The sequence below is a fragment of the Triticum aestivum genome, chromosome 5A, assembly GCF_018294505.1.
Source record: "Triticum aestivum cultivar Chinese Spring chromosome 5A, IWGSC CS RefSeq v2.1, whole genome shotgun sequence".
In the NCBI taxonomy this organism is placed as follows: Eukaryota; Viridiplantae; Streptophyta; class Magnoliopsida; order Poales; family Poaceae; genus Triticum; species Triticum aestivum.
Genome location: NC_057806.1, coordinates 404,661,417 through 404,733,505, shown reverse-complemented (window position 1 = coordinate 404,733,505; position 72,089 = coordinate 404,661,417). Strand labels below are relative to the sequence as shown.

General features: G+C 44.6%; 3 protein-coding genes across 3 annotated transcripts; all 3 read right to left on the bottom strand.

Moving 5' to 3' along the window:
• Nucleotides 1–35,773: 35,773 nt before the first annotated feature.
• LOC123103648 (protein CHAPERONE-LIKE PROTEIN OF POR1, chloroplastic) lies at nucleotides 35,774–38,823 on the bottom strand. Its single transcript, XM_044525297.1, has 5 exons — nucleotides 38,633–38,823; nucleotides 38,393–38,535; nucleotides 37,055–37,437; nucleotides 36,358–36,434; nucleotides 35,774–36,284 (listed from the first exon to the last, which is right to left on the bottom strand). Exons 1-5 carry the CDS (start codon nucleotides 38,683–38,685, stop codon nucleotides 36,134–36,136), a joined length of 807 nt encoding a protein of 268 aa, XP_044381232.1. The 5' UTR covers nucleotides 38,686–38,823; the 3' UTR covers nucleotides 35,774–36,133.
• A 2,838-nt stretch (nucleotides 38,824–41,661) lies between these two features.
• LOC123107014 (uncharacterized) lies at nucleotides 41,662–42,374 on the bottom strand. Its single transcript, XM_044529026.1, has one exon. It carries the CDS (start codon nucleotides 42,117–42,119, stop codon nucleotides 41,880–41,882), a length of 240 nt encoding a protein of 79 aa, XP_044384961.1. The 5' UTR covers nucleotides 42,120–42,374; the 3' UTR covers nucleotides 41,662–41,879.
• Nucleotides 42,375–61,624: 19,250 nt separating this feature from the next.
• LOC123103646 (probable acyl-activating enzyme 17, peroxisomal) lies at nucleotides 61,625–65,961 on the bottom strand. The gene is made up of 14 exons (XM_044525296.1): nucleotides 65,535–65,961; nucleotides 65,324–65,453; nucleotides 64,972–65,222; nucleotides 64,658–64,862; nucleotides 64,494–64,534; nucleotides 64,286–64,411; nucleotides 64,094–64,167; nucleotides 63,694–63,914; nucleotides 63,260–63,354; nucleotides 62,930–63,146; nucleotides 62,581–62,706; nucleotides 62,405–62,503; nucleotides 62,112–62,321; nucleotides 61,625–61,975 (listed from the first exon to the last, which is right to left on the bottom strand). Exons 1-14 carry the CDS (start codon nucleotides 65,795–65,797, stop codon nucleotides 61,868–61,870), a joined length of 2,166 nt encoding a protein of 721 aa, XP_044381231.1. The 5' UTR covers nucleotides 65,798–65,961; the 3' UTR covers nucleotides 61,625–61,867.
• Between the last annotated feature and the right edge of the window lie 6,128 nt (nucleotides 65,962–72,089).

The following is a 72,089-nucleotide window of genomic DNA, read 5'->3' as shown; positions in this document are numbered from 1 at the left end:
TTTGATGAATCTATGGCTACTAAAATAGTTTATAAACCATAGAGAAGTTGGAATAAAGTAGGTTTAACACCAATATAAATAAATAATGAGTTCATTACAGTACCTTGAAGTGGTGATTTACTTTCTTATACTAACGGAGCTTACGAGTTTTCTGTTAAGTTTTGTGTTGTGAAGTTTTCAAGTTTTGGGTAAAGATTCGATGGATTATGGAATAAGGAGTGGAAAGAGCCTAATATTGGGGATTACCAAGGAACACCAAGGTAATATTCAAGTACAACCAAGAGCCTAAGCTTGGGGATGCCCCGGAAGGCATCCCCTCTTTCGTCTTCATTCATCGGTAACTTTACTTGGAGCTATATTTTTATTCACCATGATATGTGCTTTGCTTGGAGCATCAATTTATTTTGTTAAGATTTTCTTACTGTTATTTAGAACAATGTTTTGAATCTTTTATTTCCATAAAAATGGCATTGATAGCCTTTACTATGCCTATTTTACTAGTATACATGTTGCTGTTTGAAAACAGAAAGTTTACCGTTGTTGCAATAATTCCCTAGAAAAGTCAGAATGTGATAAAATGTTGAAACCTTTTGCATATTAAGATATGGTAAATTTACTACAGTGGGAATTTTCTTTCATAATTTTTGGAGCTAGGGAAGTATGGATGTTGCTGCATTCTTTACAGACTGTCCTGTTTAGGCAGATTGCTGTTATGTTTGCATTGTTTGCATATGTTTGCTTCTTTAATGATTATATTTGAGGATAGTACCATTAAATATGCAGAGGCATTTAGTATGCAATGTTGAATAATAATTTTAGTGATTTGCTACAGTAGAGTATGATAAGGTTTTGGCAATGGTTATACTAACTTATCTCACGAGTCCTTGTTGAGTTTTGTGTGGATGAAGCTTTTGAGATTTAGGGAGACCGTGATATGAGAGGAATTAAGGAGACACAAAAGCTCAAGCTTGGGGATGCCCAAGGCACCCCAAGATAATATTTCAATAAGTCTCAAGCGTCTAAGCTTGGGGATGCCCCGGTTGGCATCCCACCTTTCTTCTTCAACAACTATCGGTTAGCATCGGTTGATCCTAAGTTTTTGCTTCTTCACATGATGTTTGCTATTCTTAGAATGTCATTTTATTTTGTTCTGCTTGCTGCTTGAATAAAATACCAAGATCTGAAATTATTAAATGTTAGAGAGTCTTCACATAGTTGCATAATTATTCGACTACTCATTGATCTTCACTTATATCTTTCAGAGTAGTTTGTCATTTGCTCTAGTGCTTCACTTATATCTTTCAGAGCATGATGGTAGTTTTATTTTGAAGAAATAGATGAACTCTCATGCTTCACTTAGATTATTTTGAGAGTCTTAAATAGCATGGTAATTTTCTTAAAATCCTAATATGCTAGGTATTCAAGAATAATAGAATTCTCTTATGAGTGTGTTGAATACTATGAGAAGTTTGATACTTGATAATTGTTTTGAGATATGGAGATGGTGATATTAGAGTCATGCTAGTTGAGTGGTTATGAATTTGAGAAATACTTGTGTTGAAGTTTGTGATTCCCGTAGCATGCACGTATGGTGAACCGTTATGTGATGAAGTCGGGGCATGATTTATTTATTGATTGTCTTCCTTATGAGTGGCGGTCAGGGACGAGCGATGGTCTTTTCCTACCAATCTATCCCCCTAGGAGCATGCGTGTAATACTTTGCTTTGATAACTTGTAGATTTTTGCAATAAGTATATGAGTTCTTTATGGCTAATGTTGAGTCCATGGATTATACGCACCCTCACCCTTCCACCTTTGCTAGCCTCTCTAGTACCGCGCAACTTTCGCCGGTACCATAAACCCACCATATACCTTCCTCAAAACAGCCACCATACCTACCTATTATGGCATTTCCATAGCCATTCCAAGATATATTGCCATGCAACTTTCCACCGTTCCGTTATTATGACACGCTTCATCATTGTCATATTGCTTAGCATGATCATGTAGTTGACATTGTATTTGTGGCAAAGCCACCGTTCATAATTCTTTCATACATGTCACTCATGCATCAGTGCACATCCCGGTACACCGCCGGAGGCATTCAATAGAGTCATATCTTGTTCTAAGTATTGAGTTGTAATTCTTGAGTTGTAAGTAAAAAGAAGTGTGATGATCATCATTATTAGAGCATTGTCCCAGTGAGGAAAGGATGATGGAGACTATGATTCCCCCACAAGTCGAGATGAGACTCCGGATGAAAAATAAATAAAAGAGGCCAAAGAAGCCCAAATAAAAAATAGAAAGAAAAGAGGCCATGAAAAAGAGAAAAGGCCCAAAAGAATAAAAAAAATGAGAGAAAAAGAGAGAAGGGGCAATGCTACTATCCTTTTTCCACACTTATGCTTCAAAGTAGAACCATGATCTTCATGATAGAGAGCCTCCTATGTTGTCACTTTCATATACTAGTGGGAATATTTCATTATAGAACTTGGCTTGTATATTCCAATGATGGGCTTCCTCAAAATGCCCTAGGTCTTCGTGAGCAAGCAAGTTGGATGCACACCCACTAGTTTCTTTTGTTGAGCTTTCATACACTTATAGCTCTAGTGCATCCGTTGCATGGCAATTCCTACTCACTCACACGGATATCTATTGATGGGCATCTCCATAGCCCGTTGATACGCCTAGTTGGTGTGAGACTATCTTCTCCCTTTTTGTCTTCTCCACAACCACCATTCTATTCCACCTACAGTGCTATATCCATGGCTCATGCTCATATATTGCGTGAAGATTGAAAAAGTTTGAGAACATCAAAAGTATGAAACAATTTCTTGGCTTGTCATCGGGGTTGTGCATGATTTAAATATTTTGTGTGGTGAAGATGGAGCATAGCCAGACTATATGATTTTGTAGGGATAGCTCTCTTTGGCCATGTTATTTTGAGAAGACATGATTGCTTTGTTAGTATGCATGAAGTATTATTATTTTTATGCCAATATGAACTTTTGTCTTGAATCTTATGGATCTGAATATTCATGACACAATTAAGAAGAATTACATTGAAATTATGCCAACTAGCATTCCACATCAAAAATTATCTTTTTATCATTTACCTACTCGAGGATGAGCAGGAATTAAGCTTGGGGATGCTTGATACGTCTCCAACGTATCTATAATTTTTTATTGCTCCATGCTATATTATATACTGTTTTGGGCAATATTGGGCTTTATTTTCCACTTTTATATTATTTTTGGGACTAACCTATTAACCGGAGGCCCAGACCAGATTTGTTGTTTTATGCCTATTTCAGTGTTTCGAAGAAAAGGAATATCAAACGGAGTCGAAACGGCACGAAATCAACTGGAGAAGTTATTTTTGGAACGAAAGCCACCGGATAGACTTGGACTCCACGTCAGGAGATACGGGAGGTGCTCACGAGGGTGGGGGGCACGCCCCCTGCCTCATGGGGCCCTCGTAGCTCCTCCGACGTACTTTCTGCACCCATATATATCATTGTACCCTAAAACTTCCAGAACGGAGATTAGATCGGGAGTTCCGCCGCCAGAATCCTCCGTAGCCACCGAAAACCAATCTAGACCCGTTCTGGCACCCTGTCGGAGGGGGCAATCCTTCTTCGGTGGCCATCTTCATCATCCCGGTGCTCTCCATGACGAGGAGGAAGTAGTTCTCCCTCGGGGCTGAGGGTATGTACCAGTAGCTATGTGTTTGATCTCTCTCTCTCTCGTGTTCTTGATTTGGCACGATCTTGATGTATCGCGAGCTTTGCTATTATAGTTGGATCTTATGTTTCTCCTCCCCCTCTCCTCTCTTGTAATGAATTGAGTTTCCCCTTTGAAGTAATCTTATCGGATTGAGTCTTTAAAGATTTGAGAACACTTGATGTATGTCTTGCCATGCGTATCTGTGGAGACAATGGGATATCACGTGATTCACTTGATGTATGTTTTGGTGATCAACTTGCGGGTTCCGCCCATGAACCTATGCATAGGGGTTGGCACACGTTTTCGTCGTGATTCTCCGGTAGAACTTTGGGGCACTCTTTGAGGTTCTATGTGTTGGTTGAATAGATGAATCTGAGATTGTGTGATGCATATTGTATAATCATGCCCACGGATACTTGAGGTGACATTGGAGTATCTAGGTGACATTAGGGTTTTGGTTGATTTGTATCTTAAGGTGTTATTCTATTACGAACTCTAGGGCTATTTGTGACACTTATAGGAATAGCCCAACGGATTGATTGGAAAGAATAACTTTGAGGTGGTTTCGTACCCTACCATAATCTCTTCATTCGTTCTCCGCTATTAGTGACTTTGGAGTGACTCTTTGTTGCATGTTGAGGGATAGTTATGTGATCCAATTATGTTATTATCATTGAGGGAACTTACACTAGTGAAAGTCTGAACCCTAGGCCTTGTTTCCTAGCATTGCAATACCGTTTATGCTCACTTTTATCATTTGTTACCTTGCTGTTTTTATATTTTCAGATTACAAAAACTATTATCTACTATCCATATTGCACTTGTATCACCATCTCTTCGCCGAACTAGTGCACCTATACAATTTACCATTGTATTGGGTGTGTTGGGTGTTGGGGAACGTAGCATAAATTCAAAATTTTCCTACGTGTCACCAAGATCTATCTATGGAGTCATCTAGCAACGAGGGAGGAGTGTATCTACATACCCTTGTAGATCGCGCGCGGAAGCGTTCAAGAGAACGGGGTTGATGGAGTCGTACTCGTCGTGATTCAAATCACCGATGATCCTAGCGCCGAACGGATGGCACCTCCGCGTTCAACACACGTACGGAGCAGCGACGTCTCCTCCTTCTTGATCCAGAAATGCGGGAGGAGAGGTTGATGAAGATCCAGCAGCACGACGGCGTGGTGGTGGAAGTAGCGGGATTCCAACAGGGCTTCGCCAAGCGCTGCGGGAGGAGGGAGACGTGTCATGGGAGGGAGAGGGAGGCGCCAGGGCTTGGGTATGGTTGCCCTCCCTTTCCCCCACTATATATAGGGCCAAGGGAGAGGGGGGAGGCGCAGCCTTGCCCCTTCCTCCAAGGAAGGGTGCAGCCAAGGGGGGGAGGAGTCCATCCTCCCCAAGGCACCTCGGAGGTGCCTTCCCCCTTAAGGGCTCTCCCCTCCTCTTGTCCCTTTGGCGCATGGGCCTCTAGGGGCTGGTGCCCTTGGACCATATAGGCCAAGGCGCACCCCTACAGCCCATGTGGCCCCCCGGGGCAGGTGGCCCCACTCGGTGGACCCCCGGGACCCTTCCGGTGGTCCCGGTACAATACCGGTGACCCCGAAACTTGTCCCGATGGCCGAAATAGCACTTCATATATATAATTCTTTACCTCCGGACCATTCCGGAACTCCTCGTGACGTCCAGGATCTCATTCGGGACTCCGAACAACTTTCGGGTTACCGCATACTAATATCTCTATAACCCTAGCGTCACCAAACCTTAAGTGTGTAGACCCTACGGGTTCGGGAGACATGCAGACATGACCGAGATGACTCTCCGGTCAATAAACAACAGCGGGATCTGGATACCCATTTTGGCTCCCACATGTTCCACGATGATCTCATCGGATGAACCACGATGTCAAGGACTTAATCAATCCCGTATACAATTCCCTTTGTCTAGCGGTACGATACTTGCCCGAGATTCGATCGTCGGTATCCCGATACCTTGTTCAATCTCGTTACCGGCAAGTCTCTTTACTCGTTCCGTAACACATCATCCCGTGATAAACTCCTTGATCACATTGTGCACATTATGATGATGTCCTATCGAGTGGGCCCAGAGATACCTCTCCGTTTAGACGGAGTGACAAATCCCAGTCTCGATTCGTGCCAACCCAACAGATAATTTCGGAGATACCTGTAGTGTACCTTTATAGCCACCCAGTTACGTTGTGACGTTTGGCACACCCAAAGCACTCCTACGGTATCCGGGAGTTGCACAATCTCATGGTCTAAGGAAATGATACTTGACATTAGAAAAGCTTTAGCATACGAACTACACGATCTTTGTGCTAGGCTTAGGATTGGGTCTTGTCCATCACATCATTCTCCTAATGATGTGATCCCGTTATCAATGACATCCAATGTCCATGGTCAGGAAACCGTAACCATCTATTAATCAACGAGCTAGTCAACTAGAGGCTTACTAGGGACATGGTGTTGTCTATGTATCCACACATGTATCTGAGTTTCCTATCAATACAATTCTAGCATGGATAATAAACGATTATCATGAACAAGGAAATATAATAATAATCAATTTATTATTGCCTCTAGGGTATATTTCCAACAGTCTCCCACTTGCACTAGAGTCAATAATCTAGTTCACATCGATATGTGATTAACACTCAAGGTCACATCCCCATGTGACTAACACCCAAAGAGTTTACTAGAGTCAATAATCTAGTTCACATTTACCATGTGATTAACACTCGATGAGTTCTGGGTTTGATCATGTTATGCGTGTGAGAGAGGTTATAGTCAACGGGTCTGAACCTTTCAGATCCGTGTGTGCTTTACAAATCTCTATGTCATCTCCTAGATGCAGCTACCACGTTCTATTTGGAGCTATTCCAAATAACTGTTCTACTATACGAATCCAGATAAAATTTACTACTCAGAATAATTTGGATTAGTGTCAAAGTGTGCATCGGCGTAACCCTTTACGACGAACTCTTTTACCACCTCCATAATCGAGAAAATTCCTTAGTCCACTAGTTACTAAGGATAACTTTGACCGCTGTCCTTTGATCCATTCTTGGATCACTCTTGTACCCCTTGACTGACTCATGGCAAGGCACACTTCAGGTGCGGCACACAGCATAGCATACTGTAGAGCCTATGTCTTAAGCATAGGGGACGACCTTCGTCCTTTCTCTCTATTCTGCCATGGTCGAGCTTTAAGTCTTAACTTCATACCTTACAACTCAGGCAAGAACTCCTTCTTTGACTGATCCATCTTGAACACCTTCAAGATCATGTCAAGGAATGTGCTCATTTGAAAGTACCATTAAGCGTTTTGATCTATCCTTATAGATCTTGATGCTCAATGTTCAAGCAGCTTAATCCAGGCTTTCCATTGAAAAACACTTTCCAAATAACCCTATATGCTTTCCAGAAATTCTATGTCATTTTTGATCATCAATATGTCAACAACATATACTCATCAGAAATTCTATAGTGCTCCCACTCACTTCTTCGGAAATACAAATTTCTCATAAACTTTGTATACACCCAAAATCTTTGATCATCTCATCAAAGCATACATTCCAACTCCGAGATGCTTACTCCAGTCCTTAGAAGGATAGCTGGAGCTTTGCATACTTATTAGCATCTTTCAGGATTGACAAAACCTTCCGGTTGTATCACATACAACCTTTCCTCAAGAAAAATCGTCGAGGAAACAATGATTTGACATCCTATCTGCAAGATTTCATAAATAACGCAGTAATCGCTAATATAATTCCAACAGACTCTTAGCATCGCTACGAGTGAGAAAGTCTCACCGTAGTCAACTCCTTGAACTTGTCGGAAAACATCTTAACGACAAGTCGAGCTTTCTTAATGGTGATACTTACCATCATTGTCCGTCTTCCTTTTAAAATCCATCTGTACTCAACAGCCTTACGACCATCGAGCTGTTCCACCAAAGTCTACACTTTGTTTTCATACATGGATCCTCTCTCGGATTTTATGGCCTCGGGCCATTTATCGGAATCCGGGCCCACCATCGCTTCTCCATGGCTCGTAGGTTCATTGTTGTCTAGCAACATGACTTCCAAGACAGGATTATGTACCACTCTGAAGTAGTACGCATCCTTGTCATCCCACGAGGTTTGGTAGTGACTTGATCTGAAGTTTCATGATCACTATCATAAGCTTCCACTTCAATTGGTGTAGGTGCCACAGGAACAACTCCCTATGCTCTGCCACACACTAGTTGAAGAGACGGTTCAATAACCTCATCAAGTCTCCACCATCCTCCCACTCAATTCTTTCGAGAGAAACTTTTCCTCGAGAAAGGACCCGATTCTAGAAACAATCCCTTATTGCTTTCGGATCTGAGATAGGAGGTATACCCAACTGTTTTGGGTGTCCTATGAAGATGCATTTATCCGCTTTGGGTTCGAGCTTATCAGCCTGAAACTTTTCCACATAAGCGTCGCAGCCCCAAACTTTTAAGAAATGACAGCTTAGGTTTCTCTAAACCATAGTTCATATGGTGTCATCTCATCGGAATTACGTGGTGCCCTATTTAAAGTGAATGTGGTTGTCTCTAATGCCTAACCCATAAACTATTGTGGTAATTCGATAAGAGACATCATGGTATGCATCATATCCAATAGGGTGCAGTTATGATGTACGGACACACCATCACACTATGGTGTTCTAGGCTGTATTAGTTGTGAAACGATTTCCACAATGTCTTAATTCTGTGCCAAACTCGTAATTCAGATATTCATCTCTATGATCATATCATAGATATTTTATCCTCTTGTCACGACGATCTTTCAACTTCACCCTGAAATTACTTGAACCTTTCAATAATTCAGACTCGTGATTCATCAAGTAAATATACTCAACATCTACTCAAATCATCTGTGAAGAACATAACGATATCCACTATACGCCTCAGCACTCATTGGACTGCACACATCAAAATGTGTTACTTCCAACGAGTTGCTATCTTGTTCCGTCTTACTAAAACGAGGCTTTCAGTCATCTTGCCCATGTGGTATGATTTGCATGTCTCAAGTGATTCAAGATCAAGTGAGTCCAAACGGTCCATTTGCATGGAGTTTCTTCATGCATATACACCAATAGACATGGTTCGCATGTCTCAAACTTTTCAAAACGAGTGAGCCCAAAGATCCATCAACATGGAGATCCTTCATGCGTTTTATACCGATATGACTTACGTGGCAGTGCCACAAGTAGGTGGTACTATCATTACTATCTTATATCTTTTGGCATGAACATGCGTATCACTACGATCGAGATTCAATAAATCATTCATTTCAGGTGTAAGACCATTGAAGGTATTATTCAAATAAACAGAGTAACCATTATTCTCTTTAAATGAATAGCCGTATTGCGATAGACATAATCCAATCATGTCTATGCTCAACGCAAACACCAATCTCGATGGTAGAGGGAGCATGCGATGCTTGATCATATCAACATTGGAAACACTTCCAACACATATCGTCAGCTCACCTTTAGCCAGTCTCCGTTTATTCCGTAGCTTTTATTTCGAGTTACTAACACTTAGCAACCGAACCGGTATCTAATACCCTGGTGCTACTAGGAGTACTAGTAAAGTACACATCAACACAATGTATATCCAATATACTTCTATCGACCTTGCCAGCCTTCTCATCTACCAAGTATCTAGGGTAATCCCGCTCTAGTGGTTGTTCCCCTTATTACAGAAGCACTTAGTCTCGGGTTTGGGTTCAACCTTGGGTTTCTTCACTAGAGCAGCAGCTGAATTGCCGTTTCATGAAGTATACCTTCTTGCCCTTGCCCTTCTTGAAACTAGTGGTTTCGCCAACCATCAACAATTGATGCTCCTTCTTGATTTCTACTTTTGTGGTGTCAAACATCACGAATATCTCAAGGATCATCATATATATCCCTGATATATTATAGTTCATCACGAAGCTCTAGCAGCTTGGTGGCAATGACTTTGGAGAAACATCACTGTCTCATCTAGAAGATCAACTCCCACTCGATTCAAATGATTGTTGTACTCAGACAATCTGAGCACAAGCTCAACAATTGATCTTTTCTCCCTTAGTTTGCAGGTTAAGAAAATCGTCGGAGGTCTTATACCTCTTGACGTGGGCACAAGCCTGAAATCCCAATTTCAGCCCTCAAAACATCTCATATGTTTCGCGATGTTTCAAAACGTTTTCGGTGCCTCAATTCTAAACCATTTAGCATTACGCACTGAACTATCATGTAGTCATCAAAACGTGTATGTCAGATGTTCGCAACATCCACAGACGACGTTCGAGGTTCAGCACACTGAGCGGTGCATTAAGGACATAAGCCTTCTATGAAGCAATGAGGACAATCCTCAGTTTACGGACCTAGTCTGCATAATTGCTACTATCAACTTTCAACTAAATTTTCTCTAGGAACATATCTAAATAGTAGAACTAAAGCGCGAGCTACGACATAATTTGCAAAATCCTTTTGACTATGTTCAGGATAAACAAGTTCATCTTATGAACTCCCACTCAGATAGACATCCCTCTAGTCATCTAAGTGATTACATGATCCGAGTCAACTAGGCCGTGTCCGATCATCACGTGAGACGGACTAGTCAATATCGGTGAACATCTTCATGTTGATCGTATCTACCATACGACTCATGCTCGACCTTTCGGTCTCTTGTGTTCCGAGGCCATGTCTGTACATGCTAGGCTCGTCAAGTCAACCTAAGTGTTTCGCGTGTGTAAATCTGGCTTACACCCGTTGTATGTGAACGTTAGAATCTAACACCCGATCATCACGTGGTGCTTCAAAACAACGAACTGTCGCAACGGTGCACAGTTAGGGGGAACACTTTCTTGAAATTTTAGTGAGGGATCATCTTATTTACTACCGTCGTTCTAAGTAAACAAGATGTATAAACATGATAAACATCACATGCAATCAAATAATAGTGACATGATATGGCCAATATCATATAGCTCCTTTGATCTCCATCTTGGGGCTCCATGATCATCTTGTCACCGGCATGACACCATGATCTCCATCATCATGATCTCTATCATCGTGTCTTCATGAAGTTGTCTCGTCAACTATTACTTCTACTACTATAGCTAACGGTTAGCAATAAAGTAAAGTAATTACATGACGTTTATGTTGACACGCAGGTCATAAATAAATTAAGACAACTCCTATGGCTCCTGCCAGTTGTCATACTCATCGACATGCAAGTCGTGATTCCTATTACAAGAACATGATCAATCTCATACATCACATATAACATTCATCACATCCTTTTGGCCATATCACATCACATAGCATATCCTGCAAAAACAAGTTAGACGTCCTCTAATTGTTGTTTGCATGTTTTACGTGGCTGCTATGGGTTTCTAGCAAGAACGTTTCTTACCTACGCAAAAACCACAACGTGATATGCCAATTGCTATTTACCCTTCATAAGGACCCTTTTCATCGAATCCGATCCGACTAAAGTAGGAGAGACAGACACCCGCTAGCCACCTTATGCAACTAGTGCATATCAGTCGGTGGAACCAGTCTCACGTAAGAGTACGTGTAAGGTCGGTCCGGGCCGCTTCATCCCACGATGCCGCCGAATCAAGATAAGACTAGTAACGGCAAGCATATTGAACAAAATCAACGCCCACAACTACTTTGTGTTCTACTCGTGCATAGAAACTACGCATAGACCTAGCTCATGATGCCATTGTTAGGGAACGTAGCATAAATTCAAAATTTTCCTACGTGTCACCAAGATCTATCTATGGAGTCATCTAGCAACGAGGGAGGAGTGGATCTACATACCCTTGTAGATCGCGTGCGGAAGCGTTCAAAAGAACGGGGTTGATGGAGTCGTACTCGTCGTGATTCAAATCACCGATGATCCTAGCGCCGAACGGACGGCACCTCCGCGTTCAACACACGTACGGAGCAGCGACGTCTCCTCCTTCTTGATCCAGCAAGGGGGGAGGAGAGGTTGATGGAGATCCAGCAGCACGACGGCGTGGTGGTGGAAGTAGCGGGATTCCAACAGGGCTTCGCCAAGCGCTGCGGGAGGAGGGAGATGTGTCATGGGAGGGAGAGGGAGGCGCCAGGGCTTGGGTATGGTTGCCCTCCCTTTCCCCCACTATATATAGGGCCAAGGGAGAGGGGGGAGGGGCAGCCTTGCCCCTTCCTCCAAGGAAGGGTGCAGCCAAGGGGGGGGGGAGGAGTCCATCCTCCCCAAGGCACCTCGGAGGTGCCTTCCCCCTTTAGGACTCTCCCCTCCTCTTGTCCCTTTGGCGCATGGGCCTCTAGGGGCTGGTGCCCTTGGCCCATATAGGCCAAGGCGCACCCCTACAGCCCATGTGCCCCCCCGGGGCAGGTGGCCCCACCCGGTGGACCCCCGGGACCCTTCCGGTGGTCCCGGTACAATACCGGTGACCCCGAAACTTGTCCCGATAGCCGAAATAGCACTTCCTATATATAATTCTTAACCTCCGGACCATTCCGGAACTCCTCGTGACGTCCGAGATCTCATCCGGGACTCCGAACAACTTTCGGGTTACCGCATACTAATATCTCTATAACCCTAGCATCACCGAACCTTAAGTGTGTAGACCCTACGGGTTCGGGAGACATGCAGACATGACCGAGATGACTCTCCGGTCAATAACCAACAGCGGGATCTGGATACCCATGTTGGCTCCCACATGTTCCACGATTATCTCATCGGATGAACCACGATGTCAAGGACTTAATCAATCCCGTATACAATTCCCTTTGTCTAGCGGTACGATACTTGCCCGAGATTCGATCGTCGGTATCCCGATACCTTGTTCAATCTCGTTACCGGCAAGTCCCTTTACTCGTTCCGTAACACATCATCCCGTGATAAACTCCTTGATCACATTGTGCACATTATGATGATGTCCTACCGAGTGGGCCCAGAGATACCTCTCCGTTTAGACGGAGTGACAAATCCCAGTCTCGATTCATGCCAACCCAATAGATACTTTTGGAGATACCTGTAGTGTACCTTTATAGCCACCCAGTTATGTTGTGACGTTTGGCACACCCAAAGCACTCCTACGGTATCCGGGAGTTGCACAATCTCATGGTCTAAGGAAATGATACTTGACATTAGAAAAGCTTTAGCATACGAACTACACGATCTTTGTGCTAGGCTTAGGATTGGGTCTTGTCCATCATATCATTCTCCTAATGATGTGATCCCGTTATCAATGACATCCAATGTCCATGGTCAGGAAACCGTAACCATCTATTGATCAACGAGCTAGTCAACTAGAGGCTTACTAGGGACATGGTGTCGTCTATGTATCCACACATGTATCTGAGTTTCCTATCAATACAATTCTAGCATGGATAATAAACGATTATCATGAACAAGGAAATATAATAATAATCAATTTATTATTGCCTCTAGGGCATATCTCCAACATTGGGGACACAAGAGACTCTTTGTTATTTGGTTGCAGGGTTGCTTGAGAGAGACCATCTTCATCATATGCCTCCTACGGATTGATAAACCTTAGGTCATCCACTTGAGGGAAATTTGCTACTGTCCTACAAACCTCTGCACTTGGAGGCCCAACAACGTCTACAAGAAGAAGGTTGTGTAGTAGACATCACGTTCTTCTTCTCCTCTTCTTTTTCTTCTTTTTTTTCTTCTTATTTGTTTCTCCTCTTCTTCCTCTCCTCTTCTTCTCGTTTCTTCCTCTTCTTATTTTCCTTTTTCCTCTCATTCTTTTTCTTCTTCTTCCTTTCCTAGCTAGATATATAAAACTTTTCTAAAAATGTAATTTTTGCATATATAAAACTTTTCCATGGATCATCATTTCTCATATATATATATATATATATATATATATATATATCCATCTATAGCCACATACATATATAAATGGAAAAAAATGCTATGAACAAAAATACATATATATCAATGCACACATCCATGGATCATCATTGCTCATATATCCATAGTCATATTTAAAAACTTTCTGTATATGAACAAAAAACTTTATATGAACAAAAAACTTTCTATGAACAAAAAAACATTTTTGACATATTTAGCACATTCTAAATTTTCCTAACTCTTTTACAACCACAAAAATTACTCCAACTTCATGACAGTACCCACACTCCATTTCACCAAAAACCTTCTTATCCATAGTTCAAAATTTTCAAATTTCATTCAAATGAAATTTTAACCAGATTCAAATTCCTTGCTGAAAACCTATTCTAAGCCAATCCAAAAATTCTGAAATTTTGCCATCACCTTTGTCTTGCATCAGTACCTCACCACAAAAAATATCCTAAATTCTAAAAATGCCCAAAGCCATCTAGCATTTGATCAAACACCCTCTATATGCACTTTTCATATCTGAAAAAAATCAGAAATTTCAAAGCCTGGAGCAGGGGCGTGTTGCTGCTGCTGCTCCACTCCTTCTCCTCTCCTCTCCTTCTCCTCTCCTTCTGCTCTTCAATGTGCCGGGGCCGGCGGCGACCATGGAGCAGGGGCAGAGAGCAAGGACGCTCGGGCGCAAGAGCGGTGCTCGATCGGGACCATGGGAAAGGAGGGGCTCACTTCAAGGGGGCGCCGATGGCAGGAGTCCGGCGATGAGGATGGCGGGCTCGGGGCGACACACGGTGATGGGGATGGCACGGGAAGACAGGGACGAGGAGGGTGGGCTCGGGGAGGCACGCGGCGACGGGGATGACGAGGACGGCGGGCTCGGGGATGTCGGCGACGAGGACAACGCAGGCTCGGGGAGGCGACGGCGTTGGCGGCGGCGGCATAGACGGCGAGGTGGAGCAGCCTGGCAGCGTCGATGTGCTCGGCGTCGTCGGGGGCAACTGGTGTGATGAACTCTGCAAAATTTCTAAGTGCCACTTATATACCAAGAGCATTGCTCCCGGTTCGTGGCACAAACCGGGACCAATGCCCCCCTTTAGTCCCGGTTGGTGCCACCAACCGGGACCAAAGGTCTCTTTTCAGCAGCCCAAAGGGCGGGAAGCGGAGGCCTTTGGTCCCGGTTGGTGGCACCAACCGGGACTAAAGGGGGGCATTGGTCCCGGCTGGTGCCACGAACCGTGACCAATGCACCCCTTTAGTACCGGTTGGTGGCACCAACCGGGACCAAAGGCCTTGTGCTGCCCCGCGTCAAAAGTTTAGTACCACCTCGCTAGCTGAGAGAGCTCGAGAGTGGTTTATAAGCCCCACTGCGGCTGCCCTCTCGAGCTCCTCTCAAATGTAGGCTTACGGGCCTAATCTCACACTATGCTGTCTGTGGGCCTATTAGGCCTTCTGCGGGCCTGAATCCTGGCCCAGGTTGGGTTTCTAGTCGTATTCAGGCCGTGGTGGCCCAATAGGTGGCAGCTTTTTTTGTTTTTTTTCCAGTTTTTTGTTTTGTTTTTTGCATTATTTATTTTTCTTTTGTTTCTTGCTTTATTTTTTTATTCTTTTTGCTTTTAGTTTTAGAAAAATTATAAACTTTCTGTTAATTCCATTAGTTTTCAAATTTGAATAGTTAAAATTTGAATTCTTTCAAATTTATGTGAATCACAAGTTTGTGATTAACTTTACTAGAAAAACAGTTTTTTTCCAGTTTTTTGTTTTGTTTTCTGCATTATTTACTTTCTTTTGTTTTTTGCTTTAATTTTTAATTATTTTTGCTTTTAGGTCAGCAAAATTATAAACTTTCTGTTAGTGCCATTAGTTTTCAAATTTGAATAGTTAAAATTTGAATTCTTTGAAATTTATGTGAATCACAAGTTTGTGATTAACTTTACTAGAAAAATAGTTTTTTTCTAGTTTTTTTTTGTTTTCTGCATTATTTATTTTCTTTTGTTTTTTGCTTTATTTTTTAATTCCTTTTGCTTTTAGGTCAGCAAAATTATAAACTTTCTGTTAGTGCCATTAGTTTTCAAATTTGAATAGTTAAAATTTGAATTCTTTGAAATTTATGTGAATCACAAGTTTGTGATTAACTTTACTAGAAAAATAGTTTTTTCCTGTTTTTTTGTTTTGTTTTTTGCATTATTTATTTTCTTTTGTTTTTTGCTTTATTTTTTAATTCTTTTTTCCTGTTTTTTTGTTTTGTTTTTTGCATTATTTATTTATTTTATTTTTTGAGCTAGCTATGGACAGGGGTGCGTGGAAGCTTGCTATCCATGTACCAGAGCCATGAGTTGGTTGCGAGATCTTATGGGTTTCACCTCTAGCCTACCCCAACTTGTTTGGGACTAAAGGCTTTGTTGTTGTTGTTGTTGTTGTTGTTGTTGTTTGCTTTTAGGTCAGCAAAATTACAAACTTTCTATTAGTGCCATTAGTTTTCAAATTTGAATAATTAAAATTTGAATTCTTTGAAATTTGTGTGAATCACAAGTTTGTGATAACTTACTAAAAAAATGAGAATAGATGCGCTTATAGAGAAAATTCAACCTAAATTCATAGTAAATTTCTATGAATTTCAGAGAAATTCACTCTGAATTTAGGTTAAACTTTTCTCTATTAGGGCATCTATTTTCACTTCGAGAGGAGCTCAACAAGGCAGAGAGGGAAGGGCTTATAAACAGGTGTGAGCCCCCTTCGGTTGGCGAGGTGGGACTAAACTCTGCCCGCAACGAGGGCCAACCCTTTAGTCCCGGTTTGTGGCACAAACCGGGACTAATGGTCATGGGCCAGGGGCGAGGAGCATTGGTCCCGGTTGGTGCCACGAACCGAGACCAATGCCCCCTTTAGTACCGGTTGGTGGCACCAACCGGGACCAAAGGCCTTGCGCTGCCCGCGGCCAAAAGTTTAGTCCCACCTCGCTAGTTGAGAGGGGCTCGGAGTGGTTTATAAGCCCCACTGCGGCTGCCCTCTCAAGCTCCTCTCAAGTGCAGGCTTACGGGCCTAATCTCACACTATGCTGTCCGTGGGCCTATTGGGCCTACTGCGGGCCTGAATCCTGGCCCAGGTTGGATTTCTAGTCGTATTCACGCCGTGGTGGCCCAATAGGTGGCAATTTTTTTTTAGTTTTTTTGTTTTGTTTTTTGCATTATTTATTTTCTTTTGTTTCTTGCTTTATTTTTTAATTCTTTTTGCTTTTAGGTCAGAAAAATTGTAAACTTTCTGTTAGTGCCATTAGTTTTCAAATTTGAATAGTTAAAATTTGAATTCTTTTAAATTTGTGTGAATCACAAGTTTGTGATTAACTTTACTATAAAAATAGTTTTTTCCATTTTTTTGTTTTGTTTTCTGCATTATTTATTTTCTTTTGTTTTTTGCTTTTTTTTAATTTTTTGCTTTTAGGTGAGCAAAATTATAAACTTTCTGTTAGTGCCATTAGTTTTAGAAAAATTATAAACTTTCTGTTAGTGCCATTAGTTTTCAAATTTGAATAGTTAAAATTTGAACTCTTTGAAATTTGTGTGAATCACAAGTTTGTGATTAACTTTACTTTTTCTAGTTTTTTTGTTTTGTTTTTTGCATTATTTATTTTCTTTTTTTTGTTTTTTTTAATTCTTTTTGCTTTTAGTTCAGAAAAATTATAAACTTTCTGTTAGTGCCATTAGTTTTCAAATTTGAATAGTTAAAATTTGAATTCTTTGAAATTTGTGTGAATCACAAGTTTGTGATTAACTTTACTATAAAAATAGTTTTTTTCCAGTTTTTTTGTTTTGTTTTTTGCATTATTTATTTTCTTTTGTTTTTTGCTTTATTTTTAAATTCTTTTTGCTTTTAGGTCAGAGAAATTATAAACTTTCTGTTAGTGCTATTAGTTTTAAAAAAATTATAAACTTTCTGTTAGTGCCATTAGTTTTGAAATTTGAATAGTTAAAATTTGAATAATGGTATTACGAGGGTCGGCCCATAAGACATTAAATCATTTCAAATGAAGTTTGAAAAAGTTGAAAGTTGGCATGATATCATAATTTCACCCACATAGCATGTGCATGTACAAAACGGATAATGGTATCATACTCGTTTGTTACAAAGTTGGCATGGTATCATCATAATAGTTGCGGGAGAAAGTCTTCACTTTTTCTTCGCTTGTGTCATTTGCTTATTGCGCCGTAACCATGGATAATCTTCATCGTTTATCAGGATGCTTGGGTCAGCCTTGACTTTGAAGGGAGGAATTTCATGAAACTTCTCATAATCTTCAGACATGTCTGTCTTGCCCTCCACTCCCATGATGTCCCTTTTTCCTGAAAAAACTATGTGGCGCTTTGGCTCATCGTATGATGTATTCGCTTCCTTATCTTTTCTTTTTCTCGGTTTGGTAGACATGTCCTTCACACAGATAACCTGTGCCACATCATTGGCTAGGACGAACGGTTCGTCTACATACGCAAGATTGTTGAGATCCACTATTGTCATTCCGTACTATGGGTCTACCTGTACCCCGCCTCCTGACAGATTGACCCATTTACACTTAAACAAAGGGACCTTAAAATCATGTCCGTAGTCAAGTTCCCATATGTCCACTATGTAACCATAATATGTGTCCTTTCCCCTCTCGGTTGCTGCATCAAAGTGGACACCGCTGTTTTGGTTGGTGCTCTTTTGATCTTGGGCGATCGTGTAAAATGTATTCCCATTTATCTCGTATCCTTTGTAAGTCAATACAGTCAAAGATGGTCCCCTGGACAACAAGTACAACTCATCACAAACAGTGTTGTCACCTCTAAGACGTGTTTCCAACCAACTGCTGAAAGTCCTGATGTGTTCACATGTAATCCAGTCGTCGCACTGCTTCGGGTGTTTGGAGCGCAGACTGTTCTTGTGTTCATCGACATACGGGGTCACCAAGGTAAAGTTCTGTAGAACTGTGTAGTGTGCTTGAGACCAAGAATATCCATCCCTGCATATTATTGAGGCCCCTCCTAGCGTGCCTTTTCCAGTCAGTCTCCCCTCATACCGCGATTTAGGGAGACTTATCTTCTTTACGCCAGGAATGAAGTCAACACAAAACCCAATGACATCCTCTGTTTGATGGCCCATGGAGATGCTTCCTTCTGGTCTAGCACAATTATGGACATATTTCTTTAGGACTCGCATGAACCTTTCAAAGGGGAACATATTGTGTAGAAATACGGGCCCCAGAATGACAATCTCGTCGACTAGATGAACTAGGACGTGCGTCATGATATTGAATAAGGATGGTGGGAACACCAGCTCGAAACTGACAAGACATTGCGCCACATCACTCCTTAGCCTTGGTACGATTTCTGGATTGATCACCTTCTGAGATATTGCATTGAGGAATGCACATAGCTTCACAATGGCTGATCGGACGTTTTCCGGTAGAAGCCCCCTCAATGCAACCGGAAGCAATTGCGTCATAATCACGTGGCAGTCATGAGACTTTAGGTTCTGGAACTTTTTCTTTGGCATATTTATTATTCCCTTTATATTTGACGAGAAGCCAGTCGTGACCTTCATACTGAGCAGGCATTCAAAGAAGATTTCTTTCTCTTCTTTCGTAAGAGCGTAGCTGGCAGGACCTTTATACTGCTTCGGAGGCATGCCATCTTTTTCGTGCAAACGTTGCAGGTCCTCCCGTGCCTCAGGTGTATCTTTTGTCTTCCCATACACGCCCAAGAAGCCTAGCAGGTACACGCAAAGGTTCTTCGTCATGTGCATCACGTCGATTGAAGAGCGGACCTCTAGGTCTTTCCAATAGGGTAGGTCCCAAAATATAGATTTCTTCTTCCAGATGGGTGCGTGTCCCTCAGCGTCATTCGGAACAGCTAGTCCGCCGGGACCCTTTCCAAAGATTACGTGTAAATCCTTGACCATAGCAAGTACGTGATCACCGGTACGCATGGCGGGCTTCTTCCGGTGATCTGCCTCGCCTTTGAAATGCTTGCCTTTCTTTCGACATTGATGGTTGGTCGGAAGAAATCGACGATGGCCCAGGTACACATTCTTCCTACATTTGTCCAGGTATATACTTTCAGTTTCTTCTAAACAGTGCGTGCATGCGTGGTATCCCTTGTTTGTCTGTCCTGAAAGGTTACTGAGAGCGGGCCAATCGTTGATGGTTACAAACAACAACGCGTGCAGGTTAAATTCCTCCTGTTTGTGCTCATCCCACGTACGTACACCGTTTCCATTCCACAGCTGTAAAAGTTCTTCAACTAATGGCCTTAGGAACACATGAATGTCGTTGCCGGGTTGCTTAGGGCCTTGGATGAGAATTGGCATCATAATGAACTTCCGCTTCATGCACATCCAAGGAGGAAGGTTATACATACATAGAGTCACGGGCCAGGTGTTGTGATTGCTGCTCTGCTCCCTGAAAGGATTAATGCCATCTGCGCTTAAACCAAACCATACGTTCCTTGGGTCACTTGCAAACTCATGCCAGTACTATCTCTCGATTTTTCTCCACTACAACCCGTCAGCGGGTGCTCTCAACTTCCCGTCTTTCTTACGGTCCTCACTGTGCCATCGCATCAACTTGGCATGCTCTTCGTTTCTGAACACACGTTTCAACCGTGGTATTATAGGAGCAAACCACATCACCTTCGCAGGTGTTGGAAATATGCCCTAGAGGCAATAATAAAAGCATTATTATTATATTTCCTTGTTCATGATAATTGTCTTTATTCATGCTATAATTGTGTTATCCGGAAATCGTAATACATGTGTGAATAACAGACACCAACATGTCCCTAGTAAGCCTCTAGTTGACTAGCTCGTTGATCAACAGATAGTCATGGTTTCCTGACTATGGACATTGGATGTCATTGATAACAAGATCACATCATTAGGAGAATGATGTGATGGACAAGACCCAATCCTAAACATAGCATAAGATCGTGTAGTTCGTTTGCTAGAGTTTTCCAATGTCAAGTATCCTTTCCTTAGACCATGAGATCGTGTAACTCCCGGATACCGTAGGAGTGCTTTGGGTATACCAAACGTCACAACGTAACTGGGTGACTATAAAGGTATACTACGGGTATCTCCGAAAGTGTCTGTTGGGTTGACATGGATCAAGACTGGGATTTGTCACTCCGTATGACGGAGAGGTATCACTGGGCCCACTCGGTAATGCATCATCATAATGAGCTCAAAGTGACCAAGTGTCTAGTCACGGGATCATGCATTACGGTACGAGTAAAGTGACTTGCCGGTAACGAGATTGAACGAGGTATTGGGATACCGACGATCGAATCTCGGGCAAGTAACATATCAATTGACAAAGGGAATTGTATACGGGGTTGCTTGAATCCTCGACATCATGGTTCATCCGATGAGATCATCGAGGAGCATGTGGGAGCCAACATGGGTATCCAGATCCCGCTGTTGGTTATTGACCGGAGAGCGATCTCGGTCATGTCTACATGTCTCCCGAACCCGTAGGGTCTACACACTTAAGGTTCAGTGACGCTAGGGTTGTAGGGATATGTATATGCAGTAACCCGAATGTTGTTCGGAGTCCCGGATGAGATCCCGGACATCACGAAGAGTTCCGGAATGGTCCGGAGGTAAAGATTTATATATGGGAAGTCCTGTTTCGGCCATCGGGACAAGTTTCGGGGTCATCGGTATTGTACCGGGACCACCGGAAGGGTCCCGGGGGTCCATCGGGTGGGGCCACCTGTCCCGGGGGGCCACATGGGCTGTAGTGGGTGCGCCTTGGCCTACATGGGCCAAGGGCACCAGCCCCAAGAGGCCCATGCGCCTAGGGTTTCAAGGAGGAAGAGTCCTAGGAGGGGAAGGCACCTCCTAGGTGCCTTGGGGAGGAAGGATTCCTCCCCCTTGGCCGCACCCCCCTAGGAGATTGGATCTCCTAGGGCCGGCGCCCCCCCCCCCTTGGCCCTCCTATATATAGTGGGGGAAGGAGGGCTCTTCATCCATGCCTTTGGTTGCCTCCTTCTCCCTCTCCAACACCTCCTCCTTCTCCATAGTGCTTGGCGAAGCCCTGACGGAGTACTGCAGCTTCACCATCACCACGCCGTCGTGCTGCTGCTGGAGCCATCTTCCTCAACCTCTCCTTCCCTCTTGCTGGATCAAGAAGAAGGAGACGTTACGCTGACCGTACGTGTGTTGAACGCGGAGGTGCCGTCCGTTCGGTGCTAGGATCTCCGGTGATTTGGATCACGTCGTGTTCGACTACCTCATCCCCATTCTTTGAACGCTTCCGCTCGCGATCTACAAAGGTATGTAGATGCATCCGATCACTCATTGCTAAATGAACTCATAGATGGATATTGGTGAAACCGTAGGAAATTTTTTGTTTTCTGCAACGTTCCCCAACAGTGGCATCATGAGCTAGGTCTATGCGTAGTTCTTCTTGCGCGAGTGGAACACAATTTGTTGTGGGCGTAGATGTTGTCAACTTTCTTGCCATTACTAGTCTTATCTTGCTTCAACGGTATTGTGGGATGAAGCGGCCCGGACCAACCTTACACGTACGCTTACGTGAGACCGGTTCCACCGACTAACATGCACTAGTTGCATAAGGTGGCTGGCGGGTGTCTGTCTCTCCTACTTTAGTTGGAGCGGATTCGATGAAAAGGGTCTTTATGAAGGGTAAATAGAAGTTGACAAATCACGTTGTGGCTTTCATGTAGGTAAGAAAACGTTCTTGCTAGAACCCTACTTCAGCCACGTAAAACATGCAACAACAATTAGAGGACGTCTAACTTGTTTTTGCAGCAAGTGCTTTGTGATATGATATGGCCAAAGTTGTGATGAATGATGAATGATCTATATGTGATGTATGAGATGTTCATGCTATTGTAATAGGAATCACGACTTGCATGTCGATGAGTATGACAACCGGCAGGAGCCATAGGAGTTGTCTTTATTTTTTGTATGACCTGCGTGTCATTGAGAAACGCCATGTAAATTACTTTACTTTATTGCTAAATGCATTAGCCATAATAGTAGAAGTAATAGTTGGCGAGCAACTTCATGGAGACACGATGATGGGGATCATGATGATGGAGATCATGGTGTCAAGCCGGTGACAAGATGATCATGGAGCCCCAAGATGGAGATCAAAGGAGCTATGTGATATTGGCCATATCATGTCACTATTATTATTTGATTGCATTTGATGTTTATCATGTTTTGCATCTTGTTTACTTAGAACGTCAGTAGTAAATAAGATGATCCCTCATAATAATTTCAAGAAAGTGTTCCCCCTAACTGTGCACCGTTGCGACAGTTCATTGTTTCAATGCACCACGTGATGATCGGGTGTTTGATTCAAAATGTTCACATACAACGGGTGTAAGACAGATTTACACATGCAAACACTTAGGTTGAATTGACGAGCCTAGCATGTGTATAGACATGGCCTCGGAACACAGAAGACCGAAAGGTCGAGCATGAGTCGTATAGAAGATACGATCAACATGAAGATGTTCACCAACGTTGACTAGTCCGTCTCACGTGATGATCGGACACGGCCTAGTTGACTCGGATCATGTTATACTTAGATGACTAGAAGAGGGATGTCTATCTAAGTGGGAGTTTATTAAATAATTTGATTAGATGAACTTAATTATCATGAACTTAGTCTAAAATCTTTACAATATGTCTTGTAGATCAAATGGCCAACGTAGTCCTCAACTTCAACGCGTTCCTAGAGAAAACCAAGCTGAAAGACGATGGCAGCAACTATACGGACTGGGTCCGGAACCTGAGGATCATCCTCATAGCTGCCAAGAAAGATTATGTCCTACAAGCACCGTTGGGTGACGCACCTGTTCTCCCTGCAGAACAAGATGTTATGAACGCTTGGCAGGCACGTACCGATGACTACTCCCTCGTTCAGTGCGGCATGCTTTACAGCCTAGAGCCGGGGCTCCAAAAGCGTTTTGAGAGACATGGAGCATATGAGATGTTCGAAGAGCTGAAAATGGTTTTCCAAGCTCATGCCCGGGTCGAGAGATATGAAGTCTCCGACAAATTCTTCAGCTGTAAGATGGAGGAAAATAGTTCTGTCAGTGAGCACATACTCACTATGTCTGGGTTACATAACCGCTTGACTCGGCTGGGAGTTAATCTCCCGGATGATGCGGTCATTGACAGAATCCTCCAGTCGCTTCCACCGAGCTACAAGAGCTTTGTGATGAACTTCAATATGCAGGGGATGGAAAAGACCATTCCTGAGGTATTTGCAATGCTGAAATCAGCAGAGGTAGAAGTCAAGAAGGAACATCAAGTGTTGATGGTCAATAAAACCACTAAGTTCAAGAAGGGCAAGGGTAAAAAGAACTTCAAGAAGGACGGCAAGGGAGTTGCCACGCCCGGCAAGCAAGCTGCCGGGAAGAAGCCAAAGAATGGACCCAAGCCCGAGACCGAGTGCTTTTATTGCAAGGGAAGTGGTCACTGGAAGCGGAACTGCCCCAAATACTTAGCGGACAAGAAGGCCGGCAAAACAAAAGGTATATATGATATACATGTAATTGATGTGTACCTTACTAGTACCCGTAGTAGCTCCTGGGTATTTGATACCGGTGCAGTTGCTCACATTTGTAACTCAAAGCAGGGGCTGCGGAATAAGCGGAGACTGGCAAAGGACGAGGTGACGATGCGCGTCGGGAATGGTTCCAAGGTCAATGTGATCGCCGTCGGCACGCTACCTCTATATTTACCTTCGGGATTAGTTTTAAACCTTAATAATTGTTATTTAGTGCCAGCTTTGAGCATGAACATTGTATCGGGATCTCGTTTAATTCGAGATGGCTACTCATTTAAATCCGAGAATAATGGTTGTTCTATTTATATGAGAGATATGTTTTATGGTCATGCTCCTATGGTGAATGGTTTATTCTTAATGAATCTCGAGCGTAATGCTACACATATTCATAGTGTGAGTACCAAAAGATGTAAAGTTGATAATGATAGTCCCACATACTTGTGGCACTGCCGCCTTGGTCACATAGGTGTCAAACGCATGAAGAAGCTCCATGCAGATGGACTTTTAGAGTCTCTTGATTACGAATCATTTGACACGTGCGAACCATGCCTCATGGGTAAGATGACCAAGACTCCGTTCTCAGGAACAATGGCGCGAGCAACCAACTTATTGGAAATCATACATACTGATGTGTGCGGTCCAATGAGTGTTGAGGCTCGCGGTGGCTATCGTTATGTTCTCACCCTCACTGATGATTTGAGTAGATATGGGTATATCTACCTAATGAAACACAAGTCTGAAACCTTTGAAAAGTTCAAGGAATTTCAGAGTGAGGTTGAGAATCAACGTGACAGGAAAATCAAGTTTTTACGATCAGATCGTGGAGGAGAATACTTGAGTCATGAATTTGGCACACACTTAAGAAAATGTGGAATAGTTTCACAACTCACGCCGCCTGGAACACCTCAGCGTAATGGTGTGTCCGAACGTCATAATCGCACTCTATTAGATATGGTGCGATCTATGATGTCTCTTACCGATTTACCGCTATCCTTTTGGGGCTATGCTTTAGAGACTGCTGCATTCACTTTAAATAGGGCTCCGTCGAAATCCGATGAGACAACACCGTTTGAATTATGGTTTGGGAAGAAACCTAAGCTGTCGTTTCTGAAAGTTTGGGGATGCGATGCTTATGTCAAGAAACTTCAACCTGAAAAGCTCGAACCCAAGTCGGAAAAATGCATCTTCATAGGATACCCTAAAGAAACTGTTGGGTATACCTTCTACCTCAGATCCGAAGGCACGATCTTTGTTGCCAAGAATGGATTCTTTCTAGAGAAAGAGTTTCTCTCGAAAGAAGTAAGTGGGAGAAAAGTAGAACTTGATGAAGTGTTACCTCTTGAACCGGAGAATGGAACAACTCAAGAAAATGTTCCTGAGGTGCCTGCACCAACTAGAGAGGAAGTTATTGATGATGATCAAGATACTTCTCATCAAGCTCCTACTGAAATTTGAAGGTCCACAAGGACACGTTCCGCACCAGAGTGGTACGGCAACCCTGTCTTGGAAATCATGTTGTTAGACAACGGTGAACCTTCGAACTATGAAGAAGCGATAGCGGGCCCGGATTCTGACAAATGGCTAGAAGCCATGAAATCCAAGATAGGATCCATGTATGAAAATGAAGTATGGACTTTGACTGACTTGCCCATTGAACGGCGAGCCATAGAAAATAAATGGATCTTTAAGAAGAAGACAGACGCGGATGGTAATGTGACCATCTATAAAGCTAGGCTTGTCGCTAAGGGTTATCGACAAGTTCAAGGGGTTGACTATGATGAGACTTTCTCACCGGTAGCGAAGCTAAAGTCCGTCCGAATCATGTTAGCAATTGCCGCATTCTACAATTATGAAATATGGCAAATGGACGTCAAAACGGCATTCCTTAATGGTTTCCTTAAGGAAGAATTGTATATGATGCAGCCGGAAGGCTTTGTCGATCCTAAGAATGCTAACAAGGTGTGCAAGCTCCAACGCTCGATTTATGGGCTGGTGCAAGCATCTCGGAGTTGGAACATTCGCTTTGATGAGATGATCAAAGCGTTTGGGTTTACGCAGACTTATGGAGAAGCCTGCGTTTACAAGAAAGTGAGTGGGAGCTCTGTAGCATTTCTCATACTATATGTAGATGACATACTTTTGATGGGAAATGATATAGAACTCTTGGACAGCATCAAGGCCTACTTGAATAAGAGTTTTTCAATGAAGGACCTTGGAGAAGCTGCTTATATATTAGGCATCAAGATCTACAGAGATAGATCAAGACGCCTCATAGGTCTTTCACAAAGCACATACCTTGATAAGATATTGAAGAAGTTCAATATGGATCAGTCTAAGAAGGGGTTCTTGCCTGTGTTGCAAGGTGTAAAATTGAGCTCAGCTCAATGTCCGACCACGGTAGAAGATATAGAAGAGATGAGCGTCATCCCCTATGCCTCAGCCATAGGTTCTATTATGTATGCCATGCTGTGTACCAGACCTGATGTAAACCTTGCCGTAAGTTTGGTAGGCATGTACCAAAGTAATCCCGGCAAGGAACATTGGACAGCGGTCAAGAATATCCTGAAGTACCTGAAAAGGACTAAGGAAATGTTTCTCGTTCATGGAGGTGACTAAGAGCTCGTCGTAAAGGGTTACGTCGACGCTAGCTTCGACACAGATCTGGATGACTCAAAGTCACAAACCGGATACGTGTATATTTTGAATGGTGGGGCAGTAAGCTGGTGCAGTTGCAAGCAGAGCGTCGTGGCGGGATCTACATGTGAAGCGGAGTACATGGCAGCCTCGAAGGCAGCGCATGAAGCAATTTGGGTGAAGGAGTTCATCACCGACCTAGGAGTCATACCCAATGCGTCGGGGCCAATCAAACTCTTTTGTGACAACACTGGAGCTATTGCACTTGCCAATGAGCCCAGGTTTCACAAGAAGACAAGGCACATCAAGCGTCGCTTCAACTCCATTCGTGAAAATGTTCAAGATGGAGACATAGAGATTTGTAAAGTACATACGGACCTGAATGTAGCAGATCCGTTGACTAAACCTCTCCCTAGGGCAAAACATGATCAACACCAGAATTCCATGGGTGTTCGATTCATCACAATGTAACTAGATTATTGACTCTAGTGCAAGTGGGAGACTGTTGGAAATATGCCCTTGAGGCAATAATAAAAGCATTATTATTATATTTCCTTGTTCATGATAATTGTCTTTATTCATGCTATAATTGTGTTATCCGGAAATCGTAATACATGTGTGAATAACAGACACCAACATGTCCCTAGTAAGCCTCTAGTTGACTAGCTTGTTGATCAACAGATAGTCATGGTTTCCTGACTATGGACATTGGATGTCATTGATAACGAGATCACATCATTAGGAGAATGATGTGATGGACAAGACCCAATCCTAAACATAGCATAAGATCGTGTAGTTCGTTTGCTAGAGTTTTCCAATGTCAAGTATCCTTTCCTTAGACCATGAGATCGTGTAACTCCCGGATACCGTAGGAGTGCTTTGGGTATACCAAACGTCACAACGTAACTGGGTGACTATAAAGGTATACTACGGGTATCTCCGAAAGTGTCTGTTGGGTTGACATGGATCAAGACTGGGATTTGTCACTCCGTATGACGGAGAGGTATCACTGGGCCCACTCGGTAATGCATCATCATAATGAGCTCAAAGTGACTAAGTGTCTGGTCACGGGATCATGCATTACGGTACGAGTAAAGTGACTTGCCGGTAACGAGATTGAACGAGGTATTGGGATACCGACGATCGAATCTCGGGCAAGTAACATATCAATTGACAAAGGGAATTGTATACGGGGTTGCTTGAATCCTCGACATCGTAGTTCATCCGATGAGATCATCGAGGAGCATGTGGGAGCCAACATGGGTATCCAGATCCCGCTGTTGGTTATTGACCGGAGAGCGATCTCGGTCGTGTCTACATGTCTCCCGAACCCGTAGGGTCTACACACTTAAGGTTCGGTGACGCTAGGGTTGTAGGGATATGTATATGCAGTAACCCGAATGTTGTTCGAAGTCCCGGATGAGATCCCGGACATCATGAAGAGTTCCGAAATGGTCCGGAGGTAAAGATTTATATATGGGAAGTCCTGTTTCGGCCATCGGGACAAGTTTCGGGGTCATCGGTATTGTACCGGGACCACCGGAAGGGTCCGGGGGGTCCACCGGGTGGGGCCACCTGTCCCGGGGGCCACATGGGCTGTAGTGGGTGCGCCTTGGCCTACATGGGCCAAGGGCACCAGCCCCAAGAGGCCCATGCGCCTAGGGTTTCAAGGAGGAAGAGTCCTAGGAGGGGAAGGCACCTCCTAGGTGCCTTGGGGAGGAAGGATTCCTCCCCCTTGGCCGCACCCCCCTAGGAGATTGGATCTCCTAGGGCCGGCGCCCCCCCCCCTTGGCCCTCCTATATATAGTGGGGGAAGGAGGGCTCTTCATCCATGCCTTTGGTTGCCTCCTTCTCCCTCTCCAACACCTCCTCCTTCTCCATAGTGCTTGGCGAAGCCCTGACGGAGTACTGCAGCTTCACCATCACCACGCCGTCGTGCTGCTGCTGGAGCCATCTTCCTCAACCTCTCCTTCCCTCTTGCTGGATCAAGAAGAAGGAGACGTTATGCTGACCGTACGTGTGTTGAACGCGAAGGTGCCGTCCGTTCGGTGCTAGGATCTCCGGTGATTTGGATCACGTCGTGTTCGACTACCTCATCCCCGTTCTTTGAACGCTTCCGCTCACGATCTACAAAGGTATGTAGATGCATCCGATCACTCGTTGCTAAATGAACTCATAGATGGATCTTGGTGAAACCGTAGGAAAAATTTTGTTTTCTGCAACGTTCCCCAACAGCAGGAACCCTCTTCCTAGGGGGCTCGCCGTCAACATCACCAGGGTCATCTCGTCTGATCTTATACCGCAATGTACCACATACCGGGCATGCGTTCAGATCCTTGTATGCACCGCGGTAGAGGATGCAGTCATTAGGGCATGCATGTATCTTCTGCACCTCCAATCCTAGAGGGCATACGGCCTTCTTTGCTGCGTATGTGCTGTCGGGCAATTCGTTATCCTTTGGAAGCTTCTTCTTCAATATTTTCAGTAGCTTCTCAAATCCTTTGTCAGACACAGCATTCTCTGCCTTCCACTGCAGCAATTCCAGTACGGTACCGAGCTTTGTGTTTCCATCTTCGCAATTGGGGTACAACCCTTTTTTGTGATCCTCTAACATGCGATCGAACTTCAGCTTCTCCTTTTGACTTTCGCATTGCGTCCTTGCATCGATAATGATCCGGTGGAGATCATCATCATCGGGCACATCGTCTGGTTCCTCATGATCTTCAGCAGCTTTCCCCGTTGCAGCATCATTGGGCACATCGTCTGGTTCCTCTTGATCTTCAGCAGCTTCCCCCGTTGCAGCATCACCGTATTCAGGGGGCACATAATTGTCATCGTCCTCTTCTTCTTCACCGTTTTCCGTCATAACCCTTATTTCTCCGTGCCTCGTCCAAACATTATAGTGTGGCATGAAACCATTGTAAAGCAGGTGGGTGTGAAGGATTTTTCGGTCAGAGTAAGACTTCGTATTCCCACATTTAGGGCATGGACAACACATAAAACCATTCTGCTTGTTTGCCTCAGCCACTTCGAGAAAATCATGCACGCCCTTAATGTACTCGGAGGTGTGTCTGTCACCATACATCCATTGCCGATTCATCTACGTGCATTATATATAATTAAGTGTGTCAAAAACCATTACAGAACATCATGAATAGATAATTAAGTGACCAAATTAATAGAAGTTCATCATCACATTAAAACCAAAGTACATACATAGTTCTCATCTAACAACATATAGCTCTCCACAGCATCTAATTAATTAAACCATACATTGAAACTATGTAAAACATTTCAATGCGAAAACAAATGCGATCATAATCGCAACCAAGGTAACAATTGATCCAATGGCATAATGATACCAAGCCTCGGTATGAATGGCATGTTTTCTAATCTTTCTCATCTTCAACCGCACTGCATCCATCTTGATCTTGTGATCATCGACGACATCCGCAACATGCAACTCCAATATCATCTTCTCCTCCTCAATTTTTTTATTTTTTCCTTCAAGTAATTGTTTTCTTCTTCAACTAAATTTAACCTCTCGACAATTGGGTCGGTAGGAATTTCTGGTTCAATTACCTCCTAGATAAATAAAATCTATGTCACGTTGGTCGGCATAATTGTCATAAACAATAAATGAACCAAATAGTTATAAAAAGATAATATATACCACATCCGAATCATAGCCAGGACGAGGGCCGACAGGGGCGGATACCAAAACCATTGCACTATATAATAACAAGCAATAATAAAAGTAAGAAAATTAGACAAGTATCTATCTAGCTAAAGTAAGAAATTTTTTCTTTCAGAAAGAAGATAAGAACAAGAGGCTCACCACGGTGGTGCCGGCGACGAGATCGGTGCGGGCGATCCACGGCGGTGAAGACGGGGGTGGGACGTGACAGGCCGCTAAACCTAGACAAATCTCGAGGAAAATGGAGCTTTGAGGTCGAGCTTCGAGAGGAGAAAGCTTAACTACTGTGGCTCGGGCATTTTATCGAACACCTCATGTGCATAGGAGGTGAGCTAGAGCACCACAAAGCTCTCCCCTCGCCGGCCAGAAAAAATAGAGCAGTGTGGAGTGCTCTGCTCGCCGGCGGGGGGGTATATATAGCCACCTCATTGGTCCCGGTTCGTGGCATGAATCGGGACTAAAGGTAAGCCTGTGGTCCCGGTTCAAGCCACCAACCGGGACCAATGGTGGTGGGCCAGGAGCGAGGCCCATTGGTCCCGGTTCGTCCCACCAACCGGGACCAAAGGGGCATGACGAACCGGGACCAATGCCCCCACGAGGCCCGGCAGGCCCGTGGCCTCATGAACCGGGACAGATGGCCCCATGGGTCCCGGTTCTGGATTGAACCGGGACTAATGGGCCACCTCGGCCTGGACCAAAGCCCTGTTTTCTTATCATTTGATGTGTTCAAAGGAAATGTCTCTTACCTTGATTTACCTAATCAAGGTCGCTCTCGCCATCCACCGGGGGATACTGTTAATATGTGCAGAGGATACTTGCGAATGTACCGCGGGGTGTCAGTCACCGATGAAGGCCGTCGGCTCAAGTTTGTTCATGTCGATCGTGATGACGGAAAGCTTTCCGGCGCATCCGATTCTGGCTACACCATAACCTCCCACAGTTTGAAGATAACAGAGAACGGAGGCATGCAGTGGGTCATGGATGCTTTTATGCGATCAGATCAAGTGTTGCCTTCTCTTCGCACTGACTATGACTTCAATATTCTGAAATTCCCTCTTGTGAGTATGGAGGATCCACATGTGATGCATTTTTTGTACTCTGACTCTGAGCGCACGAATGGTGGCTATGACAAGTTTTCGGTGGTTACTGTTGATATGAATGCCAAGGCACTGCTGTCAACTCATCCGTATATGAGACGCGAAGACCTTTTTGGAGAAGACGCCGACATGTATGAAGTCAAGTGTTGTAATCTCATGAGTTTTCTTGCCGTCAAGCTCCCCATGTGTGTCTCCAGGTATTTGCATCTCACCTAATTATTTGTCCTGTGCTCATTGAAATGATTTAGACTATTAACATATCTGGTTACTTTGATAAAAAGGAAATCAACATGTTAGTGAAGTGGAGACTTGGGGTTGCCTCCACCTTGCATACTTTGTTCTGCATTTAAATTGAAGTAGAATCTCATGGTACCACCTTGCATACTATTATTCCTTTCTGCATTTAAATTGAAGTAAAAACTTACTTCTGATGGTCGTTGATGTGTTGGACATTCAAATCCATGAACTGTTCGTTCAGATGGCACTACCAAAATAAACTTATTAACTTTGATGATCGCCTTTATTTCCCCACCGGACTGGTATGTGTATGTCAGGTATTGCAGAATAAACAAAAAGTGCAAAACAGCCGATATATTATGGGAAAAAAAGAGTGTACATCGTTAATAAAGGAATAGGTTGAACGGTAGGTCATGATCCAGTTTTAGTGATAGTGCCTGCTATGAGCAATAATTCCTAATTAATTATAGCACGATAGTCAAACGCATCCACTGTTTCATGTGGCACCTTTGTCTTGCTAATAATGGAGTCCACGAACCAGAGAAGTTCTAAATTGAAGACAAATCAGAAACCATGCAGTGCAGCACAGCTCCATTCCTACATAAAGGTTGCCACAACTCACAACTCTACTCGCTTATGTTACTGTAGTAACTTAGTATCAGTCATTCACGTATTTAGGAGTATTGATAAGTGTATTAGTTTGGGAGCTGTGGGGCATCAGCAATTATGTTGTGTGTTTATCTTTTGCTAGAATAGACTACGTTTTCAAATCTTTTGAGTAACTTTGCACTTGCATTTGTGTATATGGTTCTAATATGCGGTCAAGATGCTGGGGAAGGTGTGGGGAATGGCAATAACACTGATTTCTGGGGGAATCGAACCCGTGACCTCAAGGTTATGAGCCTCGTGAGCTACCAAACTGCTCTAAGGGTGTCTTCAGCAGTTAGAGAAAGCAACCCACTTAGAGACGAAACCATATTATACAATGAGCTACCATTAGAAAACTTGTGACTAACAGAAGGCATATGATTCGATGGAGAAAATAGCGATTCCTTTACACACTAAGGGTATCATCTCTTAGCTAAGAGAAGGAACTCTTCCTTTTCCTTCTCCACAAAAAACCAAGAGAAGGCCAATGCCACCCTATTGCAAATACCTTATAGGTTAATTTCTATCTCTTTCTGCATCCCAGCGAATGCACATGTCGATTGTATTTTTTTTGCAGCATTTGTAATTACCTGAAATGTACATATTTTTTTCTTGCACACCTAAGTTTTTTTTGTTGATTCATTATGTTTTCTGGAAAAATGATTGATATGGTAATATTTTTTGTGCTAATCATATCAAGTTCATATAATGATACAAACTATATATGCAGGAAGAGGAAGATCCTTGATGATGATTCCTATTAATTGAGACAAAGGATTCTGTTAAGCTTGCCAAGAGTTGTAAAGAGAGATCTTAGTTGGTGGTTTACGTATTCAAAATGTTCGTGGTTTAGTAGCAAGTACCATGTTTCTTTTGTGCTGTTTTTGCTGTAGCTGCAACAGTTTGATACTACCATCCAACCCTTTATGGCCTTATGTAAGATGAAAATGCTAGCAAAACTTTGGCTACCTCTGGTCCACTGGCTTCTTGATGATGAATCTGAAAGGCAGAAATTGGCTTGTTGAATGTTTGGAAGTATTTTTTTCTGGCACTATTAGAAATGGTCTCAGATCTGTATATAGTGACAGATGCGACTCATTTTAGTGTAATGATCCCTTTTAGTGCTAACAGAAAGGTTAATCTCTGCATTGTTGTACACTGTAGGTACAGAGGGTACCTACTTAAGCTTTGGGAGTGATGTTTTTTTCGTTGGTTTTCCTATGAAATTGCAGAGATGCTTTTTCCCCTTCTTTTCTCAAATGTTTACCAACACATTATGCCCCAATCTTGTTTGTATTTGTGGTGTAGAATCTTTGTAGCTGTTCGATTGTGTATTTATGTGGAAAGTCTAGGCTGGCTTTTTAAAAAATTTGTAGCTCTGAACTGTCAGGTTGTGTTTAGTGCGTGGGCACCCTGCAGCGCAAATTCACCAGGTGCATTTTACAAAAGAAAAAAGAAAAAAAGAACGAGCAATGCTGTATATTAATCCAACATCAGCAAGACAACCATAACTGAAGTTGCACATATTAGCAAGATAACTGGATATATATCACTCGAATATCTTCGATAAAAAGCAAATCAAGAGCTTAATGTGAAGTATGTTTAGTGGTGAATTGGAAGGCATTAAAACACAAAGATAAATAAATACAACAAGTTTGAACTACAAAACTCCTAGCAGTGGCATCGAATGGAGCACACTCCGTTTTAACCAACATTTCTCAAACGGTATGGAGGCAAATGAATGACAGAGACCAAAAAATATAGATCAAAATACTACTACCTTTGATTCATATTAATTGTCGCTGATTTAGTACAAAATTAATATGGATCGAAGAGATTTGTTCATTGCACTTGCAAACGCACACCAAATACATACACCAGCAACAGGTTCAGCCAACAATGTGCTCCCTCCGTCCCATAATGTTACCTTTTCTGACACTAGTGTAGTGTCAGAAAACGTTTTAACATTATGGGACGGAGGGAGTAGAAAATAATGAAAAGGGAAAGTTGATGACAGCTATATAAGAGTTTTACCAAAAATGTACGAGCTATAGTTCAAGCCAACAATGTTGACTATAATGCGATAAAAAAAATGAGCATCGTGAAACAAAAGATAATCACTGGAATGATTGCTGAAGTAATTTAAACAATATTAGTATAACAGTGTAACAAACAAACAAACTGAATACACACCAAATCAAAGATATCTGAAAAAATAATAATAATGCAAACTGGCAGTGACAAGTAGCTAAAGTAAATACCAGACCAAGGAAAATGTGATCTGCATATACGATGGTCATAAGTAAAGAGGCACAATTGCCTGAATTTTCTTCTTTCAGTCCATTTTAAAGTCAATCCAACCGCTCTGCTTGACCGTCCTCCTCCAGCCTAACCCCCTAACCTCTCCGACCCAAAAGGCGAACCTGCTTCCTCCTCCAGCAGCGACAACACCACAGCAAGCCGCATCATCCCACCTCCGGTGAGATCCTGGCTCTCCCTCGCAGGCGTTACCGGGCCTGTCTCAAACTAGACTACATCTAATTGGAGCGGCATCAAATTCTATTTGAAGTTTTGAACTGGGGGACACTATTCCCGGTTGCAAATCGACTGACACAAATTATGTTATGACTTATGAGGCAACTGAGAAATATCAAATGTGACGTGACTAGCAAAATGCCCATGCGTTGCACGGAAGATCAAGATACATTTGTATGAGTAGTTTATCTTGTGCGAGAAAAAGAATGAACGAGGAAATGCCTTATTTGCAAATATGAAGAGGGATGTGGGTATTCTTTTACAAAATTGCCATAGTTTCCTTTCTATCCGTCGGATATAAATCAGATGGCCTATATTACAGGATGACAGGTACACCATCATCACCAACTCTGTTTTTATAAGAAAAATGTGATGATATATAGAAAGCAGCCACAACAAGTCCAGATCGGTTTTGCTCAGTCATTTGGAAGTATCTATCTAGAATTATAACATATGATGCTCATCTTATTTTTCATCTTAGCAGGTATACAAATACTTAACTTAATCATCAATAGGTTTAGAGTCTATGTCGTGACATTATCAAAATAATGTTTTTGAAATTCCAAAAAGTGCACCCAACAGTTTTGAAACCATGCTGGAGGAAATCTAACATCGGCAGGCTTATCCCCAGAACATTTTGGGGATATTCTTGCCATAACATTTGCGACTTTGATGCTTCTTGCAAGTTGCAACAGCATTACGTAAGACGCAAAAATTTCGCTACATCATTTCCACATCAATATCAATATGTAAATAGTACATTCCGTATGAGTTAACAATCTGACATGACCCTGTGCCTAAGCTTCAGCAGGTGATCCATACAGCGATTCACTTGGACCAGCGAAGCGAAGAACAGCCCCCTATATGGACAATTAATTAAACAAATGAGTGGACAACTGGTGTAAACAAAGCACCTGGCTTCGCCGGTTGTCTCTATCCTGAGCTGAGACGAAGGACGAAGGATTCAACAACATTGCCGGTACATGCAATTGTAGAGATTTCAGTAACTGCCAAAATTTTCCAAACAATACTACAATTTACGGTTACAAGATTGACGTTGCTTCATTTGAGGTAAGTGCTCCCCAGAAACAAGAAAACATATGCAACCAAGGAGGTAAGAAGCTCAAGCGACCATGTAGGTGGGATGATAAATGTTGGGATAAGAGGGACCAACATAGAACCAACAATCCAGCCACCAACAAGTACTCCAAACCTGGAAGAACACATGCGTGAGCAAACATGCTATGGATAAAAAGTCAAGGCATTCGCTAAGAAATTTCGCTAACCCAGTAGTTGATGCTCTCAGAAGGTTCTTCATCTTGTCATTAAGGAAGTATATGCACGAGAAGAGTGATATTGCAAGCTGCAGAGAAGGTAAACTACATGTCAATACAGTGATCCCTAAGCTGGGAAGCTCTTCTAACTTATACTCCCTCTGTTCCACAATGTAGCGCATATAGATTTTTCTAAAAGTCAAACTTTATAAACTTTGACCAATTTTGTAGAGAAAATCATATACATCTAGAATACCAAATACGTATGCTTAGATACATCACAAGACATACTTTCATATTATATACATTTGGTATTGTAGATATAAATAGTTTTCTCTATAAACTTGGTCAAAATTTATAAAGTTTGACTTTGTAGAAAATCTATATGCGCTATATTATGGAACGGAGGGAGTAATAAGTAAATATCCAAGTCTAGGACTTATCAGGCCTTGCATTCCCATTGCTATTGAATTCTCAGCTGTCATACAGAAATAAGGGTAGACAGACGCACAGGGCAAGCATTGTGGATTGTGAGTTTATAGCTGGTGATTGGTTAGAACTTAATGGCACTCAACTTGGTCCTTGTGAAATCAACAAGTTATGTGTCATGTTTTTTAGGTTAATCTCCACAGGCAACCACAGGACTGAAACATGTCACCAAACAAGAAAAGACAGACCTTTCAAAGGTCAGGATAATCAAAGCATATACCTGGAATGCAGGTCCATTCTCAGCAGAAGTTGCTATGCTCCACCCAGCGATGAAAGCAAAAAAGAATAATCTTTTGGAAATAATATCCATTGATGGCACCTCAAAGTATCCAAGAAATGCCTTTACCCATGACGGGGATTCCTCGACTCGCTTTAAAAGCTTGGTTTTCAGATTAATTTTCGTTTTCTTCCTATGCTGGTAGCTCTTCATTATTATCTTTTCATAAGCACCTTCAATAGCTTCTTCACTTGCTTCGTGACCAGCATACTGTTGAACTAGGAAGTCTTTTGCACTTCTGATCTCTTCTTCAGATGCATCACGGTCAACACCAAGAAGCTTGTAGGGATCCCGCTCACGGTATCTTCGGAAGACCGGAGCATACTCTGCAGAGATACACATACACTTTGCTCATAAGGTCCTCAGATAAACACAAAGGATGGAGCATATGACTCTGGGCATTCTTATCAATGAGAATAACAACTGAGAGTTGCAAGAAGAAGAACTGTGGAAACAGATAAATACAAATCGACACAAGCTATAACAGCTAAACGAATGAAAATTTTCTACCTACAAATTTGCTTTTCATGTCAACATTCAAGAAGAAAATATTACTTGTGAGCAGAGCTGCAGACTGTATTTAGTTTTGTTACTGATGATAATTATAAAACAGGTTTATCGGGGCTTCATAAATTGTAATAAATCCCAAGTCTTTGGTTGCTGACAGTATGTAATTATGTATAGTTGTATACGGCAGCAAGTCAACAATGAAATAGAAACAAATCATTTTAGTTCTCTGTAACTAGAATACTAACTACTATTTCAGCCAACTGCACACTGCGAGAAAAACATGGTCCATTAGTTTGATCGATCCACAGGATAACAAAGATATAGTACTGAACCAGCAACTGCATTCTGTGTTCGTCACTGATGCTCTTTCCTTATGACTCTAAATTGTCCCCATAATGCATATGAATCTCTCCTCTCTAAATTATGTAGTGAAAAGCTTCTAATAATCAATAAACATTCCTCTAAATCTGCATCGTTTGCACACATTGTTGCAACTCCAAGCTTCCTCACGATCACAATGCAACTTATGCGCAGGACACCACCAATTAACATTATCAGGTACTAACCAACAGAAAGACAACTCAATTGTGCACAGCCCACACATATTATTCCTTGCCTCGTGCACCAGCAACGCAAAGGCCACCTACAGTACCATGGCATCCTCTCTTTTTTTCTGTGCAGATACCTACAGTACCATCCAATCCTATATCCTCCGAAAATAAATCAGCGAAGGCATTCATATGGGAGCTAGGGTTCGAATAGCTATCTTACGGTAGCTGAATCCGCTGTCTCCGATGTCGCTCGAACCGGCGCCGATAGAGAGGCTCATAGAGCACCGTACCGCCCGCAGCCGCGGCGGCAGCGGCGAGACGCCTCCGCGCACCTCCACCGCCCCATACGCGCTCCTGCCAATGCTGCACCCAACAGAATCACAGGCACAGGGCCTAGTCAGAACGCCAGAAAAGAAAGAGACCTGGATCAAGGAGTCAGGGGGTTTAAGGCTGTGCTCACCGACGGGGCCACGGGAGGGGGCGGGCGAGGAAGGATGCGGCCGTCGCCTGCATCTCCGACGCCGGCGGTGGTTGAGAGGGATGCGGCGGCGAGGTGGTCGCGGGCGAAGCAGACCGCCGTAGGAGGGAAGGAGATGGGATTGGATAGAAAGACGAGACGCAGAAGGGGAGGGGGTAGGCAGGCAGGTGATGGGCCTGTGAGGCTGGCTTTGCTGCCTACGGACTTTAGTGGGCCGGGCTTTGTTCACTTCCTTTTCCATTTTTGAGTTGATTTGGGTTTTCTCAAAAAAAAAGTTGATTTGGGTTGTTTTTAAGGATATTCCATTGGTGAAGTTGTTGGTAGTCCTACATCCATTGGTGAAGGCGTGAAGCATCCCTCATTAACTCAATCAAATCAAATCAAATCTTTTGTTGGTGGATGTAAAATAATTGCATTAACTCAATCCAAACAAAGCAAATCATACTACTCATAAAAAATATATCAAATCATACTAACTATATGTCGGAGAAATGCAATCAAATCCAGTCAAATTGTTTGCATTTACTCGATCAAATAAAATAAAATCACTTGTTGCATTAGAATATGGTGGTTGTAAGGGATACTCCCTCCGTCCGGTGAAGAGTGTACATCTAGAAATTTTAGGACAAATTATGATATTAAGTAAAAAAATACATTGGAAAGGTGCAAGCTACTATCTTTTTTCTCTTTAATTACCTAACCCCCAATGAGCTAAGTGCATGTAGAAATTAAGAAGACCATGTGTAAATTGTCATTGGTATTGATTACCTTGTGATGAGAGAGAAATATTTTTTTTCTACTTTAATGTGCATTGGGAAGCTAGAAGTACACTCTTTTGTGAACAAATTTTAAAGTCAAACGTACACTCTTTAACGGACGGAGGGAGTATGTCAGACATGATTTGTGTCATTAGAATATGTATGCCCTCATTGGAAAACGCACGAGCAATCAGCTAGTTTCTTTAAGGTAAGAGTAGTAATTTTCACTGATGCTGGAATAGATTTTGAATTTGTGCAACTTAAAAAAAACCTTTACAAATCAGATATCCATAAAAGAAACATGGACTCTTAGGCATGTGAATCCGAAATAAGTCCTCCCAAAATGTCATTGGACATCTCACACTATTTCTTCAAAATGCTTGTTTCTTGGAATCTTGAATCCATAGGGTGGAGGCGACAAAGACATCGTGACAATAGAGGGGAGATGGTCAATGGTGTGTTTGGCCATCCTCTAAAAAACATACAAACTCTAGGAGAAGGAAAGGATGTCTTGCCATTGTATGTCTCAGGGTGAGGTTGCTGGATTTTGTGGCAGTATTTATTTCTCCATGGTAGTTTATTTTGTGTAGGATTAATTTAAGAGTGTCTTTGAATTGCAGGAAATAGAAAATATGTGGAAAAATAAATCATGAGATGAGATGTACTACAGGATTTTGAAACCCATGAGTTTTTTGTAGCAGTGCCTTGTGGATGGTTCACAGCAAATGAAGACAAATAAGTTAGAGATATGAGGAGAGAGTAAACGGAGATAAAAAAAAGTGCATTTGACTTGAATAAAAAGAACAAGGTATGAGCTCATGTTAGACTTCCTACGAGATTAAGGTCCAAGAGGTGTATTCTATGGGACTTTGATAACTATAGTTTTGGGTATGTCTAGATGGTGCCTAAAGCTCAACCTACCCAAAAAAATCCATGACCAAAACTTCAGGGCTCCATTGATTAAAAGGATTTTCACAGGAATTTTAGAAGGTTAGAATCCTTGGGAATTTCTCCTTCGTTGGTTGTTTAATTCATAGGATTGAATCATATAGGAATTGTCCTAAGGATTTCTTTGTACTACTCTCGATAGGATTTCTAGAATCCACTCGAACCTCTTTGAAAGAATCCTTTTGTTTTTTCTACTATGCATGCAAACAACCAAAAATCTTGTATGGTTGAGATGAGCATGGCATTTTTCATATTCCCGCATTTTTAGAATTGTGTGAATCAAAGAGGCCCGTCGGTGTTAGTTTCGATATAGTTGCCGATGCTTTTTCAAGCCAATGCCCGTATGCCCATAGTTCATTTTACTTGCTAATCTTGGCTAACTCATGGGCTAGCAAAAGTTTGACCAATTTTTTGGCTAGGAAAATAGGGTAGGCTAATCTTGGGGTAAATTTCCTTAATAATCGAGTATCCCCAAAGTTTCTACAGAAATCCTGCAATCCAAACGGGATAGGCCCTCAATTTGTTGTTTAAAGCTCATACTTTGCTGCAACAATTATTGTCAATTTCTGCATCAGAACACTGTTGCTGCACCGTGAGTCGCAGCATAGCCTGTACGTTCATTTGTAGCGCGGCCTGTTTACCTTTTTGCACCATTTAATACTGTTCATCTTCCAATAACAAAAAACTATATGAAACCTTAGAAATGAAGGCGAACAAAGCTCATCCTACCAAAAGAATCGTCCATGACCAAAATTTTGGTGTTTGTTTCGATATAGTTGCCAATGTTTTGGCATGCCAATCTGTTTGTCCACTTCGTTCATTTTTCTTGATAATTACACCCTGTTCGAAATCGCTCCGCTCCACAACTCTGCTCCCGAAGCGGGCGGAGCTGCAGTTTCCTCGCTCCATTAATTCCGAGAGTCGATGGATTGCCGAACAAGGCGTTAACGTTCGCCAACTCATGGACTAGAAAAAGTTTGACCAAAATTTGGCATGGTAATCCTGGGGCAAAATTAATTAAGAATTGAGTATATCCCTAAAGTTTCAACAGAAATCCTGCAGTCCAAACGGGATATACCCTCAATTTGTTGTTCTAGAGCTCATACTTTGCTGCAACAATTATTGACAATTTCCGCATCATAACACTGTTGCTGCGCCATGAGTCGCAGCACAGCCGTACGTTTTCTTGTAGCGCAGCCTGTTTACCTTTCTGCACCATTTAATACTGTTCATCTTCCAATAACAAAATACAGTATATGAAATCTCAGAGATGAAGGCGAACAACATACAGATATACGGAGTATATGTCAGCGCTCAGAGAACAAGACATGCATGGATTACATCTTAATCTTAGAGGAGATAGTCATATTTGCAGTACATGATGATCAACTGCAGGCAGGGAGCTAATCGAGCAACTAATGAATCATCACACGGGGGGACAAGAGTACAAGACCGGGGATTGATCGATCTTGCTTGCCACAAGGATACATCGATCGAGAGACGGAGGTCCCGATTCCGGTGGGTCAGAAGGCGAAGAAGCGCTTCTTGGCCTTCTTGGCGCCGCCGTGGCCGATGGAGTCGGCGGCGGCGAGGTTCTTGGCGATGAGCTCCTGCGCGCGGCGGCTCCTGATCTCCACCCGCATGCTCTCCGTCTTGCCCACCTTGTCGTAGCACGCCGCCGCCGCCGCCTCCTGGTCCTCCCCCTGCTTCTTCCTGGTCAGCCTCCTCTTGATGCCGTCCACGAGCCTCGCCAGCTTCCCCATCGCCGCCGCCTCCAAGTTGCGTGGGAAATCTACGGGGAAGACGATGGTATGGATGGATGGATAGATGGAGAGCGGCGCTCAGGTTAGGATGTGTATATCCGTTTCAATGCGCTCGCTGATTACCGGGGGAGCAGTTTGCTTTGGGCGGAAGAGACGGCGGTGGTGGTGGGTTGGGACTCGTATGGATGGATGGATGGATGCGTGCATGGGCTGCGCTGGGCGCCGTTACTCTCCTCCGCCGGGGGTCACGTTGGCCAACACTGTTCATTTCCGGTAGGGAGCGCGTGGAAGCCACCGGAGCCGGCCGGAGGCCGCTGCTGGGCTGGCTGACAAGTGTCCCCACCTGTGGGGCTCACCCTCGCGGTGACAGGTGTCCATAAGTAGTCTTTATTAATTGCACATTTATCTCTCTCAACTTTTACCAAATTATTCGCCTTGCATGCATGCATCCTGACCTGGCTTTGTCTTTGTGCACTGGATGGTTGGTTACTGCCAAGTCTAGGTCGTTGCTTGAGGCGGCAATGGTGTCCATCGTTGGAGATGGGTACCGGAGCACTTTTTGGATTGACATTGGATGGATGGACTAAGAATTTTCCATAAGTAGTCTTTAATTGCACATTTATCTCTCTCAACATTTACCAAATAATTCCCCTTGCATGCATCCTGACCTGGCTTTGTCTTTGTGCACTGCATGATTTGGTTATGGGCTATGGCTCAAGCGCCGGATCTCTACAAGCCTTGGAGAGGGGCGGCAATGGTGGCCGTCGTTGGAGATGGATGGTCCAAGAAATTTTCCTAACCTCTTCCAGTGCATCTCCTCTAGGACCAAGATGAAGCACTTCATGGCCAAGGTTCTTAAATGACGGCTATTGGATCTCCAACATTGGGCCAAACTTGAGCATCGGCGCGCGATGCATGACTTTATGATGCTTAAGTCATCATGTCAAAAGGTGTCCCCGATTGGAAGAGGGGAGGAATGGCGTCTACTCATCGAGAATGGCACATCATGAATTTTTCATTTGCAGTTGACACTCCGGTGTATGAGACAACATGCAACTCTCGTGTGTCACTGGGTTGTCACTTCTTCATGTGGCTTGTGTCGCGGAACAAATGTTAAACTTCTGATAGACTGGCATGATCTGGACTTTCTCATCAACCGATGTGCACCTTTTGTGATCCGCATGATGAAAGCACTTATCATCATATGATAGGAGGTGTCCTGGCACGCATGGTGTAGCACCATGCGGAAAGCAGATTAGTACCTGCCCGAGGCTCCTCGGTCTTGGAAAGGTAGTGCATGAGATCTTCTAATCCAGGGCGGCGACGGAATCTCCACACAATCTTCACGCATGTTTTTTTGGAGCTATGGCGACACGAGAATGATGTCATCTTTGACATGGCTTCACCCTCGTCGAGAACTTGAGATAGCTTCTTTGTTGTATTCATAGGAGGGAGCCCAAGGCAAGTCTTTTACATACGCGGGGAGAAGTCTGGATCAGGGGAAAACTTCTACATTTTAAACTAGAGACTTTTCTTTGATCGTTGAGTAGGTGGATTTTGGATGATTAGTTTTTTTTGCGCATTTCCATTTCAAGGAGGTACACGTTTATCGGGTCATTTAGGTGGATTTTAGACCATTGATTTCATAATAATGACCGTCCATTTTTCTTTTATATAAGATAAGTTTTTTTTACCTTATGCATTTACTCTAAAGGAACCATAATGGCCTTCCAAGTTTTAACAAGACCGGATAATGAGTTGGAGTAAGTCTTGCCTTTTTTTAGAAATACAAGGCCCGAGGCCCGGTGTTAAACTAATAATGACACCCTCAGATAGACAAGAACAACACCACACCACACCACATAGCACAACAACAAAAATGAAAACAACATGAGTGTGCTGAGGAACAACACATAACAACGAACGGACAAAAATAGAGAAGAGAAGCATTGCTTGGGATCATCAAACCCTCATAGCAAAGAGAGAGAGAGAGAGGCCATCTCGAGAGGGATACTAGCCGTCAAGGTAGGTCATGCCATCGCCATCACCTGCTCAGGTACAACAACGCTAGCTAGTTACATCAGCACCCTCGAGCGGTGAAAACGCTCACCCTAGGCCTTGTAACACCCCGGATGTAACTTTCCCTATTTGTACTCCAACTCTTGCCGTTTCCGACGTTAAGTTATATTTATTTCCTCGGGTTTGGGTCTTTGTCTCCGTGTGTTGTTTTCGTTTTCATGCATCTCATATCATGTCATCATGTGCATTGTATTTGCATACGTGTTCATCTCATGCATTCGAGCATTTTCCCCGTTGTCCGTTTTGCATTCCGGCGCTTCGTTCTCCTCCGATGGTCATTTCTAGCTTTGTTTCGTGTGTGGGGTTTAATCATTTCCGGATTGGACCGAGACTTGTCTTGCGGCCTTGGTTTACTACCGGTAGACCGCCTATCAAGTTTCGTGCCATTTGGACTTCGTTTGATACTCCAACGGTTAACCGAGGGACCGAAAAGGCACCGTGTGTGTTGCAGCCCAACACCCCTCCAATTTGGCCCAAAACCCACCAAACTCTGCTCCATGTCCTAAAACGTTCGATCACGATCGCGTGGCCGAAAATCGCACCTCATTTGGACTCTCCTAGCTCCACTTATGCCTATAAATAGACCCCTCCGTTTTCGGATCTCTCTCCCTCTTCGAAACCCTAAAATTGCCCCCGCCGTCACCGAACATGTCCGCCTCCTAGCGGACGAAACCGCCGCCGCCGCCTCAGCCAGTCCGCTGCCGCCACGTGGCACTCGCCACCTCGCCGCCGCCGCGGCCCGGGAGGCCCGAGTCGGGCCCCCGAGGCCCGTAGCCGCCGCCGCCGCCCGGGTCATCCTCCGCCGCCCGCGCTGCCCTTCTTCTCCGGCGCCGATGCCGCCTCTTCTCGCCGCCGACTCGCCGGCCGCCGCGCGCCAACTCCGGCGGCCCGGCCCTCGCCTCCACTCGCCGGCCCCCGCCTCTGCCGCCGCCCGGTGCCTCCGGCGCCGCGAGATTCGGTCGCCGCGGGTCCCGGGCCGCCGCCCCGGCCACCGGCGGCCTCGTCCTCGTCGGCCGCCGTCCTCTTCCCCCGCCGTGCTACAGTGCGTGCCGCCATGAACAGTGCCGCCGCCGCCTCGGGCCGCGTGCCCCGAAACCCTAGATCTGGATCCAGAGGTTATTTTTTTTTTGCTAAGTCCCGGATATGTTTACTCCATATGCTCCTGTTCGAGGTCTCGTAACTTTGCATCCATAGCTCCGATTTGGGAGTATAGCATATCAAAATGTTCGCCTCGATGAGTACATCATTTCATTCCATTGAATCATTTTCATTTGAGTTCATCTTGATGCCCGAAATGCTGTTAGAAGGAGGCTTCATGAGTTAATTGTCAGATCTGTTAGTTCATCTTAGACTTTTGTCATTTTTGCCATGATTATTGTGTGCATGATATGCCTGTGAGTCCTTCATATATTTTGTTAAGCATTTTGTCTTCTTTCCAGAGGTGCAACCCATGCATTTTTAGGATGTGTGTGGTGACTTGTGCAAGCTTGCAAAGTGAGGCACCCGGTAAATCTGTTTTCAGGGACTTAGTAGTTTTCACTAAGTCTGGGATTATTTAGTTCATGATGCCATATGTTCAGCTTGTTTCCTAGTGATCCGTGCCTCTTTTGAGGATGATCAGTAAAGGAGTTTTGATAATCATGTTATGCTTTATCCATCCATGTCTTTGTTTGCAATTATGGAGCACCCTAGCTTCAGTCAATCGAGCTCTACTTTTTCTTCGTTGTGAATCAGGGCAGATCGTCAACTTGTTTGCGATTTTGCCGATGTTATTGTAGTTGATCCGTGCATGCTATGCCATTGTTCTTGCTATGTCTAGCTTGTATTTTGTGCCTTCTTGAGGGGTGTAGTCTTGTCTTGCCATGACTTGCACCGTAGTGAGTGCATCGAGCTCGTAAACATGCCTTCGTGAGTTATGTTTCAGCATGTCCCAGTTTTCACTAAGTCTAAAAATTGTTTGTGTTTTAGCTATGTTCGTGTGCCCGTTAGTATATTTTGTGAACCCTTTGGGCCCAAGTCACTTTGGGTCTTTTGTTAATCTTGTTGAGTAGCTCCATGCCATGTTCTTACTTGTCTTAATCAGGTCATGTATCATGTTGTTTTGCTGCTCCGAAGAGGGCTTCATGGTCTGAAATTTCAGACAAGTGTTAATTTCACTAGAGTAAAATGCAAGCAAGGTCCTAATTCTTTCCCGAAAGTGTCGACTGGGTCCTAATTCTTTCAAAATGCACATCTGGGTCCTAATTCTTTCTAAGTTGTTCAACCGAGGTCCTAATTTCGTCTGACCGCCGCTGACCAGCTCGCGTGGCGCTTTGACCGCTGCCACGTCGACTCGAGGGCCCACGCGAGATAGTTCCCGCGGTTGGAGGTTGGTAATTTAAGCAGTTTGGCCCCTGGAGTTTGCCCTCTCTTCATTCCCCGGTCCCTAGGTCTTCTGCTCGCTCTCTCCCTCCCGCTGGCACCGCGCCGTCGCCGCCATGTCCGCCGCCGCTAGCTCGTCTGCCGTGAAGCACCGCGGGAAGAAGGCTACCCAAGCGCCTCCTCCACCTCCGGCATTAGCCCTTTTCTCGCTGCCCATCTCATCGCCGGCTGCCGCGGTATGCTGCCGTTGGTACCATGCCCTAGCTGCCGCATTCGATCTACAATTCGTCTCGTGTCAAAATCGGATGCAAATCCTGGCAGGGTTTTCTACAAGTGCCCCAATCACCATGTAAGATCTTCTACAAGTGCCCAATCGATTTGATGTTTCTGTGTTTCTTTTTGGCTGAATTTTTTTGCTCAATTTCTATCAGATTCAACCAAATCCTTGCCAATATTATTGGGCAGATGGACCAGACAACTATTTTGATTTTTTGGTGAGAGCTGGGTATGTCAGTCGTGGATTGAGCAGTTTAGATTCGGCTGGTGTCATTGCAAGCGAAGAAACAGAGGCTTGTGCAGGAGCAATGCATAGCACTGTCGAGACCGTGGCATATGCAGAAGCAATGCAGAAGATGAATGAGCTCATTTTTCTCTGTAGGAGTATTCTCGGTGCACTTGTTGTACTGGTTGTAGTTGTGGTGTATGTAGGATTTAAGAAGTGATGTGTTAGTATGATGTATCCAGTGATCAATGCTTGTTGGTGTATCCAGATGTTGATGATGTACTGTTGCAATGAAATTGAACTAAAATTTGGCAGCATTTTGGTTGTTTTTCTGTACTTTGGCAGCATTTTTTACTAGCATTGACAGCACAAATAAACAGTATTATGCAAGGCCTTTCTTGTACTAATTGAACTTAAAAGAAGTCTGAAAGATAGATAGATGGACCCAACATTACAAGGTCTTGAAGTTGTGCAACAAAAGTATTACATTTCCATGGTTTGTGTGAAACCCAAAGCCACATCTCAGCATGAGGTTTCATTACAAACCACCTTCTTTCCTAAGCAAAAGAAAAACATCCTACACTTCTTCTTTCCATAACATCTTTGTAGCTCTTCACTTCTAAGTTGTTGGGGCTTTGTTCTCCTTAGTTCTTTTCACTTTCTTCCTTCTCTTCAAACCTAGTGTAGCAGTAGTATGGCTTCTTGGAGCTGGCAGGGCATCTCTGCAGTTTGCAATGAACTGGCTTTCTAGTAGAGGAGCTGGCACTGCTGTTTGAGATTGTTGAGTAGCTATCCTACAAACCAACCAAACATGTAGTTAGTAATGTAGGTGAATTTCTGGAAGAACAGATGGCATTGCATTTATTAACATTGTATTTGAATAAAAAGCTCTCACTTGGTCCTGTAAAATCTCAATCACAGTAGATGAAGCAAGATCATAATTCATAGAAGAAGATATCATATTAGATGTACTTCTGCCCACTTGTGGACATGCCTTTTTCTGCAAAAAAAAAAAGAAATGTTGTTGAATATTGCAATTTTAGTTTTCAATAGCATTTAAGGGAAACATTTAAGGGAAATGCACCTTGCAACTGGGCCTTCTCTTGACTGGTAGTTTAGTTCTTTGTTGTGTTTCTGGAAGCACAACCTGAATTGGCACATGTTCTGTTGTTTGCACATGTTCTGCTGCTTCCTCTTCTACTGCTGGATCCTCTTCTGCTGCTAGATCTTGTTCTGCTCCTGCCTCTTCTGCTGCTGGCTCTTGTTCTGCTCCTGCCTCATGTGCTGCTGTTGGTTGTCCTCTACCTGGTGGAACACTGCTACTCCCTTCATTGCTGCTGCCTGCATGACATTGGTTCAGTCTGCCTTTATGAGCTTTCACCTTAAACCCGAGACTTCCTCTTATTCTACTGCTAAACCCAGGAGATTTAGGGCTTAGTACAGGAGGTAGATCAGGTGTAACACTAACATGAATATCATCCATTACATTGTCAAAGGCCATGTCTTTGTGATCAACAAACAACTGAAAGTACTGGAATTTTGGAACAACTGCTGTCATGTGCAAAGTGTCAGTGTCACAGTCCACAATCCGCAGTCCATCGGCTAAATTCTTTCCAGGCAGTAACCAGTAAATAACATGCTTAGATTGGTCACTATATCCCAGTTGCTGCATAAAATCAGTGAGCCAGAGAGGAGATCATGTATCTACTTCGCAACCATCGAACAGAGCAACTTTCCCATCGACATACGTCTTCGATCGGCCAAATCCGCAGAAAAATCCACCATAGTTGATTTCTACGGTAAAAACCTCCTCTCGTGCTCCTAGGTATCGAGGGATTCAGTCAAATAGTACCATCGATTCGAGCTAAATCGAAATCCGCGGAAAAAGAGGATCGAGGGTTAGGGTTATGGGCAACACACTGACTGTATCGTGGAGGAGGATCTCCGGGTCGCCGATGCACGGGCGCCATCCTAGCGGCGCCGCCGCCAGACAAGCGCCTACGATGGCCGCCTGCCTCTTCTCACCGGACCGCCGCCGTAGATCTCCCCTGTTTCGCCAGAGCAGAGAGAGGTGGGGAAGAGGAGAGGAAAAGGACTACAGCTGCGGAGAGATTAGGGTTGGGGGGCTCTTTTACAAAAAAATACACGGCTGGTCGTTATCCCGCGTGGGCCCTAGAGTCGACGTGGCAGCGGTCAAAGCGCGACGCGAGCTGGTCAACGGCGGTCAGACTAAATTAGGACCTCGAGTGAACAACTTAGAAAGAATTAGGACCCAGATGTGCATTTTGAAAGAATTAGGACCCAGTCGACACTTTTGGGAAAGAATTAGGACCGCGCTTGCATTTTACTCATTTCACTAAGTCTGAAATCTGTTTTGCATTTGCGTTTTTGCCATGCTTGTTTGAACCTGTTAATGGATGATTTGGCCGTAGCTCAGTGCTAGACTTTTGTTAAGCATCTTGTGTTCATCCCTGCCATGTATTTTGTTGTCATGTTTGGGTGCTGTAGCATGTTCATTTCGTTGCATTTAGTTGCCTTCTTGCTGTTAATTGCAGACCGGTGTCATTCTTAAAACGCTTGCCATTTCCAAACCGTAACTCTGATTCCGGCGTTCTTTATATCGTTTTCAAGCGATTTCATCTCATATTTCCAGTGGCACCCTTGGAATTCCAAGTTGAGGCCAGGTTCATGCATTTCCTGTCATATCTTGCATTTTTGCATCCCGCATCGCATCCCGCATAGCATATCATCATTTCGTCATATTGCTTGGTCTTGCACGTGGTTGATTGTATTCTTGTTGCTTGTTTGTCTTGTTGGGTAGAGCCGGGAGACGAGTTCGCTAACGAGGAGCCCGTTAAGTTTTCTTGTGAGGATCCAGTCAACTCTGACAACTGTGCAGGCAAGATGATCATACCCTCGAAATCACTACTATCTTTGCTATGCTAGTTTGCTCACTCTTGCTATGCCAATGCTACGATGCCTACCTTTTGCTTGTCAGCCTCCCAATTGCCTTGTTGAACCTCTAGCCCACCATTGTCCTAGCAAACCGTTGATTGGCTATGTTACCGCTTTGCTCAGCCCCTCTTATATCGTTGCTAGTTGCAGGTGAAGATTGGAGGCCGTTCCTTGTTGGAACATCTTTTATTTACTTGTTGGGATATCATTATATTGCTATGTTATCTTAATGCATCTATATACTTGGTAAAGGGTGGAAGGCTCGGCCTCTCGCCTAGTGTTTTGTTCCACTCTTGCCGCCCTAGTTTCCGTCATATCGGTGTTATGTTCCCGGATTTTGCGTTCCTTACGCGGTTGGGTTATAATGGGAACCCCTTGATAGTTCGCCTTGATTAAAGCTTTTCCAGCAATGCCCAACATTGGTTTTACCATTCGCCACCTAGCCTCTTTTTCCCTTGGGTTACCGGAGCCCGAGGGTCATCTTATTTTAAACCCCCCCAGGCTAGTGCTCCTTTGAGTGTTGGTCCGACCGAGTAGACTGCGGGGCCACCTCGAGGCAACTTGAGGGTTGGTTTTACTCGTAGGATGTCTCATCTGAGTGTGCCCTGAGAAAGAGATATGTGCAGCTCCTATCGGGATTTGTCGGCACATTCGGGCGGTGTTGCTGGTCTTGTTTTAACCTGTCGAAGTGTCTTGAGTTACCGAGATACCGAGTCTGATCGGAACGTCTTGGGAGGAGGTCTATTCCTTCGTTGGCCGTGAGAGCTTGTCATGGGCTAAGTTGGGACTCCCCTGCAGGGATTGAACTTTCGAAAGCCGTGCCCGCGGTTATGGGCAGATGGGAATTTGTTAATGTCCGGTTGTAGACAACTTGAACTAAACTTAATTAAAATGAATCCACCGTGTGTGTTACCGTGATGGCCCCTTCTCGGCGGAGTCCGGGAAGTGGACACGGTGTTGGAGTTATGCTTGCATAGGTTGTTCCTTTAGACTCTCGCTCGTGTTTTGCCTCCTCTTCTCGCTCTCTTTTGCGTATAAGTTAGCCACCATATATGCTAGTCGCTTGCTGCAGCTCCACATATAATTGCCTTACCCTTCCTATAAGCTTAAATAGTCTTGATCGCGAGGGTGCGAGATTGTTGAGTCCCTGTGGCTCATAGATACTATAACTCCAGATGCAGGTCCAGGTGATTCCGCTCCAGGAGACGCGTATGAGCTCAAGTGGGAGTTTGACGAAGACTCTCAACGATACTACATTTCCTTTCCCGATGATCAGTAGTGGTGCCCAGTTGGGGGTGATTGGGATCGTTGTCGCATGTTGGGTTCTTTTCTATTTTGGCGCCATAGTCGGGCCATGAGTGTTTGAATGATGGATGTTATTTATGTACTTTGATGTGACGTGGCGAGTGTAAGCCAACTATGTTCTCCCCTTTATTATTCATATTACATGGGATGTTGTGAAGATTGCCTAACTTGCGACATATGCCTTCAATGTGATTATGTCTCTAAGTCGTGCCTTGACACGTGGGAGCTATAGTCGTATCGAGGGTGTTACAAGTTGGTATCAGAGCCTTCCCCGACCTTAGGAGCCCCATTGCTTGATCGTTTTTAGCGGCCGAGTTGTGTCTAGAAAAATGTTTTGAGTCTTTAGGAATTATATATCGGAGAGATTAGGAATTCTTTTTACTTCCCAGTCTCCTCATCGCTCTGGTAAGGCTTCCTGACGTAGAGTTTTGACTCTTCTCTTCTCAAATTTCACTAAAAAAAATTTAGGATCACGCGAGTATCTTGGAATCGTTCCGATGGCTTATGATGAGAACATTGTCTTGGTGCATCCTGTCAGGGGTTTAGTGGAAGTGTCCCAGGGAGTTGAGCTCTAAGGTGTTGTCATCATAATTTTATCGTTGCAATTCTGGAATACTTGAGTTTAGTACGCCGACATCGAAAATCTCTTTTATGCAGTTCGTTGGTGAGATAACCTCGACGCCACCCAGTACTGGGGCGGGAGTTCGGGAGTATCGCCATAACTTGTATAACGGATGCTTTTCGAAGGTTGAGGTAGATGGTTTCCGAAGATTTCTTGGTTATGTGTTGAAGGATGGATACAACTGGATGTAGGAATTGCTAGTTTGGGTGAGATATTATGCTTCCCCTGTATCCCCAACACCTGATTGCATAACCGGAAAGGTTCGGGAGTTTCATAGGTGGGAATTCTTGTAGCTCTAGTTTTTCTTCCACGGATATTGGTTTGAGATTGGGATTTCTTACTGATTATTCGTTCTTGATCCGTACCTTGTTGATTTATTTCTCTACCTTAATTCTACGTGGCTTCTCAATTATGGATATATGACCATTTCAAGAGGAATGCATTCGTTCATTTTGTTCGGGTGTGAAGACTATATGTTGCAATTTTCATTCCGTTGGATTCAGCTTCAATATTTTATCTGTCAATGTACTAATGGTGGTCACCCTCTTCAGGATGGCTCCTCCAACGCGCACGACTCTGAATCCTGATCCGCCACCATCTCCACCTCCTCCAGAGGCGTGGCAAGCTGTGATGGCCACAACCAATGCAAACACACAGCTGATCATGCAAATTCTTCAAGAGCGCAATCAAGGCAGTCAAGGGAATCAAGGCAGCAACCAGAGTCACTTTGCTACACTCAACCAGTTCCTTGCTAACGGGCCAAAGACTTTCAGCAATTGTGTTGAGGCAACCGATGCTGACGATTGGCTTGTGGATCTGTGTAAGCATTTCGAGTGCAGTAACGTCAGGCCTGAGGAATTTGTGAAGTTCGCTTCCTTCCAACTCAAAGATCAAGATGCAGAATGGTTCCAACAGTACAAGGACTCCAGAGGTGGACGTGTTATCACTTGGGATGGTTTCCGTCGGGATTTCCGAACTCATCATATTCCGCAGAGCGTGGTTGAAAGCAAACGTGAGGAATTCCGCAATCTGAAGCAAGGCTCTTTGTCTGTCTATGACTACAACAAGTTGTTCCAGAAGCTCGCCCGCTTTGCCAAGCAGGACGTGCCTGATGAGAAGAGCATGATATACCAGTTCAGGAGTGGTCTCAGAGAAGATATTCAGCTCGCTCTTGTTCTCTTCGAGCCCTTGAGATACGATGAGTTCTACAACATGGCACTGAAGCAAGAGGCTGCTCAGTTAAGGTGTGATGCTTCCAGGAAGCGAGTCAGAGATGTTACTCCTTCTTCCTCTACTCAAGTGGCCAAGCAGCAGAAGTTTTGGCTTCCTCCTCCTCCGTTCCGTCAGCCGTATCAGCAGAAGAGCAAAGGTGGCAGTGGTTCTTCCCACCCACCCAACCCTGGCTTTCAGAACAAGACTTCGTCTCAAGCTCCAAGATCGAGTGCTCCGTACCATCGTCCGCTTTCAGAGGTCACGTGCAACAAGTGCCAACAGAAGGGTCACTATGCCAACAAGTGTCTCAACCAGAGGCGTCTTCCTCCTCCTCCTGTCAGATCGGCAAGTACAGCTATGGTCAAGCATAACCCCAAGCACGCCAAGGTCAATTTGATGAATGCAGCTCAGGCAGAGGACTCGTCAGATGTGATCATGGGTAACCTTCCTGTTAATGATATTCCTGCAAAAGTTCTTTTTGACACTGGTGCATCGCATTCCTTTTTGTCATGCCTGTTTGCATCGAAGCACAATGTTGATACCGAGATTATGCCCAAAGTCATGCAAGTTGTTTCTCCCGGCAAGCTTTTGACTTCTAGTTTGATTGCTCCCGATGTCTCTATCACGTTGGGCGATTACAAGTTTCTCTCTTCTCCGGTGATCCTTGGTAACTCGGATATTGATCTTATTCTCGGAATGGATTGGCTTTCTAAGCACAAGGCTCAGCTTGATTGTGCTGCCAGGCAGATTCAGTTGACTCATTCGTCTGAGGATGTAATTGTCTTTGCCGCTCGGGATAATACTATCCGTCTGTTTTCTCTCAATAAGAACGGTGAATTGGATGCCATCTCGCAAATTCCAGTCATTTGCGAATATCAAGACGTCTTTCCAGAAGAGCTCCCAGGAATGCCTCCGCACAGGCCAGTTGAATTCGTTATTGATCTTGAGCCTGGCACGGAACCTGTGTGCAAACGTCCTTGCAAGCTCGGACCTGAAGAGTTGAAAGAGCTGAAGAAGCAACTCGATATGCAAGAGAAAATGGGTCTTATCCGGCCTAGTTCTTCTCCGTGGGGTTGTGGTGTTCTTTTTGTGAAGAAGAAGGATGGAACGGATCGACTTTGTGTTGATTACCGTCCAGTGAACAAGAAGACCATCAAGAACAAATACCCACTTCCCAACATCAATGAGCTGTTCGAACAACTTAAAGGTGCCCAAGTATTTTCCAAGCTTGATCTCCGTATGGGTTATCACCAGATTCGCATTCGTGAAGAAGATATTTCCAAGACAGCATTCAGAACAAGCTTTGGTTCACATGAATACACTGTCATGTCTTTTGGCCTCGCCAGCGCTCCTCCGACGTTCTCTCGCATGATGAACTTTATCTTCAACGCCTACACCAATGACTTCGTTTTGGTCTATCTCGACGACATTCTGGTTTTCTCGAAGAACAAGGAAGATCATGCCAAGCACTTGCGTTTGGTTCTTGATAAGCTCAGGGAACATCAGTTCTACGCCAAGTTCTCCAAGTGTGAATTTTGGCTTGATGAGGTTCTTTATCTTGGTCATATCATCTCTGCCAAGGGCATTGCCGTGAATCCTGAGAAGGTGTCTGCAATTGTGAATTGGGAACCTCCTCAGAACGTGAAGCAACTCCGCAGTTTTCTCGGTCTCGCAAGCTATTGCCGAAGATTCGTTGAAAACTTTTCTAAGATCGCGAAGCCTCTCTCAAATCTTCTTCAGAAGCACGTCAAGTACGTTTGGTCTCCGGAGTGTGATATTGCTTTCAACACTTTGAAAGAGAAATTGATCACTGCTCCAGTTCTGACTCCACCTGATGAATCCAAGTCGTACGAGGTCTTTTGTGATGCCTCTCTCCAAGGTCTTGGCGCAGTATTGATGCAAGAGAAGAAAGTTGTTGCTTATACATCTCGCCAGTTGAAGCCCAATGAGAAGAACTACCCCACTCATGATCTTGAGTTGGCGGCAGTTGTGCATGCTCTTTTGACTTGGAGACATCTTCTATTGGGAAGAAAAGTGGACATTTTCACTGCTCACAAGAGTCTCAAGTACATCTTCACTCAGCCTAATCTCAACCTCAAGCAAACTCGATGGGTCAAAATGATTCAAGAGTATAATCCGAGTATTGAGTACACTCCAGGCAAGGCCAATGTGATTGCTGACACTTTGAGCAGGAAGGCTTACTGCAACAGTTTGATTCTTAAGCCTTATCAACCCGAGCTTTGTGAAGCTTTCTGCAAACTTAATCTGCAAGTTGTTCCTCAAGGTTTCCTCGCCAACCTTCAAGTCTCTCCTACCTTAGAAGACCAGATTTGCCAAGCCCAGCTTCTTGATGCTATGGTGAAAAAGGTGAAGATTGGGATTGCCAAGAGTCAGTCCAAGTACAAGTGCTACCGCCTTGATGACAAGGACACTCTCTTCTTCGAGGATCGTATTATTGTCCCAAAGGTGAACTTCGTAAAGTGATCATGAACGAGGCTCACAATTCTCTCCTCTCCATCCACCCTGGGAGCACAAAGATGTATCAGGACCTTAAGCAAGCTTATTGGTGGACTCGAATGAAGCGCGAGATCGCTCAATTCGTAAATGAATGTGATGTCTGCAGAAGAGTGAAGGCAGAACACCAAAGGCCAGCTGGTCTCCTCCAACCTCTTTCCATTCCAGAATGGAAGTTTGACCACATTGAGATGGACTTCATGACTGGGTTTCCAAAGTCCAAGCGTGGCAATGATGCTATATTTGTTGTCATCGACAAACTCACCAAAGTGGCTCACTTTCTGCCTATCAAAGAGTCGATCACTGCAGCTCAATTAGCGGAACTCTATACCTCTCGAATTGTCTCTCTGCACGGTATCCCTCAAGTGATCTCTTCAGACCGTGGCAGCATCTTTACCTCGAAGTTTTGGAACTCTTTCCAGAAGGCCATAGGCACCAACATCCGCTTCAGCACAGCTTTCCATCCTCAAACAAGCGGTCAAGTCGAGCGTGTCAACAAGATTCTTGAAGATATGCTCAGGGCTTGTGTGATCTCCTTCGGCATGAAGTGGGAGGATTGTCTTCCTTATGCTGAATTCTCCTACAACAATAGTTTTCAAGCAAGTTCGGGCAAGGTCCCATTTGAAATTCTGTATGGCAGGAAGTGCCGTACCCCTCTCAACTGGTCTGAAACCGGTGAACGTCAGCTTTTGGGTAATGACTTAATCACAGAAGCATAAGAAATGTGCAAAGTCATTCATGATAACCTCAAAGCAGCCCAATCCCGCCAGAAGAGCTACTATGATAGTAAGCACCGTGATTTGGCTTTCGAGATCGGAGATCATGTTTACCTCCGCGTCTCTCCTATGAAAGGTACTCGCCGCTTCGGTATCAAAGGGAAGCTTGCCCCTAGATACGTGGGACCTTTCAAGATTGTCAGCAAGAGAGGCGACCTCGCCTATCAACTCGAGCTTCCTTCAAACTTTGCAAATGTTCATGACGTGTTCCATGTCTCTCAGCTTCGAAAGTGCTTCAAGACTCCTGACCGCACCGTCAACTTCGAGGACATTGAGCTCCAAGAAGATCTTTCCTATCGCGAGCACCCAGTTGCTATTCTTGAAGAGATTGAACGCAAGACTCGCAACAAGTCAATCAAATTTCTCAAAGTCAAGTGGTCACACCATTCCGACCGTGAAGCTACCTAGGAACGCGAGGATCACCTCCGTTCTGAGTACCCGCCGTTCTTTCAGTCCTAGATCTCGGGACAAGATCCTTTCGTAGTGGTGGAGTGTTGTAACACCCCGGATGTAACTTTCCCTATTTGTACTCCAACTCTTGTCGTTTCCGGCGTTAAGTTATATTTATTTCCTCGGGTTCGGGTCTTTGTCTCCATGTGTTGTTTTCGTTTTCATGCATCTCATATCATGTCATCATGTGCATTGTATTTGCATACGTGTTCATTTCATGCATTCGAGCATTTTCCCCGTTGTCCGTTTTGCATTCCGACGCTTCGTTCTCCTCCGGTGGTCATTTCTAGCTTTGTTTCGTGTGTGGGGTTTAAACATTTCCGGATTGGACCGAGACTTGTCTTGCGGCCTTGGTTTACTACCGGTAGACCGCCTATCAAATTTCGTGCCATTTGGACTTCGTTTGATACTCCAACGGTTAACCGAGGGACCGAAAACGCACCGTGTGTGTTGCAGCCCAACACCCCTCCAATTTGTCCCAAAACCCACCAAACTCTGCTCCATGTCCTAGAGCGTTCGATCACGATCGCGTGGCTGAAAACCGTACCTCATTTGGACTCTCCTAGCTCCACTTATGCCTATAAATAGACCCCTCCGTTTTCGGATCTCTCTCCCTCTCCGAAACCCTAAAATTGCCCCCGCCGTCACCGGACATGTCCGCCTCCTAGCGGACGAAACCGCCACCGCCGCCTCAGCCAGTCCGCTGCCGCCACGTGGCACTCGCCACCTTGCCGCCGCCGCGGCCCGGGAGGCCCGAGTCGGGCCCCCAAGGCCCGTAGCCGCCGCCGCCCGGGTCATCCTCCGCCGCCCGCGCCGCCCTTCTTCTCCGGCGCCGACGCCGCCTCTTCTCGCCGCCGACTCGCCGGCCGCCGCGCGCCAACTCCGGCGGCCCGGCCCTCACCTCCACTCGCCGGCCCCAGCCTCTGCCGCCGACCGGTGCCTCCGGCGCCGCGAGATCCAGCCGCCGCCGCCCCGGCCACCGGCGGCCTCGTCCTCGCCGGCCGCCGTACTCTTCCCCCGCCGTGCTACAGTGCGCGCCGCCGTGAACAGTGCCGCCGCCGCCTCGGGCCGTGTGCCCCGAAACCCTAGATCTGGATCCAGAGGTTGTTTTTTTTTTTGCCAAGTCCCGGATATTTTTACTCCATATGCTCCTATTCGAGGTCCCGTAACTTTGCATCTGCAGCTCCGATTTGGGAGTATAGCATATCAAAATGTTCTTCTCGATGAGTACATCATTTCATTCCATTGCATCATTTTCATTTGAGTTCATCTTGATGCCCGAAATGCTGTTAGAAGGAGGCTTCGTGAGTTAATTGTCAGATTTGCTAGTTCATCTTAGACTTTTGTCATTTTTGCCATGATTATTGTGTGCATGATATGCCTGTGAGTCCTTCATATGTTTTGTTAAGCATTTTGTCTTCTTTCCAGAGGTGCAACCCATGCATTTTTAGGATGTGTGTGGTGACTTGTGCAAGCTTGCAAAGTAAGGCACCCGGTAAATCTGTTTTCAGGGACTTGTAGTTTTCACTAAGTCTGGAATTATTTAGTTCATGATGCCATATGTTCAGCTTGTTTCCTAGTGATCCGTGCCTCTTTTGAGGATGATCAGTAAAGGAGTTTTATTAATCATGTTATGCTCTATCCATCCGTGTCTTTGTTTGCAATTATGGAGCATCCTAGCTTGAGTCAATCGAGCTCTACTTTTTCTTCGTTGTGAATCTGGGCAGATCGTCAACTTGTTTGCGATTTTGCCGATGTTATTGTAGTTGATCCGTGCATGCTATACCATTGTTCTTGCTATGTCTAGCTTGTATTTTGTGCCTTCTTGAGGGGTGTAGGCTTGTCTTGCCATGACTTGCACCGTAGTGAGTGCATCGAGCTCGTAAACATGCCTTCATGATTTATGTTTCAGCATGTCCCAGTTTTCACTAAGTCTGAAAATTGTTTGTGTTTTAGCTATGTTCGTGTGCCCGTTAGTATATTTTGTGAACCCTTTTGGCCCCAGGTCACTTTGGGTCTTTTGTTAATCTTGTTGAGTAGCTCCATGCCATGTTCTTACTTGTCTTAATCAGGGCATGTATCATGTTGTTTTGCTGCTCCGAAGAGGGCTTCATGGTCTGAAATTTCAGACAAGTGTTAATTTCACTAAGTCTGAAATCTGTTTTGCATTTGCGTTTTTGCCATGCTTGTTTGAACCTGTTAATGGATGATTTGGCCGTAGCTCAGTGATAGACTTTTGTTAAGCATCTTATGTGCATCCCTACCATGTATTTTGTTGTCATGTTTGGATGCTGTAGCATGTTCATTTCGTTGCATTTAGTTGCCTTCTTGCTGTTAATTGCACACCGGTGTCATTTTTAAAACGCTTGCCATTTCCAAACCGTAACTCCGATTCCGGCGTTCTTTATATCGTTTTTAAGCGATTTCATCTCATCTTTCCAGTGGCACCCTTGGAATTCCAAGTTGAGGCCAGGTTCATGCATTTCCTGTCATATCTTGCATTTTTGCATCCCGCATCGCATCCCGCATAGCATATCATCATTTCGTCATATTGCTTGATCTTGCACGTGGTTGATTGTATTCTTGTTGCTTGTTTGTCTTGTTGGGTAGAGCCGGGAGACGAGTTCGCTAACGAGGAGCCCGTTGAGTTTGCTTGTGAGGATCCAGTCAACTCTGACAACTGTGCAGGCAAGATGATCATACCCTCGAAATCACTACTATCTTTGCTATGCTAGTTTGCTCGCTCTTGCTATGCCAATGCTACGATGCCTACCTTTTGCTTGTCAGCCTCCCAATTGCCTTGTTGAACCTCTAGCCCACCATTGTCCTAGCAAACCGTTGATTGGCTATGTTACCGCTTTGCTCAGCCCCTCTTATAGCGTTGCTAGTTGCAGGTGAAGATTGAAGGCCGTTCCTTGTTGGAACATCTTTTATTTACTTGTTGGGATATCATTATATTGCTATGTTATCTTAATACATCTATATACTTGGTAAAGGGTGGAAGGCTCGGCCTCTCGCCTAGTGTTTTGTTCCACTCTTGCCGCCCTAGTTTCCGTCATATCGGTGTTATGTTCCCGGATTTTGCGTTCCTTACGCGGTTGGGTTATAATGGGAACCCCTTGATAGTTCGCCTTGATTAAAGCTTTTCCAGCAATGCCCAACATTGGTTTTACCATTCGCCACCTAGCCTCTTTTTCCCTTGGGTTACCGGAGCCCAAGGGTCATCTTATTTTAAACCCCTCCCCCTGGGCCAGTGCTCCTCTGAGTGTTGGTCCGACCGAGTAGACTGCGGGGCCACCTCGGGGCAACTTGAGGGTTGGTTTTACTCGTAGGATGTCTCATCTGAGTGTGCCCTAAGAAAGAGATATGTGCAGCTCCTATCGGGATTTGTCGGCACATTCGGACGGTGTTGCTAGTCTTGTTTTAACCTGTCGAAGTGTCTTGAGTTACCGAGATACCGAGTCTGATCGGAACGTCTTGGGAGGAGGTCTATTCCTTCGTTGGCCGTGAGAGCTTGTCATGGGCTAAGTTGGGACTCCCCTGCAGGGATTGAACTTTCGAAAGCCGTGCCCGCGGTTATGGGCAGATGGGAATTTGTTAATGTCCGGTTGTAGACAACTTAAACTAAACTTAATTAAAATGGATCCACCGTGTGTGTTACCGTGATGGCCCCTTCTCGGCGGAGTCCGGGAAGTGGACACGGTGTTGGAGTTATGCTTGCGCGGGTTGTTCCTTTAGACTCTCGCTCGCGTTTTGCCTCCTCTTCTCGCTCTCTTTTGCGTATAAGTTAGCCACCATATATGCTAGTCGCTTGCTGCAGCTCCACATGTAATTGCCTTACCCTTCCTATAAGCTTAAATAGTCTTGATCGCGAGGGTGCGAGATTGCTGAGTCCCTGTGGCTCATAGATACTATAACTCCAGATGCAGGTCCAGGCGATTCCGCTCCAGGAGACGCGTATGAGCTCAAGTGGGAGTTTGACGAAGACTCTCAACGATACTACGTTTCCTTTCCCGATGATCAGTAGTGGTGCCCAGTTGGGGGTGATTGGGACCGTTGTCGCATGTTGGGTTCTTTTTTATTTTGGCGCCGTAGTCGGGCCATGAGTGTTTGAATGATGGATGTTATTTATGTACTTTGATGTGACGTGACGAGTGTAAGCCAACTATGTTCTCCCCTTTATTATTCATATTACATGGGATGTTGTGAAGATTGCCTAACTTACGACATATGCCTTCAATGCGATTATGTCTCTAAATCGTGCCTCGACACGTGAGAGCTATAGTCGCATCAAGAGTGTTACAGGCCCTAGATGAAAACTACCGTCAGGACCCATCAGGTACATCAACGCCATCCAGTGAAAACGCTCACCCTAGGGCCTGGATGGAAACTGCCGCTAGGACCCCAAAAGAAGGCACTGGAAAGGCCACAGGGCCTGCTTCTTCTATTGGGCCTGGGAGCACAACACCTCGTCGTACCTAGCTCACCTTGAGAGCACCGCCGTCAAGGGCTTGGAACCATCATCGCAAAGAGAGGGAGCTGTTGGCCAAGTGGAAGGAGACATGCGCCACTCGGACCATGTTGCCCATCCACCACCACCGTCCACACCCTGCGAATCATCACCGCCCACAACCTCACCTACGCTTCCAAGATAATGTCTCCAAGAAGAAGAGATCACCATACCCAAAGGCGCAAGGCCAGATAATATAACAAACCCTGATAGGCTAAATTCCGCCGAATGATAATTTCTTTATTATGAAAACAAAACAGTACTAGTACATTATAGCAATCATGCTTTATTGGTACCTTATCTGCAATGTCAGATCAATGTGAATTAGCCTCGCTGTACAAATGTGTCTGTGATAATACACCTGAATTTCTGAAGACATGAGCCGGCACGTACATATATTCACAGTTTGCTGTGCGATTCCCTGAAATTTTAATAGGCGCAGAATACACTTCCTAACGTCTACTAGATTTTAGAGTGCTTTGCCTGGGTGAACTCCTTGCGCAGGACTCTCCTCATGACCTTGTTTGAGGCGGTTCGAGGGAGCGATGGCACCACAACCACCGATGAAACCTGCATACAAACGGGATCAGGAAGGAACAGAGTAGCAAGTGATTTCACTGTAGGCAAAGTACAACATGATATTAAATCAAAAAATTCCTATTAAAGTAAGTTATCAATGAGCAGTTCAGCAGAACAATCGAAGCACCTTGAAAAGAGGATTCAATTTCTTCAGAGCAGAGTTGAACATTAGTTTCAGTTGATTCAAATCTTCTGCTTGCGGACTTTGATCTTTGAATACGACGGCTATGGTCAACTGTTCGGGGCCGCCCCCTACAGGTGGAACCCCAATAGCCGCCGTTTCAAGAATGGCATCATTCACCCTGTTGCAGATCCTCTCAATCTCGATGGAACTGACCTGAAACCGATGATACAAAATCAGTAGATGGACCAACTAAAGCTGTGATTTGGCAGATGAGTTGTGTGTTACAATATTGTTACCTTAATGCCACCAAGGTTCATTGTATCATCTGCACGCCCATGAGCCCTATAATATCCTTCTGTGGTACGTTCAAATTCATCGCCATGCCTCCGGAGGACCTGCATATGCACAGTCACGCGGTTAGTGCCTCAACCTTTGAGGATCATACAAGCAGCCAAGGACACATGATACATACTTTCGCATTCCATTCTGGCATTCCACTGAAGTACACCTCATGATGATCAGCATTTAGCAGTGTCGTTGATGACCCAAATAATGTTGGATCAAGCGCAAGTTCTCCAATACCAGCAGAAACCTGTGGCTGTAAAGTTTGAAGAAACACACTGACATTAGGCCGAGAGAAGTTAATAATGGACGGCTAGAGTCTAAGCAAATAATGAAAGAATGTGCAAGTGGTAGGAAAGTAGCATTTGGTGGCAACATGAAACTGATGTATGAGTTGCTATGTATATTGGTAGGGAAAATGTGATCATCAATTCTTAATGGACCCAAAATGCTTCAAAGAATTCCATGCTGACACTTACCAAGGGATTCCCATTGCTGTCAAGAATAAACAGGTTACAACCCATGGCAGGTGTACTGAATGCTGACAGTGCTTGAGGTTGCAACAGGGATCCAGTAATAAACCCACCACCAATTTCTGTGCCACCACAGTACTCGATTACTGGTTTGTAGCAAGCTCTTCCCATCAGCCACAAATAATCATCCACACTTGATGCCTCCCCAGTTGAGCTAAAGCATCTGCATAGATGAACGGTGCCAGTGACAAACTAGATGGCATCAGCATACTATTTCCCTTATGCAAGTTACAACAGAAAAAAAAGGCATAGAGGGTCAACTAATCCAGAAATTACCTGATGTTTGACCAATCAAATCCCGCAGTACCATCCGTATTTTTCCATGTACGAACAATGCTGGGTACCACTCCGAGCATTGTCACCTTAGCATCCTACAAGTCAATAAAATAAACAGTAAGGAGCAGAACGGATATAAATCATTACTTTAATTAACAACAGACGGTGCAGATCAATATTGCCCAGTGCAACAGAAAACACAAGAAGTTACGTATGCATAACAATCCTCTTCCATGAAGGACTGAATTTTCCTAATAAGGCATGAGTGCATAAGTAATGTTAAACAGCTGTTACTGTGTGTACTGAGTACCCAAATGTATTAAGATATTAGTACTGAGTTCCCAAATGAACATAACTGAGATAATAAAATACACATACGGCTTTTCAACACTCTGCGAAATTGAATCGTCAACTATGTATGTAACTATCTTTACCTGTACAAACTTCGCAAAACCTGAACTATTCGGGGAGCCATTATACAGCGCCATAGATGCTCCATTCAATAGCGAGGCATAGACAAGCCATGGACCCATCATCCAACCAAGGTTTGTAGGCCACGCAACAACATCACCTTTACGAATATCCATGTGACACCATCCATCAGCAGCTGCCTTAAGAGGGGTCAAATGCGTCCAAGGAATCGCCTTTGGCTCACCTGAACACGAGGAGCTGTCAGAAGTTTGAATAGAAACTGAATCAACTCATAATCCATTAATAGGTGGTGAGGATATAATGCTGCATGTTAATGCAAATAATAGACATGACGGTAGTTGTACATAGAAAATTTATACTAGGACTGACAAACAAATCACTACATATCAAATTAAAGGTCACCTGTGGTCCCTGATGAAAATAGGATATTACTGAACTGGTAGGCAGGTTGCTCGACTGCGGTATAAATACCAGCCCTGCAATTTTGGTCATATTAGTGCAATCTAGTTACAGACGGGGGTGGGGGCATCATTCAGCAGAATGAACACTGGCCAGTTAGAATAGGAAAGGTATAGTGAGAAAGTAACATCATACTTGGTATGATCAGCCCTTCCAAGAAAATCTTCCCATGAAAGGTCATCAGTACGGAGTCCTTTTATCGGTGTGGATCCCCGTGCAGGGATCACGATAGCCATAGGGGCTTTGGCCTCCACAACTCTACTGTAGAACAAAAACTGATGTATGAGAAATAAATTCTGATTGTGAATTTAAGATCAATGCTCTCTGCACTTGAATAACGCACCTATACAATGGCAGCTCCTTGTCATCACGAAGGATGCAATCCTGGCAAGCAAAAGACTATCAATATTGCCAGAACATCGCCTTTGTATATTGAAGCACAAACACATTTCAGAAAGTAAGCATAATATTAGACAATTACACAGCATGTACAGATTAACTAAATACCTGGGTGAAAATTGCTTTTGCCTCTGATATCTTTAGCCTCGTCGATATTGCAGGTGCAGCAAAGCTGTCTGCAATCGAGACAACAATGTATCCCGCTAACACAATCGTGAGGTAGATAACAACGGCATTCACATTCATAGGCATGTCAATTGCAATAGCAGACCCCTTTGCCAGATTAAGTGCATCGAGCGCATTTGCCACGAGGCTACTCTAGACAGAAGTGAGAAGAAGCACTTCTGGAGTTAGATTTCAATGAAGCAAGCAAAGTTATATGATCAGAACTAGTCATCTTTAGAACAGTACTATATCATTACCAAACTTTTGTCCTCAATTCCTCCACAGTCACAAAGTTGAGGGGCTCGGAATCCTTCCCCTCATCCCTCCACACAATGGCAACGTCGCTGGAAGTCCTTCCGGGTTTAGCAGTCAGGCAATTCGCAGCAGCATTCAGCACAGCCCCTGGCAACCACTCGCCACCGGGGTACGCATCACTGTCACGCAAGATGCAAGATGGCTCCACGCTGAATGTGATGGCCATCTCCTCAAAGACCATCTTCCAATATGCCTGTACTTGAAACACAAAAACCAAACTGAAGATGTAAGTCCACTTCTGGAAGCTTAGCAGGTACAGTGATATCATGGGGGAGAAGTAAAATCTCTGGTCACCTCTGGATTCTCGTTGGAGTACTTGTGGAAGTCCCGGAAGCTGGTGATTGGATCCTTGTACGCTTCGCCGATGATTTCATTCCCGCGCGCCTCCAGGACGCGGCCAACATTGGTCAGGGCCGCCTCCTCGCTGCAGAAACCCCAGCACGTTAGAGCAAGCAAGCGAGTGAGCCTCGGCACGGTATTCGATCGGGGAGGCGGGAGCTCTCACGGGTCGGGCGTCCAGGCGGGCGGCGTGGTGGACGGGGACCCGGCGTAGCAGCCGTAGTAGAGCATCCGGTGGACGGCGAAGGGCACCCCCGGGCGAAGCACGCCCCGCGAGAGCTCCCCCCACACCGCGGCGGGCCCGCGGCCGCTGGCGGCGCCGAGCGCGCCGCGGACCGCCGAGTGGAGCGCGGCGGGCTCCGGCGCCCCCGCCGCGGCGAGGTCGTCGGCGGTGATCGCGGCCAGGGGCTTGTGCGCCGCCGCGGCCATGCCTGGCGCGCGCTCGAGCTGCTGCTACTGATGCTGCTGCTACTGGTTGGTGCTTCCCGCTAGATGCGTGGAGAGGAGGGAAATCGCGGGCGTGGCGTGGCGGGGCGGGGCGGGTGTACCGAACGGGCGAGCGACCTACCGACGGGGACGGGGCGAGGGGAGATGAGATGGGATGACACGGAGGTGTGTGCTAGCTTGTCGGGCTATCTGCTGTGATATCTTTTTGTTTTGTAAAGCAGCGCGAGTGCACGATGATGGAGGAGTTTGGTCTGATCTGGACATGTGTTCTGCCTTTCGATTGCAGGCTCCCTTTCAACAATCCTTGTGCGCGGGCTCTCCTGTTTCTTCTACTCTGGCAATTCTCAAATCTTTCAGCTATATTTTCACATCTAGTGCAAAATCACAATTTAATTAACAACATTTCAAATGTTATTTTTCACGTTCTGTGAGCTCAAACCATATTGCGCAAGAGTTCCGTGAAAATGTCATTGAAAATAGTTCATCATCGTATTAGATGTATCATCAAAGAGCAAGAACACATAGCGTAAAACAAAGTGCATCCATAAACGCGCGTTGTCACTCCTACTACCTCCACCGAGGTGTCCCCCCATGGCACCTCGGAAGCCAAGATCTCTCCACAACCACGAGTCTGCGAGAGCTTGTGATGCACTCTTGTATTTCATTCACCTCGCCTGTGTCCATGAACATGCGCATTGCCTCTTGCTCCTTCCTCTTATTTTGTTCTCTACTTTGACCCTCAACATGTCCTTCTCATGAGCAAGCCTACGCTCTTGGGTCTTCATCTTCTGCTCATCAATATTTTACGTGCACATCTCATAGCTTCACCTTGACCCTCAACCTATCATGTATCATCCTCGATCTCCTTGAGCTCATTCCACCTTAATGCATTGTCTTGCTTACGGTTGGTCTCCAACTCTACTCTTTTAGATATAATCTCATGAAGGTCTTCTTGACATTCCTCCTATTAGGCCTCTTTGTCTTGGAGTGAGACCTCTCTCTCTCTCTCTCTCTCTCTCTCTCTCTCTCTCTCTCTCTCTCTCTATCTATCTATCTATCTATCTATCTATCTATCTATCTCTATCTCTATCTCTCTCTCATCGTCATTATTAACCTCAAGGTCTTCATCACCATCAAGATCCATTGGAAGTGGACATTGCTTAATCCTGCCCTTTGGTGTAGTTTGGTCTGATCTGGACATGTGTTCTGTCTTTCGATTTCAGGCTCCCTTTTCAACAAATTTTGGGTCTTATGCACGGACTCTCCTATTCCTTCTACTCTGGCAAATTCTCAAACCTTTCAACTATGTTTTCACATCTAGTGCAAAATCACTATTTAATTAACAACATTTCAAATGTTAAATTTTATGTTTCAAATGTAAACTCAAACCATATCGCGCAAGAGTTCCGTGAGAATATCATCGAAAATAGTTCATCGTCGTATTACATATAGGTACAATCTCGTGAAGGTCTTCGTTGTGCACTCCTCCTATTAGGGCTCTTTGTCTTGAGTGAGACTTCTATCTCTCTCATCATCATTATCAACCTCAAGCTACCCCACACAAAAAAACTCAAGCTCTTCATCACCATCAAGATCAAATGGAAAAGGACATGCTTAGTCCGGCCCTTTGGTGTAATTTTCAATTCCGTCTCGCCCAATTCTCATTACCCAACAATGCAACAAAGTAAAGAGATTGTTGCCATTCTTCCCATTTTTGTTTGTGTAGTGCTTGGATGTAGTTGGAATGCTCTCCTACTGGCACTCCACTCGGAGGGGCATTCAATCAGATCAACACAACCACACAACTAGTTGCAACAGTTTAGAATTGTACTATGAAAACCTCAGATTGAACCTTGTGTTCGGTTGGAGAGAAACTTCACATTGCGTTGAAAATGCTCATCAATCCGCCTCCAAAAGGTGTCCTTAGTTTGATCGGTGCAACTACATGCATCAAGAGAGGCACTAATCCATGCCAAACACAATGTATCATCGTTTTCTAGCTTGTAATTGGATGCTCCAACTGTTGGGGAACGTAGCATGCAATTTCAAAAAAAAATCCTACGATCACGCAAGATCTATCTAGGAGATGCATAGCAACGAGAGGGGAAGAGTGTGTCCACGTACCCTCGTAGACCGAAAGCGGAAGCGTTAGGTTAATGCGGTTGATGTAGTCGAACGTCTTCACGATCCAACCGATCCAATTACCGAACGTATGACACCTCCGTGTTCAACACATGTTCAGCTCGATGACATCCCTTGATCTCTTGATCCAGTAGAGGGTCGAGGGGGAGTTCCGACAACACAACGGCGTGGTGACGGTGATGATGATGTGATCCACGCAGGGCTTCGCCTAACCACTACGACGCCATGACCAGAGGAGTAAACTATGGAGGGGGGCACCGCACACAGCTAAGAGAAATCTTGGTGTGCCTTTGGGGTGCCCCTTGCCCACGTATATAAAGGAGGGGGAGAGAGGCCGGCGGCCAGGAGGGGCGTGCCATGGGAGGAGTCCTACTTGGACTCCTAGTCCAAGTAGGATTCCCCCCTCTTTTCCTTTCTCCACCGGAGGGAATATGAAGGAGAGGGAGAGGGAAAGGGAAGGGGGGCGCCGCCCCCTCCTCCTTGTCCTATTCGGACTCCCTAGGAGGGGGGCGCACGGCCAGCCCCCGCGGGCTTCCCTCTCTCTCCCTTAGGCCCATGTTGGCCCAACACTTCCCCGGGGGGTTCCGGTAACCCCTTGGTACTCCGGAAAAATACCCGAATCACTCGAAACCATTCCGATGTCCGAATATAACCTTCCAATATATGAATCTTTACCTCTCGACCATTTCGAGACTCCTCATCATGTTCGTGATTCTCATCCGGGAATCCGAACAAACTTTGGTCACCAAAACACATAACTCATAATACAAATCGTCATTAAACGTTAAGCATGCGGACCCTACGGGCTCGAGAACTATGTAGATATGACCGAGACACATCTCCGGTCAATAACCAATAGCTGAACTTGGATGCTCATATTGGCTCCTACATATTCTACGAAGATCTTTATCGGTCAAACCGCATAACAACATACATCATTCCCTTTGTCATCGATATGTTACTTGCCCGAGATTCGATCGTCGGTATCATCATACCTAGTTCAATCTCGTTGCCGGCAAGTCTCTTTACTCGTTCCTAATGCATCATCCCACAACTAACTTATTAGTCACATTGCTTTCAAGGCTTATAGTGATGTGCATTACCGAGAGGGCCCAGAGATACCTCTCCGATACACAGAGTGACAAATCCTAATCTCGATCTATGCCAACTCAACAGACACCTTTGGAGATAACTGTAGATCATATTTATGCTCACCCAGTTATGTTGTGACGTTTGATAGCACACAAGGTATTCCTACGGTATCCGGGAGTTGCATGATTTCATAGTCGAAGGAATATGTATTTGACATTAAGAAAGCAATAGCAATAAACTGAACGATCATATGCTAAGCTAACGGATGGGTCTTGTCCATCACATCATTCTCTAATGATGTGATCCCGTTCATCAAATGACAACACGTGTCTATGGTCAGGAAACTTAACCATCTTTGATTAATGAGCTAGTCAAGTAGAGGCATACTAGGGACACTCTGTTTGTCTATGTATTCACACATGTACTAAGTTTCCGGTGAATACAATTCTAGCATGAATAATAAACATTTATCATGATATAAGGAAATATAAATAACAACTTTATTATTGCCTCTAGAGGGGGGCACCACACACAGCTAAGAGAAATCTTGCCCTAGAGGCAATAATAAAGTTGTTATTTATATTTCCTTATATTGTGATAAATGTTTATTATTCATGCTAGAATTGTATTAACCGGAAACTTGATACATGTGTGGATACATAGACAAAACATAGTGTCCCTAATAAGCCTCTACTAGACTAGCTCGTTAATCAAAGATGGTTAAGTTTCCTAACCATAGACATGTGTTGTCATTTGATGAACGGGATCACATCATTAGCAGAATGATGTGATGAACAAGAACCATCCGTTAGCTTAGCATTATGATCGTCTAGTTTTATTGCTATTACTTTCTTCATGACTTATACATATTCCTCTGACTATGGGATTATGCAACTCCCAAATACCAGAGGAACACATTGTGTGCTATCAAACATCACAACATAACTGGGTGATTATAAAGATGCTCTACAGGTGCCTCCGAAGGTGTTTGTTGAGTTGGCATAGATCGAGATTAGGATTTGTCACTCCGTGTATCGGAGAGGTATCTCTGGGCCCTCTCGGGAATGCACATCACTATAAGCCTTGCAAGCAATGTAACTAATGAGTTATTTGGGGGATGATGCATTATGGAACGAGTAAAGAGACTTGCCGGTAACGAGATTGAACTAGGTTTGATGATACCGACGCTCGAATCTCGGGCAAGTAACATACTGATCACAAAGGGAATAACGTATGTTGTTATGTGGTTTGACCGATAAAGATCTTCGTAGAATATGTAGGAGCCAATATGAGCATCCAGGTTCCGCTATTGGTTATTGACCGGAGATATGTCTCGATTATGTCTACATGGTTCTCGAACCCGTAGGGTCCGCATGCTTAACGTTCGATGACGATTTGTATTATGAGTTATGTGTTTTGGTGACCGAAGTTTGTTCGGAGTCCCGGATGAGATCACAGACATGACGAGGAGTCTCAGAATGGCGAGAGGTAAAGATTCATATATTGGAAGGTTGTATTCGAACATTGGAATGGTTCCGAGTGATTCGGGGATTTTTCCGGAGTATCGAGGGGTTACCGGAACCCCCCGGGGGAATATTGGGCCTACATGGGCCATAGGGGAGAGGGGAGGTAGCCCACAAGGGGTAGCCACGCCCCCTCCCTATAGGGAGGGCCCCCCTTTCCTTCTCCTCTTCCTCCCCCTTCCCTCTTTCCCCCTCCGGAAAAGGAAAGGGAGTCCAACTGGGATTGGGAGTCCTAGTTGGACCCCCCCTTTGGCGCGCCCCCTAGGCCGGCCACCTCTGAGGGAGTCATGGACTAAGGGGTCCTCGGGTGTCCGGCCTGTTGGACATGGGCCGGACTAATGGGCTGTGAAGATTCAAGACCAAAGACTCTCTCCCGTGTCCGGATGGGATCCTCCTTGGCGTGGAAGGCAAGCTTGGCGACCAAATATGAAGATTCCTTTCTCTGTAACCGACGTTGTACAACCCTAGTCCCCTCCGTGTCTATATGAACCGAAGGGCTTAGTCCGGATCGAGATATAATCATAATCATAGTCATACGGGCTAGACTTCTAGGGTTTAGCCATTATGATCTCGTGGTAGATCAACTCTTGTAATACTCATATTCATCAAGATCAATCAAGCAGGAAGTAGGGTATTACCTCCATAGAGAGGGCCCGAACCTGGGTAAATATTGTGTCCCCTGTCTCCTATTACCATCGACCTTAGACGCGCAGTTTGGGACCCCCTACCCGAGATCCGCCGGTTTTGACACCGACATTGGTGCTTTCATTGAGAGTTCCACTGTGTTGTCCTCAAAAGGTTTGATGTCCCCTTCAATCATCTACAATGATGCTGTCCAAGGGGAAGTCTTCCTCCTCGGACAGATCTTCGTGTTCGGCGGCTTTGCACTACGGGCCAACTCGCTTGGCCATGTGGAGCAGATCGACAGCTACGCCCTTGGCCGTCCGGTCAGATTTGGGAGCTTGAACTACATCGCGAATATCTGCGGAGACTTGATCTTCGACGGATTCGAGACAACGGCAATCGCTCCCCGTCGCCTCGATGGACATGAGTTAGATCTGTCATTGGGCCATACCCAGGAAATTGCACCTGTAACCGCTCTGGCCTTAGATCCGGAGCAGGTCACGCCATCCGGGGACAGGAAGCTCAACCCCGCCACGGAAGCCGCAGACTCCACGGCATTGGAGCTGCACACAGACCTAACCTCCGGTAATGCCTGTGTCTCCGGAACCTCGGACTCGTTTCCGATTATAAGTTTCGAACTATGTGCGTCCGCGCATGTCGAGCATGATCGGTTATCGATCACCGAATTCAGCGTCGCGGACATCTTCCGGCACTCACCTTTGGGTGATGTGCTGAACTCATTAAAAAATCTAGCCTTAGCGGGGGATTCACAGCCGAACTATATCCGGTTCGAACTAGAAGCTGATGACGGGGAATTTCACTCCCCACCCGCCACCCACTTTATAGCCACTGTCGAAGACTTAACAGACATGCTCGATTACGGCTCCGAAGAC

Coding starts and splice junctions, on each gene's coding strand:
- LOC123107014 (XM_044529026.1), bottom strand. CDS start 42,119: ATGGGGAAGCTGGCGAGGCTCGTGGACGGCATCAAGAGGAGGCTGACC.
- LOC123103648 (XM_044525297.1), bottom strand. CDS start 38,685: ATGCAGGCGACGGCCGCATCCTTCCTCGCCCGCCCCCTCCCGTGGCCC. Junction 37,438..38,392: donor AGACAGCGGATTCAGCTACC/GTAAGATAGCTA, acceptor GTATCTCTGCAG/AGTATGCTCCGGTCTTCCGA. Junction 36,435..37,054: donor AGAATGGACCTGCATTCCAG/GTATATGCTTTG, acceptor CCTTCTCTGCAG/CTTGCAATATCACTCTTCTC.
- LOC123103646 (XM_044525296.1), bottom strand. CDS start 65,797: ATGGCCGCGGCGGCGCACAAGCCCCTGGCCGCGATCACCGCCGACGAC. Junction 64,863..64,971: donor GAATTGAGGACAAAAGTTTG/GTAATGATATAG, acceptor TGTCTAGAGTAG/CCTCGTGGCAAATGCGCTCG. Junction 64,168..64,285: donor GGAAGGGCTGATCATACCAA/GTATGATGTTAC, acceptor CCAAAATTGCAG/GGCTGGTATTTATACCGCAG.